The 72,089-nt window shown below is 37.8% G+C and overlaps 4 protein-coding genes across 4 annotated transcripts; 1 reads left to right on the top strand and 3 right to left on the bottom strand.

The window, feature by feature from the left end:
- The first annotated feature begins 14,648 nt into the window (after nucleotides 1-14,648).
- On the top strand, nucleotides 14,649-23,069 carry LOC104224996 (pre-mRNA splicing factor SR-like 1). Its single transcript, XM_009776740.2, has 5 exons — nucleotides 14,649-14,737; nucleotides 17,813-18,205; nucleotides 20,117-20,197; nucleotides 21,067-21,138; nucleotides 21,885-23,069. Exons 2-5 carry the CDS (start codon nucleotides 17,915-17,917, stop codon nucleotides 22,746-22,748), a joined length of 1,308 nt encoding a protein of 435 aa, XP_009775042.1. The 5' UTR covers nucleotides 14,649-14,737; nucleotides 17,813-17,914; the 3' UTR covers nucleotides 22,749-23,069.
- Nucleotides 23,070-25,162: 2,093 nt separating this feature from the next.
- LOC104224997 (transmembrane 9 superfamily member 3) lies at nucleotides 25,163-29,944 on the bottom strand. Its single transcript, XM_009776741.2, has 7 exons — nucleotides 29,636-29,944; nucleotides 28,638-28,678; nucleotides 27,968-28,553; nucleotides 27,720-27,857; nucleotides 27,346-27,502; nucleotides 25,924-26,408; nucleotides 25,163-25,719 (listed from the first exon to the last, which is right to left on the bottom strand). Exons 1-7 carry the CDS (start codon nucleotides 29,788-29,790, stop codon nucleotides 25,500-25,502), a joined length of 1,782 nt encoding a protein of 593 aa, XP_009775043.1. The 5' UTR covers nucleotides 29,791-29,944; the 3' UTR covers nucleotides 25,163-25,499.
- A 31,826-nt stretch (nucleotides 29,945-61,770) lies between these two features.
- On the bottom strand, nucleotides 61,771-62,934 carry LOC104243753 (uncharacterized). Its single transcript, XM_070172482.1, has one exon. It carries the CDS (start codon nucleotides 62,932-62,934, stop codon nucleotides 61,771-61,773), a length of 1,164 nt encoding a protein of 387 aa, XP_070028583.1.
- A 191-nt stretch (nucleotides 62,935-63,125) lies between these two features.
- LOC138889211 (uncharacterized) lies at nucleotides 63,126-64,658 on the bottom strand. The gene is made up of 2 exons (XM_070172481.1): nucleotides 63,757-64,658; nucleotides 63,126-63,621 (listed from the first exon to the last, which is right to left on the bottom strand). Exons 1-2 carry the CDS (start codon nucleotides 64,656-64,658, stop codon nucleotides 63,126-63,128), a joined length of 1,398 nt encoding a protein of 465 aa, XP_070028582.1.
- Nucleotides 64,659-72,089: the final 7,431 nt, after the last annotated feature.

Genomic DNA, 72,089 nt, shown 5'->3' with positions numbered 1-72,089 from the left:
AGTCAAGAACTCCCATGTCCAGCAAATGAAAGTAGCTGAAATAAGGATGTTGAGGTATATGTGTGGGCATACTAGGTTATGTAGAACTAGAAATGAAATTATTCGGGACAAGGTGAGAGTGGTTCGTGTAGAGGAAAATATGCGAGAGGCGAGGCTAAGATGGTTCGGGCATGTTAAAAGGAGAAGTACAGATGCCACATTCAGGAGATGTGAAAGGTTGGTCTTGGGGGGTAAGAGTAAGGGTAGAGGTGGGCCAAAGAACTCTTGGGGAGAGGTGATCAGGTGGGACATGGCGCAATTTGAGCTAACCGAGGACATGATCCTTGATAGAAGGTGTGAATGTTGAGAATTATGGTAGAAGGTTAGTAGATAATCTGAGTGTTTCCCTTTGTCTTCCTTAGTTCAATAGTATTAGTGTTAGTATGGTATCCCTTTTATCCTTAGTTTGTTATTACCACATATCTTGTATTGTTATTACTTGACATCAGTACTCCCTTAGTTTGCTATCGCTACATATCTTGCACCGTTATTACTTGCTATCAGTACTTCTTTCATATTCTCTTTATCTTGGATTTAGTTTTTTAAATATCTTCTATTGTTATTACTTGCTATCAGTGCTTCTTCCATCTTTTCTTTTGTTGAGGGTCTATTGGAAGGTGTAAGGCCGCATACATCTTATCCTCTCATGACCCCACTTGTAATATTACGCTGGATTGTTATTGTTGCTTTATGTGTAATTGTGTACTAGTTAATCCATGATTTTTCTTGACAAAATTATATCTCTGTTGCATAAAAAAGACATTAATATTCATTTATGTTGTCATTTTAAATAGTAATGTAGTTTTTTTTCCTACGTAAAAAGTAAATCTCCGCCTAAATAAATAAAAGATAGTTAATTAGTTCAATAGCAACAAAAGGGATTGGTTTAGAAGCTGCAAACCTGCGACTAGGGCTGTACATATGAAACCGACAAACCGCATCAACTCGCTAATTCGAGAAAAAAAATTTGATTATGATTTTGTTTGTTGTTGGAAGAAAAAATCCGACTATAATTAGTTTGGTTTAGTTTGGTTTTAACTAAAAAAGTCAAATCGAAACTAAATCAACCCGACATTATATATATAAAAGGTTTAAACATGTTTAATACATAAAAATATTTATTGTAGTGTACTTTATAAATATTTCTTAAACTTTTTCATAGTTTTATCTTTTAACGTATTATTTCAAGCTTGGACTTATAATTTTTGGATGCTCCAATAAGTTTTATAGTCCATAAATGGTAGTAAATTAAATAAATCCTAAACCAAGATCAAATCAATACTAATGCTAATAAAAGACATTCAATAGTACTATGAATGAAAATAGTATTGGATATCTATTTTTTAGTTTTCCCATGGTTTAGATAAAATGCATTACTTATTTTTCTTTTAGTGTTTAGTCATATAAATAATAGTACTTATTTAGTCGTACTTATTTAGCAACTTAGTAATTTTAAATTATGTTTGTTTTCATTATGGCTTATTAATAATATTTATTTTATGCGATTTTGTTATCTTTCTTGTTGAATATTTTAGTACAATGCCATGACTTCATTTCATATTAGATTATTTTATTGAAAAATACTTTATATAGTTTTGTCTTACTAGGATTAAAGATATATTTGGAGCACAAATTCTATGTTTTGTACTATGAAGACTCTACGGAAAAAATCCCGAAAAAATCTGAGATTTAAAAACCTGAATTTTATTGGTTTGGTTTGGTCGTTAGATTTAATAACCCAACACAATTAATTTAGTTTGGTAATTAAAAAATTTGAACCAACCCGACCTATGTACACCCCTGTCTACGACAAGGTGCACACTTGTTCAATTTTTTGTGTTGGCTTCAATCCTTTGTACAAGAAGGAGAACTTTTATTTTTTTGAAAATGTTTTAACTATAAAAAGATTGAATTGTATAATATCAGGCTGTGTATAGTTTGTGTGGCAGGCTGTGTATATTTTGTATGGCAGGAAAGGAATGCAAGACTATTTCAAGCCAAATCGAGGAACTGTGAGATACTTAGAAAACTAATTGTACAAGAAGTGCATTGTCGAAGCAACGGAAAAATAGAGAAAATACTAAGTAGATTGGACTACTATCCAAAGTAATAGTTAGAATAGTAGAAGGATAGCAGAAAGAGTGTATAGGGGAGGAAGGGAAGTATAATAAACTTTGTAAGGGTTCTGTCTTGATTGTAAATATTTTTCCCCGGTATATATAAAAGTTTAATTACCAAAAAAAAGAATTATATAATATCTTTGTGCTAATTTCAAAAAAAGTAGATTGATGACTGAGTTTACACAAAATATGAGATGCATAAATCCTCATTTTTCAAAGCACGATATTATTTTAGGAGAGAGTATTATTTTGGATGACTCAAGAGTTTCTAAGGAACCTAGAGACTCATTGTTGGCCTCATAAGTGTATGGGTCAAAATCCGATCATAAGATGACTGTTCTTAGGAGAAACGATAAGGGGTCGATCGAGCCGTAATCGTGCCCACGGGGCATGATAGTAAAGAGCACCTCGGCCATTGACGGGGTCAAACCGTCAGAAAGCTCACAACGCAGAATATGTGTAATATTTGGGCAAGTAATAAAGGGTACAATCATGAGAAAATACGCCGGTTAAAAACCATTGAAAAAAAGGGAAAGTTGTCAATATATATAGGTGGGGGGAAAGATCTCCAAAGGGGGAGGAGAGCCCGGATCTAGCTGCAAAATTTACAATCATCATCATGGAATCAACCAAGAGAGATCTCTAAATCATCAATAACTCTCTATCTTCTCCTTCTGTGCTCTTACGAGTATGGTGTATGTCTGCCATAGACGTAAGCTTACCATTTACATTTAATGTATGATAATCATCTTAAGAAATGCTACTTAAGCTTGTTCCTCTTCGAATTTTGTACTCAATATATTTGGATCTAGAGTTAATTATGTTTAGCTAAGATTTACCTTTTATCTCATTATTAATTGGTTTAACTAAAAGGTTCAACACTTTTTTGGTCAAACAATTTGGTGTCGTCTGTGGGGATTTCTTAGCCAAATTCTTTAGTTTCCTTTAAGATCTAGAACCGGCAAAGTATCACTCCCAGGCTGCTACAACCTCACCACCTTGGTGACAAAAATGGTAGAGAAGTTTTTGACACAACTTTGTCAATCTAGGTCAGATCCCTACACAAAATAAAAATTATGACCAATATCTATATGAGACCTTGCCCCACCCGTAACTGCAGGTTCGACAAGTCATACGCGCGGGTGAAATGGGACTACGGTCACTATTTGCTTGGCGCGACCGTGGTCTCATGCGATGTATTCACCTTGTGTACCAACCTATACCTTCGCCCCTTGGGAAGGGACGATAACCCACTACACGACCATTTGGAGATCAGGCATATCCCACATTATTTTCGTAACATGCACATTGGATAATTTATAAATAAAGCATGACATGTTCCCCTATTATTTACGCATATCGGACTGGGCCTCGGCCTCGGTGTCCCTACGGGTGAGGTAAGCCCAACTCACGAGAAGTCTGGACACGGCTGAACAGCGAAACGAAAGCGTGACTGCAAAATAAGAAACCACTGTTCGAGTGCCAGACGGAGCAAGTGACCCTACAATGCTGCTCCTCCTTTCACCAACTTGTTAGATTGAGGTAACAGACAATTTCATTTGGGTTTATCTTTACTCTTTTGATTGGTTCAAAATAGGAACGCAAACACTCGCATAAGTATGCGAGTGAGGGATCAACGCCACCAAAACACCCGGAAAGCGTATAGTATTCTCCAATGAAAACAAAATTAAGCAAACTGGGACTCGTCCAGGGAACGCCCAGTATCCTCCAGTAAAAATAAAGTCGAGCACATTTGGGCTCACCCTGACACATGCATAGACGGTGTGGCGACATGCAGTGCTCTTAAAAAAACATACATAATAATGATGATACAATGCGTTACTATTTCGATCTTGCTCGAAATAACACCCCTACGGCCAAAGTCCATCGCCAAAATAGAAGAGTTTGACTTCGCTCGAATTTCAACAGGTTACTATTTCGATCTTGCTCAAAATAACACCCCTACGGCCAAAGGCCATCGCCAAAAGGGAAGAACTCGGCTTCGCTCGAATTACAATGGCTTACTATTTCGATCTTGTTCGAAATAACACCCAACGGCCAAAGGCCATCGCCAAAATGGAAGAATTCGACTTCGCTCGAATTACAACGGGTTACTATTTTGATCTTTCTTGAAATAACACCCCTACGGCCAAAGGCCATCGCCAAAAGGGAAGAATTCGACTTCGCTCGAATTACAATGGGTTACTATTTCGATCTTGCTCGAAATAACACCACTACGACTAAAGGCCATCGCCAAAAGGGAAGAATTCGAGTTCGCTCGAATTACAACGGGTTACTATTTCGATCTTGCTCGAAATAACACCACTACAACTAAAGGCCATCGCCAAAAGGGAAGAATTCGGCTTCGCTCGAATTACAACGGGTTACTATTTCGATCTTGCTCGAAATAACACCTCTACGGCCAAAGCCCATTGCCAAAAGGGAAGAATCGACTTCGCTCGAATTACAACGGGTTACTATTTCGATCTTTCTTGAAATAACACCCCTACGGCCAAAGGCCATCGCCAAAAGGGAAGAATTTGACTTCGCTCGAATTACAACGGGTTACTATTTTGATCTTGCTCGAAATAACACCCCTGCGGTCAGAGGCCATCACCAAAAGGGAAGAATTCGACTTTTCTCAAATTACAACGGGTTACTATTTTGATCTTGCTCGAAATAACACCCATACGGCCAAAGGCCATCGCCAAAATGAAAGAATTCGACTTCGCTCGAATTACAATGGGCTACTATGTCGATCTTGCTCGAAATAACACTTACCGCCACTGGCCATTGTCAAAAATAGGTTACAATTCGACCTTGCTCGGAACACCTTTATGGCCGCCGGCCGCCGTCGAACAAAAGAAAAAGTTCGAACTCGTTCAAATAAGTCATAAATTGACTTCGCTCCAAATGGCGATTCCAAAGTTCGACCCGCTCGAATGCATATGAAAAAATTGACTTCGCCTAAATCGGCAAGTCTGAACTCAATCCCACTCGAATATTCAAATCAAAACTGACTCCGTCCCAAAATGACGAATCCGAATTCGACCCTGTTTGAATCAAGGATGATTTCACCTAAAGCGACAAATCAGAGTTAGACTCGCTCGGACGTGCAGATCCGAAGTGACTTCATTCGGAATTACGCGATGTAATCCTACTCGAACCAGGCAGGATCAGATTCTCGAATCTAGAAATCAGGGACTCGTCAAAAACAAAAAAAAAAATCTGAAGGTCTACGTCGAAACAAGATACGTAACAATCAAGGGGAAGAAAAAGAGAATCAAAAGATACACAAAGGCGAAGCAACTATTTTATTTATATATACGTGCGCAACAACCACACCTTACAAAAGGCCGAAATAGGCCCTAAAAAAAGAAAATGAACAAAAAAAAAAGACGAGAACGAACAACAAAAAAAAATATAAAAATTGCAGCAACTTTTCACTCGGTGTCATCACCGCCGTTCTCTCCATCATGGTCTTCGGGCAAACCATCCTCAACATCAGCATCCTCACCAGCCTCCGGCGTCGCAGAGTCATGGCCACAGTTAACACGAGCCTCGTGCGCCTTCGCCCAAGCTTCTTCAAAAGTAGCCTAAAAACACTACCCGTCTCCCATAAACTTTGTATATGTCCCGTTGGGCCTCGGTATGGACCCAAAACTCATGCAAATGACGAGGAATGGCGGCAGAGGCAGATTCAACTTGAGCCAACAACTGTGCCCTCTCAGCCTCGAGTGCCACAACCCGGTCCCCTAGGCTTGAAGCCTCCCTATCAATCTCGCCAATGCTCTCCTCGAGTTGCGCCTCCCTCAGCGTGGCCGTGGCCCTCTCAGATTCCTACTCAGATTGAAGGACGCATATAGTGTCCTCTAGCGCCGCTGCTCTTGCCAAAGCCGACGCCCGAGCGTTCTCGGTATTTTCTATCTCAGCCACTTTTCTCTCCAGCTTGGTCAACTTCCCCATCCATTATGCACTCAAAGCTTCGACTCTAGAGGAATTCTGCTCAAGTTCGACTTGCAACGACAACACCTTCGCTTGAAGATACTCACATTCCGCAGCGACCCCCTTCCCCAACTCAAGCTCTTCGTCTTTGGCACGGAGCAGTTTCTCGAGCTCACTGCATCGGCGGATGGATTGCATCAACTCCTGGCCTCTTTTCTCCAACTACTCACCGAGGGATTGGGTGCCAGTACCGCCAAGAGCCGCCCATGCATCTCACGGTACTTGTTGTGATACCACCGATAACTTTCAAGCATCTTCAGAAAAATCTTGGCCCGAGTCTCGGCCCTGCGATCACTCTCGATCTCCAGTATGTAAGACTAAAAACAAAGAGAAGAAAAGAGTCAATAAAGACCAAAGTCACAAAAAATGGGGGAGAAAAACAAACAGAGAAGAGGCACTTACCCTCAGGCCCATCGCAGCCACGCCACGTGATAATTCGGCGTCACTGACATCCTGAAGAGCTCCGCTTTCTGTGGCAGAACATAGAAGGTCAAACTGCGGCATGAAATCCACCGTGTCTTGCAGAAGGTTGAGGTCCGATGGAATTTTGAGTATTCGGGAAGGACCTCCCGCTCTTACCGCAGTCCGGGAAAAGCCCTTCTCAAACATCCTAACATCATTAGGATCCGCCCATCAAGCTCGCCAAGAGGCGACCCCAACGGACGGAGGGACTAACTGTATGTGTCAGAATCCGGCCATAAGATGGTTGTTCTTAGGAGGAACGATAAGGGGTCGACTGAGCCGTAGTCATGCCCACGGGGCGTGATCGCAAAGAGCACCTCAGCCATTGCTAGGATCAAACCGTCAAAAAGCTCACCTCGCATAATAGGTGTAATGTTTGGGCAAGTAATAAAGGGTACAGTCATGAGAAAGTACGCCGGTTAAAAACTATTGAATAAAGGGAAAGTTGTCAGTATATATAGGCGGGGGAAGATCTCCAAGGGGGGAGGAGAGCCCAGATCTAGCTACAACATTTACAATCATCATCATGGAATCAACCAGGAGATATCTCTGAATCATCAATAACTCTCTCTCTCTCTTCTCCTTCTGTGCTCTTACGAGTATGGTGTATGTCTGCCATAGACGTAAGCTTACCATTTACATTTAATGTATGATAATCATCTTAAGAAATGCTACTTAAGCTTGTTCCTCTTCGACTTTTGTACTCAATATATTTGGATCTAGAGTTAATTATGTTTGACTAAGATTTGACTTTTATCTCATTATTAATTGGTTTAACTAAAAGGTTCAACACTTTTTTGGTCAAACAATAAGGAAAAATAATGTTGCATAAAATTTAACATATATGTGCTACTCATGTAATCCTGCATAAATATTCATTGTTTAGGGTATGTTTGGTACAACGAAAAATATTTTTCGTGGAAAATATTTTCCAAGAAAATATTTTTTTAGAAAACAAGTAGTAATCTTATTCATTTTCCGGTGTTTGGTATGCAAATTAAGAAAAATAACTTCTCAAGAGTATTCATAAATAATTTAGATACAACAAACATGAAGCCATAAACTTTTGAACCAACAACCTTTCAAACCCACAAATTTTATAAACTTCTGAACCGCTAAACTTTCAAAACTGTGAACTTTGGAACCTTTAAACTTTATAATTTCTAAAGCCGTAAACTTCCAAACACATAAACCTCTGAACTCATAACTTTAGAACTTGTAAAATTTCGAACCTGTAAACCGAAAGATGAAAAAACTAAAATCGAAATATATAAAAAAAAATCGGGGAGGGAGCAGGCGAGGGCGGGGGCGAAAAAACAAAAAAAACAGAAATTTGAAATTACAAAAAAGTAAAAAAAAAATGTGTGGGGTAGGGGGAAGTAGGGGTGGGGGTGCAAAAAAACGGAAAAACAGAAATTTGAAAATTACAAAAAAAAGTAATTTTCTGTGCGGGGGGAGGGGTGGTGGTGGTTTGGCGATGGGTGGTGCAAAAATTGAAAAAACAGAAATTTAAAATTATAAAAAAAGTAAATTTTTTTTTGGGGGGGGGATAGCAGGGTGGATGGTGACGGAAAAAGCTGAAATTTGAAAAAAAAAATGCCTTTTTGGAGAGAGGGGTGGGGTGAGTTGCTGAGGGTGGAGAATGGGGTGAGGAAGGTTAAGAAGGAGTTTTGGAAAATGATTTTTCTTCTTTTGATAAGGAAAATGAGTTCATAAGGAAAATGTTTTCCAAAACATTTAAGTCAACCAAACATGGGAAAATTGGAAAATGTTTTCCTTCATACCAAACACACTCTTAATTTCAAATATAAAACTCTGTCTAATTAATGCAATATTTACGGTGTGTTTGGTAGAAGAAAATGTTTTCCAATTTTCTCATGTTTGGTTGGCTTAAATATTTTGGAAAACATTTTCCTTATTAACTCATTTTCCTCCAATTGGAGAAAAATATTTTTCTTATCAAGAGAAGGGAAAATATTTTCCAAAATTCCCTCTCAACCTTCCCACACTCCCACCTGTAAGCACGTGATTTTTGCCCTATATAAGAATTACTCCCAAAATTCCTAAAAAATAAAACAATAGTGTTGTGAGTTTTGTGTTATTTTTCTTGTATTGTTCGCATTTTTGTCTGCACATGTTTATTTTATAAATTAGTTAAAAATACAAAAATACATGTTGCATGCATCTAGGAATTAATGGTACATTTAGGAATTAATCAACCATAATTTGGTTAAAAGAAAATCACAAAAAACATGCATGTGTGTTTCTTGTCATTATGTGATTTTTATTTAATAGGTGCTAAATAATATGTGTAATTTTACTTTTTGATTTTTACAATTTATTTTAGAATTTTTGTTTAAATTAGAAATTAAAATAAGAAAAAAAAAGGTTGAAAAATAAAGGAAATTGGATTGGGCTGGAATTTTAAGACTAAAAAATCAAGCCCAATCCATTTTAATAACCCAGTACGGTCCCTTGATCTCCAGGACCTCCCTAAACGACGTCGTTCTAACCTATCAGATATGGACCGTTGATCAAACAGATCTAACGGTCCAGTTCACCTCCTGTCTAAATTGAAACGACGCCGTTTAGGTGCGTCTAATCAGAGCCGTTCATTTCATTTAATCCAACGGACTCAAACCACCTCCAGATGCCCGACCCATTTGGCCCCGGACCAGCCCGACCTCCTTTTAAGTGGAAACGGCACCGTTTTACGCTACCCAAGGGATCCTGGCCATTGATCACGTTCTATCCAACGGCCAGGATCAATTCTTCTGAGTCGTATATAAGCCTCATCCCTATACCCAGCCCCCCTATCCGAACCCCCCTTTCATCGTCTCTCTCAGAGACAAACCTAACATCCCTTTTCAAAACCCTAGCCGCCACCCTTCACCCTCGCCGTAAACCCGGCAACCACGATGCCGGTAACCATCAAAGTAACACCCCTGATGCACCCAACCACCCTGAACACGAATCCGTTAGCCCCTTGCCTCGAATCATTCCCCATTGTCTCGAATCTTCGTTTGAAGGTTCGAGCAAAACCCCGATCTACACCAACCCACCCCAGATTCACACCGGTCATTACCCTGGCCTCACTCGTGACCAAACCAAGTTTGGTTTGGTTCGAATCTAACCATAAACCATCGAATCCCAAAAACACCCGTATGAACCCTAGAAGTCCAAGAAGTTGGGGGTCTGTCCAAATAAATGGAGGGTTGGGGTCTAATAGACCTTAATTGGGGTGTTCTCGGTTGAGAACACTTCGATTGAAGTTCGTTCGACCTCAAATGGTCAAATCCAGTTCAGGCCTGGGTCGTTCGTTGTTAAGCTTCCACAGTGAGTTTTTCTTTTCCTTTCTATTTTTGTTTGAATGATGTTTGTGTTTGTTAACATGTTTAGTTAGTTTGTTGATTTTACTGATATTTTTCTTTTAATTTTTTCCATCTTCGTAAGACCTTTTTATTTGGTCGACTGTTCTTCTGTCCATTGTTAAATGCGTGTGGTAAGATACTTATTCGATTTGTTTAATATCATCGAATGGATAATTCATATAGATTCCCTGTTTTGTGCAAAGTTGCTGAAGTCAGTTGATACCCTGTTCGTGTTATTTGTTTATCGACTAATTGTTCTATGTTATAATTAGTATAGTCGATTAGATAAACGTCGTCGTTTAGTTTTACAAGGCTGAATGTTCAAATGTTCTGATTTGTATAGCTTCACATGATTGATCGAACCATTGTAGTTTAGGTGATTGTTTGAATTTGTCTGTGAATGGTTTGTAGCTGCAGTGCAATTAGGAAAATAGCTAGAACCCAGTCTGGGGCAGTGTTTGAGTCTGAACTTCCATAAGTTCAAATTTCAGTTTGCTGAAACTTAGGGTAAGACAGTAATACACAGGGGTTAAAGGGGCATACTGGGGAGCTTATAAGTCTGAAAATGGTTTTGACGAGTGACCTGACAGGGAGGGTACTTAGGAACCATTAGTTTATTATTTTATCTGTTAGTGTTGGTCTGGGAAACACAAGGGCATGGGATGTTAGTTAAATATTATAATAGGCCTATAATATTAGAGTAATAATGAAATGAATTGATTAGTATTAGTGGGGAACAAAACATAAAAAGCATGGGGGATTAGTTGGTTGTTGTCAGCTGCCCATACCATTTGGGCATAAAACACCTGATAATGGGAAATTAAGGGGTATGGGCAGAGTTAAGGTCTGAAGGGATCAAGGCAGCCTGGGGCTTGCCTACTTTGCCTATAAATAAGCTCATTTAGAACAAAGTAAGGGGTTGGACATCAGAAATTCAGAGAGATAGAGTGCTAAAGCTGAACTTCTACATTAAAGAGTTTCAGGCTGCTTTTCTTGAGTGATTGAAAAATCAGAAACTACTACTTTCTTGCACCCGTCTGTTTTGTTGGGATACCGCTGGGTTTCAGTTTAGTCTTTCCTGGGTTCTCTATTTGTTGAACACTGTTTCAGTTGAGTGTCTTGGTTTTCTGATTGGTTTGAAAGTTCACTGGTCCTTTGCTTGGTTTAAATCTGTCGCTGGTTTCTCCTACTGGTTATTCTTGGATTTTTTTGCTGGGTTTGCTGTTGGTTTTAAAAAATTTGACTGCTGGGTTGTGTCACTGCTGATTGTTGTTTTCCTGTTGTTGCGGTTTGCTGTGTATGCTACTGTTGCACTGATCATTCCTTTTCTTCTTTTGCTTTCCTATACCAGGTACACAACTGATACACTAGTTAATGTAGGCTGAAATTTGAAACATGAATACAAAAATGAAGAGCTGAAGTTGTTTTTTTTTTCAAATCTATTTCAGCCTGTATATTGAACATTAAGTTGTATATAATAGTTCATATCTTCTATTAGGATAATGAAGGTAGTCATCATGTATAACTAGACATCATGTATGGCAACTTAATATCACACTATGTATGTATGCCGGTAGATAAGAAAGAAGTGATAGTGTAGTGAGCAATATCCTGAATTTTAGTTGTGTTTGTGGTTAGCATATCTTCTAACGCATGTTAAGTGCTGAACTATCCATTGCTAGTTAATCTCACTTCATTTAGTAAGCTGCCTCGTTATAAATTGCAACAATACCGTTAGAATAAAATAACACCAGTTCCCATTTCAGCCTTATAAATGTTGGGCCCGAGTCGAATGAATTAACAGGCCCTTATCGGAAAAGGAATGGCCCAGGTCCAGTCCATACAGTGTGCGCTGGACCTGGGCCCATAATATCTAAACGACTGCCCATATACGCGTTCATGTTTCGGATTTTGCAAATCATATTCGGAACCCGACTATAACTAACTTGTAAGCATGTAAATAAAGTTGGACCGTTCTTCTTCTTTCATTATTAGAGACAAACTCAATAGAAAACATAACCACTATAGGACGACCTTTTAAATAAAAATGAGACGAGTCTCGCCAAATAAAACGCATAGATTGCGGGGCCCTCACAAAATGTATGTGTTGATTACTTAGAACTCGGGATAGGCCGTTTAGCGAACTCCACGGCTTTACCCAAAAATAATAATACGCTAATCGTTTTAGGCGCGCATTTTAATAAATCTTACCTTCTTAAACTCGGGTGCACATTTATGTGACCCAAATCCAAATCTCAACGGAGTCGAAATGTGTCTCTAATCACGGGTACATTGATTGTGACGTGGTCCGAGATGCATGTCCATGACGTTGCAAATTCCTTTTAAATAATAAGAATGAGATGAGCCTCGCCGAATAAAAATATAAAATTGCGGGGTCCTCGGTAAATATTTGCTTTGAAATTGCTTAGACTTCGGGATGGACCGTTTAGCAAATTTTCACGGCCCTACCCAAAGTACATGATACGCTAGTCGCTTTAGGCGCGCCTTTAATAACTTAATTTTCTTAAAACTCGGGTGCACATTTATGTGACCCAAATCCAAATCTCAACAGAGTCGAAATACGCCAACAACCACGGGTGCATTGATGTGACGTGGTTGGAGATGTATTTCCATGATGTTGCAATTCTTGATAAAAAAAATAAATATATATATATATATATATATATATATATATATATATATATATATATATAATAATGACAAAAGCGGTTAAAAGTTAAAACTTGCACATGAGCTCATAATTGTATAAAACCAGATAAACAAGCCGAATATGACAGTTGAGCGACCGTGCTAGAACCACGGAACTCGGGAATGCCTAATACCTTCTCCCGGGTTAACAAAATTCCTTATCCGGATTTCTGGTTCGCGGACTTTTAAACAGAGTCATTCTTTTCCTCGATTCGGGATTAAATTGGTGACTTGGGACACCCTAAATCTCCCAAGTGGCGACTCTGAAATAAACAAACAAATCCCGTTTCGATTATCCTTTAATTGGAAAAACTCCTTTACCCCTCGCGGGGGCGGCCAAAAGGAGGCGTGACACCACCCACCCCACCTCCTCTCTCCAAAAAGATTTTTTTTCGTCACCACCCACCCTGATATCCCCCCCCCCCCTTAAATTTTTTTTTTCGTTTTTCTGCACCCCCTCCCCTCCCCGGCCCCCCCCCCACACACAAAAAAAAGTTTTTTTTTTTTACTTTTTTTGTAATTTTTAAATTTCTGTTTTTTCATTTTTCTGCACCACCCCGCATAAAAAAGTGTTTTTTTTTGTAATTTCAAATTTTTGTTTTTTCGTTTTTCGTTTTTCATCTTTCTGTTTACATGTTCGAAATTTACAAGTTTCAAAGTTCCACCCCCCCCGAAAAAAATATTTTCTTATATATTTTCAGTTTTAATTTTTTCATCTTTCGGTTTACAGGTTCGAAATTTTACTTCCAAAGTTATGAGTTCGGAGGTCTATGTGTTTGAAAGTTTACGGGTTTAGAAATTATAAAATTTACGGGTTCGAAAGTTCGCGGTTTTGAAAATTTAGCGGTTCGGAAGTTTATAAAATTTGTGCATTTGGAAGGTTGTTGGTTCGAAAGTTTATGGTTTCATAGTTATTGTATCTAAATTATTTATGAATGCTCTTGAGAAGTTATTTTCCTTAACTTGCGTACCAAACACCGAAAAACGAATAAGATTGCTACTTATTTTCCAAGAAAATATTTTATTGGAAAACATTTTCCACGAAAAACATTTTTCTTTATACCAAACACACCCTTATATTCTATTGATTCTACATTACTTATTCCAGCATAACTTCTTGGCCTAGAAAATATAAATATAATCTCAACATAATATATCACATAAATAATCGGGAATCCTATCTCTTAATTCCTAAATGATTTTTTTCTACGAAAGGAATATGTAAAATTTTCTGATAGGTATTATATTTTTACCCGCTCTAAAAAATAATAATCGAGAAATTAAAAAATAGCCAGATTTACAACTGGTCGTTCAAAAATAGCTCAGTTTCAAAAGTAATCGAAATTTAGCCACTTTTCAAGTAAAGATAAATCTGAGCGAAAATACTATTCAAAACCCGAAAAATACGCGAGTATATTATACTGGAGTTCCAGCATAAGTATGCTTGAACTCAAGCATATTATACTAGAGTTTCAGGATAAGTATGCTAGAACTACAACATAATATGATGGAGTTCTAGCATAAGTACACTAGAACTCCAGCATAATATACTGGAGTTCCAGTAATAATATATTGGAGTTTGGAGCACCGGTGCTCCAGTATATTATACTGGAGTCAACAAAGTATACCGGTCCAGCATAATATGCTGGAGCATACACAGGTGCACCGAACTCCAGTATATTATGTTGGACCGGTCTCTGTTGCAGCAAAATAGTAGCTATTTTTTATTGACTTCGTAAACGTTGGCTATTTTTGAATGACCAGTCCGAAAACTGACTATACCGTGCTATTTTTACGATAAAACGTCGAACGGCCCAAATTCTTTCCAGGAGAACTGGGCTTTGTTGAATAAGGAGCCCATTAACTACAGTCCAAAACTCTGTCAATTGGACCTCTCAAAAGCCCATTTCGGAGTTTATCAATAGTTCGTATACCCCTCGACCCCCCGCTTCTTTTCTCCTCTTCTCTACACCTCGTCAATTTTCCATTATTGCTCTGCATCGATTTCTCTGCTCAACAACGAAAAAAAAGGTAAAGGTTATTCAATTTTCCAGTATGTTAATTGATTTTTTCAGCTTAAAAGCATTAAAATCTTCTCGATTTAACTTTCAATCGAAATCTAGGGTTTCTGAACATTCGTTGTAGAGTTAGGTCTATAATTTAGCTGCTTTCTAGTGTTTCTAACTTGTAAATTTAAGCTCTATTTGACAGTAGTAATTGTACAATTTTAAGTAAGGAAGAAATTTCTTTCCTTTCGTTTAATTTGCATAAAGTTATCATTTTCCCCCTTTTTAACTTATTTTTTGAATTTGAGTATTGTTTCGAATGCGTAATTTAAGCTTTATTGAAGGAATTTATGAGTTTAAGTTTTATGCACTCACGGTGTAATATTTACCCATGTTAAAAAGTAATTGCAGGTAATTTTGTTAATAAGTAGTGATTGATAAACTAAGCATAAACGGTAAGTAACTTGTTATGACATGTTAATTTATATTGATAGTGTGGAAATTTCTGTACATTGTTAGTGTATATAACATGAATCCCTTTTTGAGTTTAAGTTTTGTCCACTGACGTTAAAAAATATCTTCCCAATCATCTCAGTTAAAAGGTAATTGTAGGTAGTTCTATTAATAAGCATTGGTTGATACACTAGCATTAAAGGTAATTAACTTGTCATAACATATTAATTTAGACTGATGGTGCAATTTTTTTATGCACTGTTAGTGTATATAACTGAAATCCCCTTTTTATTTGTTTTTCTCGACCTAGTGGTGTTTTTGCTGGTAATTTCTTTTGTATAGTTTCTATGAGCTGGAGGGTGTATTTTGGTCTTGTGAATTAGGAGGAAGAAGTGGAGTTTCAAAGATTTTTTTTTTCAATGTGTGAAGTTTGCAGTAAAGAAGAAATCTATTTTTCTGTTTTACTTTGAATTCAAGTATATCATTTGAATCCTTAATTTGAGTCTTATTGACGGGGAAAACTACCTGAAAAATTTGGTGGTGGATTTGTTTGGTTCAGTTCAATGTTTTGATGCTTACTTTTTGTTTGGTTTTCTCGAGCTAGTTGTATTTTAGGTGGTGTTTTCATTTATATAGTTTCTATGAGATGGAGGGTGTATTTTGGTCCGATGAATTAGGAATAAGAGTGGAGTTAGATGTAAAGATAGGTTACTTTTTGACACTTGTCCCCCCCCCCCCCTTCCTGTTTTTACATCAGAAATGACAGAGAAATGATTTAATGAGGAATATGTGTTATCATCTGGTCTGTGATTTTCGTAGCCTTCTCTTGCCCCTCAATGGCATCAGAGATGGTTTGAAGAAGGGTCTTTTTGACGCTTACGAGAAGAAATGTTTTAATATAGAAACATTGAACTAGGAAGAACTGTTGACAACAGTAAAAAGTTGGGTGCTTAATTCCAATACAATAGGAGTCTACAAGTGCAAGTTAGTTGAATGTCGTATTTGAGTGGATGGGTGGATTAGGTGCAAATCTCACCCAATGGGAAGTTTTAAGGCTAGTTTCCCTCGGGACCTTATAAAAAAAAAAGGCTAGTCTCCTTCGGGATGAAGAAGTATTGGATCCCAAACAGCAATAAAGTAATAATTTTATCGATGTGGTGAGAAGCACTGGTATACTTGCATTAAGTCTGATGTTTGTCAAGAGTTTTTTTCTTTTACTTGTGTGTTGTATATTTGCAAGTGTCTGTTTTAGAGGCCTTTAGCTTTGAGAACTCACAATTTGCCTTGATAGATGATTTTTTTGTTATAAAGGAAACAAACTTATAAATATTTAGCACAAAGGCTGTGCTAGTAGCCGTATTTACAATTCAAAACACACACACACACACACAGAGAATTGTATCCTTGTTCTACTTACATGGACTCCATAATATCTATCAAAGAATCTGCATCATCTAAAAATTCTTCCTTACCCCAACAGTGAAACAGCAGTAAACAACTCATCTTAATCTTCTGAATAAGGCTGCTTGTTCCTTCAAAAAACCTCAAGTTTCTTTCCCTCCATGTAGTCCACCAAATGCAAGCTGGAATAATCTTCCACCACTTCTTCTGTCTACTCAATTCTTCAGAGAAACTCCAGCAAGTAAGCAGATTTGCAGTAGTCTTAGATATGGTCCATTTATCACCTTTCATGTTTTCGGAAAAGCTGCCAGAGTATTTACTATTGAGATGAAATGGACCTCAATAGAGCTGAATGAATAAAGAGGATTCATATGGTCACAATTAAGTTGGATCGACACTTACCCTCCATTTGGATCATTGTTCCCCATCGTTTTATAATGTATTGTATTGTACCGTATTGTTTTATGAATACAATGTTTGGATAGATTGTATTGTTTGTTATTGTTAAATAATATTTTGTTGTTTGGTTTAACTGTATCGTACTGTACGGTAACTGATAAATTTACTAAAATACCCTCAATGTTTAAAATATTAAATTTATCAATAATTATGCATAAAAATAATTTTGAAAAACAAAACAGAAGAAGGCAAAACACCTTAAGAAAGCAGAACAAAGGAGCGAGACAGGAGAAGGCAAAACAAAGGAGCACAACTAATTAGAATTGAGTTAAAAGCAAATTAGGAAGAAAAATAAAATAGAAGGCGGCAAAACACCTTTAACATTGGTCTGGAAAAAAAAAGAGTAGGTTATAAGTTGGAGATTTGGAGTTAAAATAGAAAAAAAGATAAAGGGTAAAATAGAATTGTGGAGTAATAAGTTAGGGCATAATTGGAAAGAAAAATAGGAAACAATCCCACCACACCAAATCGGTTGTTCAAAAGAGGGGACGTTTCATTGTTCCGGAACAATGGATTTAACAATACAATACAACCAATTTTAATGAAACAATCAAAACAAACATTATTTTGGGATAACAATACAATACGATACAATGAGGAACAACCATCCAAACAAGCTGTTAGTTGATTGATTGTGTGAATGTGCCAAGCAGTAATGATCATTTAGTTTTTTAAACATGGGATGGTTGTATTAGCTGAACCATCTGAAATGTGATTATATTAGTGTACATTTTTGCAATTTTTAGTTCACTATGTTATGTAACTTATTCACTATTTTCTGTGACAGGTAACCTGGTATCTGAACCTTAATCTTTCCAATATCATTTTTTATTGTTGGCCAAGCAAAGGGAGGAAAAGATAACACTTTGGTGCCTACATCACTAAGGGCATGGCTGAGATTAAGACTTCTGGGAGGCCGATCGACCAATTGCTGGAGAAGGTTCTGTGCATGAACATTCTCTCTTCGGATTATTTCAGAGACCTATTGCGCCTGAAAACTTATCACGAAGTGATTGATGAAATTTATAATCAAGTTGACCATGTGGAACCATGGATGACTGGCAACTGTCGTGGTCCTTCAACAGCCTTCTGCCTTCTCTACAAGTTCTTTACGATGAAACTTACTGTCAAGCAAATGCATGGCCTGTTAAAGCATCCAGATTCTCCTTACATTAGAGCTGTAAGTGGTGTTCTGTATCTTACACTTTATCTATTAGTTTTGTTGCTTTCTTAGCTGTGAACTGTTTCTTTTTCGCAATGTACTGTCTGTGATTCCCTAAAGATTTTTGTATAGATATCTAGGAGATGTTTGCTTTTGTTTTCAGCTGGTGATCGTGCCTGTTTACTACTAGTACATTAGTAGTGTGCATACTTTTTTCCCTTCAAAACCTTCTTTCCTTTTTAAGTTTTGATTGGAAAAGAATTTAGAACCATTAAAGGAAGTTGAGAGTTTTCGATGCTGTCGGTTGGCCTGGAAGTCGGTCCAATTCGCTCTGCTATTGTGTCAAAGGGAGGTTCCATAGTAGAGTCAAAAATGATGAATGAATTTGGATAAAATGAGAACCCTAATCCGCAGCTTTAACCGCCTCTAATTAGGGGTGTCAATGGTTGGGTTCGGCCGGTTATTTTATAAAATTTGTAACATACCAATTTTTCGGTTATTTTATTATGCATAACCAAAATTAGACTTTTCGAAACCGTCCCAATCATGTCGGTTTCTCTTCGGTATCAGTACGGTTCGGTTAATTTTTGGTATTTTTTTTAATATCATATAAAATTCACCCGTAGAAGTAGAATTCAATAACATACGTTCTTTCAGAGGACTTGACAAAACTCTCTAGACATTTTTACTGTTTAAAGGGTGATGAATTAAAAAAGAAAAAAAGAAAGATGGCTAGAGTATAGATCCATCAACTCTTCTACAACAACGTAAAAGAAATCAAATAAAGGCAAAGAAAATATAAATCACACAAGTTGAAAGATATACCAAGCTAGGACTCAAGAATAAAGTCTATAGAAATATTCAAAAAGATAAATCTAAATTATATGAAAGGAAACATATTCATTGTAGTTTGCTACTCATAATCGCTAGAATACTTTGTCTTGCTAATAAAGATACTTGAAATAACTTAGTTTAAGTAGAAGTAGCATAATAGGTTTTAGGAATTAGTATTTTGAGTTTAATTACTTGTTGGCTTGTAATAGTTTTCATAATTCCAATGCCCAAAGAAAATTTAATGCATTATTATTTTTAAACTTACTAAATAAATATATTTTCTACATGTAAAATTTATTCGGTACGGTTCGGTATTTTTTCGGTTTATTTTTATAAAATAAAAAACCTACCCTAATTATTGGTGCGGTTATAGTTTATATAAAAACCTATGGTTTCTTAAAAAGAAACCTAAACATCGGTTCGGTGCGGTACGGTTTGGTCGGTTTAGTCGGTTTTCGAATATTCATTGACACCGCTACCTCTAATAGTGTTTTCTATTAAAAGGTTTCTATTTGGAAGTGAAGGAGTGGAAGGCATCCGTGGAGTGTGTCATGTGTTTCCAAAAGCAGAAGGGAAAAGGAACATTATTTCTACTCTTCCAATAATTGTTAATAGACAATCGGTAGTTAGATTAAGTGTTATAAGAAAGTTTCTAGGCAGACTTGATCCACTTCATCCCTGAAGAGGCAGTCTTTAGTGACGAGTGAGGCGTACCGAGTTTTTTTTCTTTACCAGCCAGGTTATGTCATGCTTTTCCCTCTCTATATTTTTCTCTGCATAATGCTGCATAAAGCTAACAACATTACTTTTTGTAGTTGCTGATGCTTAAAAAATCCTCCACTTGCTTGCCATCACCGTCACTGCTTCACCAAGTAATGAATCAAAATTAGGCTTTCGGAATTCCATCTAATGCACAGTAGTTCCTTTCATTACCTATTGAAAGTAGCACATGTATGAATAGAGAATTCAGTTGCATCCCCAATTAAACCATGTCCCTGACTCTCCAAATTCATGTGCTTTTGTTTTCTGACATTGTTGTACTTACATTCTTGAGCCTCTTGCCAATTGATTTAATGCTTGTAATTTTTTTGGCAGGTTGGGTTCCTTTATCTGAGATATCTTGCTGATTTTAAGACATTATGGGCTTGGTATGAGCCTTATCTCAAAGATGATGAGGTAAAAATGAAGTGCTCTACCTGAAGTAGATTATTCTATTGTGTTATTTTGGATTGAAATGCTGCATTTGAGCATTCTATTAAGATTCTGACATTTTGCATACAAACAACAAGTCTATCAATCCTGATCATTTCCGTGTTATAGATTTGTCTGCAACTTTGACTATTTTCATCAATTTCATGGAATATAGTGTTTGAAGGAGAAATGCAATCATTTGTTACTGTTCTCTTGTTTCGTCAATCCGCTCAAAATATTGCCTCTATAGTTAATTTCCTGCCCCTCCTCTCTGCTTTCATTCATTTTAAACTAGCTGATCAATATGTTTTCAATCAGCATTTTTTTATCTGAATGGTCTCCTTCGAATCACCAGTTAACTATTTCTATTACAATAGCTCACTTTCCAATAGTTTTAGTGTAGAACTGTCTATCTTTCTCTCTCTTTTAGTATGCCTAAAACCATGTTGTTCTCAGCTCTGCTTCTGAGATATTGATCTTGATTGTGTGTCGTAAGTATTACATGATCTGTGCATACTTTATGCTATGATTCTCACTCCTTATGCCTTAGGATGCAAGGACCACTCTTGCTTGAAGGTGCGTGGACATGATTTTTTTTGCAGGTGAACTGATTTTAATATTTGTATGGTGGTACACTTCTGAGATTTTACCTACTTTTTTACATTCCATCTCCTGTTTCTTTTTTTTTTCCTTCTGCAAACGGGGGTTTTGAAGCAGTGAGATTCTTTTCAGTAGTTTTAGCAGCATGTCAGAAAACAGGCCCATTATGTCTTTAGTTTGTTCACCTATGATGTTTATCTTCATGATGGGAGTTTATTTTAGGGCTCATTCTGATTATTAACTATTTAATTCAGGAATTCTCTCCTGGATCCAGTGGCCGAATGACCACAATGGGCGTATATGTGCGTGACTTATTTCTCGGACAGGTAAGGTGCCACCTCTAAACCCAACCTTTCGTGGAGAATGTTTTAGCACAGTGGTGCAATAGATATATACTCGTGATGATTCAAATGGATGCTCTTCTCTTGCATTTCTATTTTGCTCTGATTTTGTTTGCTAAGTTTGCAAAGTAGAATATCATGGCCATTGCTTAGTCAGTAGTGAAGCAGTTGATATAAAGGATCTTGACACAGGATAATTCTTTGAACTCTGCTCCGGAATATGTGATCTTTTAACAGCTGAATGAAAAGACAATTCTGTGATAGTTTTGCCCTCAACTGTTTCCATGGCTGCAATTATGTGCTTAGACTTGATAAAAAGACATTTCTGTTAAAAAAACATCTGAGTCGTACTTTCATGTTATTGTTTTGGCCTTGGATTGCTGCAGTCTACATCTTCCAGTTTTGATGTTTATTGAATCTCAAGGGGTGTAACTCAGATGTTCGAACTGACCCTTCATCGGAAGATCTCTCATTTGTCACAGCATGTAGGCGCCTGTATGGGTGCTTCGCTAATGTTTAGATGAGTTCTGGAGCTTCACATTTATGCCATTCACTTATTAGGACATGACTTGCTAGTAAGTGAGCCTCAACTGGGAGGAGGCAAGAAGTATGCTTTGGTGGATCAGGGTTTTCAATTCCTATTCATGTGCAATTACCTGACACTTGGATAATGCTATTAGTGTATTTCAAACTGTTCCCATGATTCACTTGCACATTCTTTTTCATTGCAGTATTATTTTGACACACTATTACCCCGGATTCCTGTTCCTGTTATGCGGACAGCAGTTGCCAATCTCGAAAAAATGAATCTGCCGACCAAACCCTCTGGTTCGATCGGGGACTCTAGTCGTGGATCTGAGGAAACCTCCCGTCGGCCACCTTCTGTCAAAGCTTCCCTTTCAGTGTCTTTTGGTCAGCGTGCACCTCATCGTGCATCAACTAGAGATTCATCTCCCATCCGACGTACAATCGCACCACCACCCTATGATAAGGATGGTGCAGATGATTTAAGACGGTCCCCCAGCATCCGCCGGAGTCAAAGTCGTGATATATCTGACCGAGAGAATTCCGAAAGGGACAGGGGCCGAGACAGAGAGAGGGAGAAGGAAAGGCCTAGGGACAGAGACCGTGATAGGGATAGGGATCGATATAGGGACCGGGACCAGGAAAGAGAAAGGGAGAGGGGCAGGGATCGGGATAGAGATAAGAGGTATGATTATGAGAGAGATCGTGAAAGGGATAGAGACAGGAGGTATGATTATGACAGAGATCGGGGAAGGGATAGAGACAGGAGATATGATTATGATAGAAGTTCAAGAGAAAGAAGCAGAAGAGACTATGAAAGGAGCAGGAGCCGGAGTAGGAGTCGAAGCCACAGCCGAAGTTTGCATGATCAAGGGACCAGTCTTGATCAACAGCGAACTCCACCTAGAGATGAAAGCAAGGAAAAGAAGGCTGCATCTAGCAATCTTGCCAAGCTTAAAGATCTATATGGTGACTTAGGCAGTCAAAAGGAGAACGTAGGCGGCGAGAGGGCTCCAAACAGGGATACAAGTACTGAGGAGGTTATCAGACTTGGTGGTTCGTGGAGGTAGCTGGTCACATTTACGTAGACTCTTTTTCCCATTGTGAGAAGCGAGTAATCCCTCTCACTCTCGCACCTGCACAAAAGAGCACGTTGTCGGCTAGACTTTTGTCGAAGGGGAATATGCAACTGATATCTAAAGCGAGGACATGTTGTATCATGATTGTGCAGTTGAGCAGAGCTGTGTGTAAGCTGGATTTACTCTACTATTTTAAACGTATGTTACATTATTGGATGGATTCAGTTGTCCCTTTGTTGTTCAAACATTATTACTATGTTAGACAGATACAGCTAACTCAACTAATCAACACTATCGGAAAACTTATTCTGACTGGTGATCTCAGGATTTGCTCTGTTCTATACTTTGCTTATTACTCTTGCTGACTTGCTACTGATAGATTGATAGTCAAGTATTAAATGGATTTCCTTCATTTCTTTTATTTTTGTCCGTTCTGTTTCATTTTTCTTCCCTTTTTGGCAAATATGAACAGTTCACTTCCATTTGGGATTGATTTACTGAGTTTCCACTATTCATTAGCCCCTCTTCCCAAAACATCTTCTAAACACGCACACAAAAGGAAAAGGAGAAGAATTTGTACCCAACTCCTGTCGAGTACCTCATTTTCTATTTAACAGTACTCTTTGTCAACTCAATGACTGGGTATTTGGAAATCTAGATTCTTCATTTAATACTTTAAAGTGTTAAGAGTATAGAATTTTTGCGAAAACTCAACTCCACTATAGTCATTACGTGTTTTTTCTTTTTGATTTGTTATTCGGTTTTCGATACCTGTGTTGATAAATCTGGATTCATGTCATGTAAGACCATCAAAGGAGAAGATGTTTCTTACCAGAATTTCTCATTTGCAAGCTTGAACCAAAGACCTCTGTTATGAGATTATTGCATATTAATTATGTATTTCTTTAAAGTCAGAAACTTTTATTAGCTGTTTCCTTTTTTTTTGGTACACCACAGAGACCAGATTAACATACAAAATCAAATACATATATTAAAAGACCTTAAAGGAGCGAACGCGAGATTAGGTCAAGAACCTCATATGCTTGTATTTTGAAATAACGTCGATTTGGTGAAGGAAAGGGAGAGAGCTCACTACTAAGCCAAAGAAACAGAACTAATATTTAGTCCAAGCTTAAATTAAGTTTCAATATGTTTTGAAGATTATGGAATCATTATATTTTGTAAGCTTCATTATGGGTTCAAAACACAGACAAAGACACACACACACACATAGAGAGAGAGAGAGATGAAGTGTGTTCCATGATATGACCTCCGCACTTGTTAAATGGGTTTAAATTACTTACATCACATTGATTTATCACATGATTTCCATTAAGAAGTTTACCAAGTTAAATCTTGAATTTACTACCGTGTTGAACTTTGAATAAATCATGTATTACGTAAAAGCTTGTGCCTTTCCAATTGAAAGATATAGAATACCATGTGATAATTTGTGTTAGATATGCGCTCTTAAGTAATAAGAATCTTGTACATAAAGTTAAAAAAGAAAAGCTTTCAGATTAGTTGAGATGATTGAACAAATTTTGAGATATGCTCCTTGGCATAGTGCAGCCTTATCAGAGATCTTTAACTGACAGGGACGGTGTCAAAATGTGTCATTATGATAATGGTGATGGGCAATATCAGTTAGCCACAGATCTTCAGTTACAGGATCTAATCTTCAGTTAATGGTGTCAAAACGTCGTATATTTTGATCAATTCAAGGTGAAAAATGGGTGTGATCTCTAGCTGATAAGGGTGGTGTCAGACCGCTGGGACTCCACCCTTGTTAATATGAACCCAAGTTAACAGTGGTGGTGCTCGACTATTGTGATCGAACTAGTGACTCACAGTGTGGATCCATAGCCTAACTGGCAGGGATGGTACCAGACCGCTATGGCATACCCAGTTCTCACAATGCGAACACAAAAATAAAAATTGAAGTAAAAGAATAAGATATAAGTAAGATAATTAGCCATAGGATGAAAGGGGAGTCTTGACGTAACTAGTAAAGTTGTTGTCATGTGACTAGGAGGCCACAAGTTCGAGCCATAGAAACAACCTCTTGCAGAAATGCAGGATAAGACTGCATACAATAGACCCTTGTGGTCCGGCCCTTTTCCGGACCCCGCGCATAACGGGAGCTTAGTGCACCAGGCTGCTCCTTTAATAAGCCATAAGATAAGTGATAAAATTACAAGAAGGAAGAGATTTAAGTTCCAAAGATGCAAGAAGGGACCATAACCCTACTATAGTAGTAAGTTATTGTAATGCGATGAGTTCAGATAGCAATACATAATAAAATAAGGGAAAATGTTTGAGTAGTCTTTTCTTTTCCCATATATTGTTAACTCTTTAGCTAAATACTGAAGTTGGAATCAAGACTCAAACAAATTGGACAATGCTCAACGAGTGAATGGCTCATTTCATACATTCTTTTGAAATTTGGGACCAGTACAATTATAGCTCAAAGCTTGCCCAATGCAGTAAAAGGGATACTAGACAGACTAGGATAATGTGTTGGAAGGATTAGAATATGGAATGAGGAAACTCTAAATCTACTAATCGATATAAACTGTTGAGCTGTAAATGAAAAATGGCAAAAAGTTCTTAAAATTTCCGGCGTAAGATAATACATGCTTCATCTCAAGAGATCCTACCATCCTACATGGTCTTCTTGGATACCAGATACCAGATCTGTAAAGGATTCTGTAAGAGACAGAAGACCATCCCACCAGCTTCCTACTCGCACTTGATTGACCGGTATATGTGACGGACAAAAAATAGGGCTGCGCGGAAACCAACAGTCCCAAGCATGAGAAAGAAACCGTAGCAGATGCAAGCCATGTATCCAAAGAAGAATGAGGTTTGCATGAAGCCGGACATATCAGAACGGGCATAATAGTAATACAAGCAGTAGCCGTAGATGAAGAGTCCAGTTGATCCACCACAAAGGAAGGCCCTGTTTGGAGCAACATATACAAATTAGTTCTTCAAATGTTCATCTGAAATATCATGATGTTAAGCACATCAAAGTAACGTTTTGCAAAAGGATTCTCAACGCTCTTTCTTTGCTTGCATAGATGAAGAACAAAAATTGGTTGATGCATATATTATTGAAAAGAAAGATCACTGAATAGCAATAGCAGTAAATGAACACACATACCTCCACCACCATTCATGATCTTCAGCAGCGAGTTGAAAGTATGTCAATGCCACAGTTATAAAAGCAGTGACAATTATAAGAATAATGAAGACTATAAATAAGATGCTGTATATTGTGTAGATCCTGTGACCCCAAACACTTGCAAATATATAGTAAAGTTCGATATATATGGCGCTGAAAGGCAAAAATCCAGCCATTGCCATCTGAGGTAGTGTTCCGCGGTACCAAGGTAATGGTGGGATCTCTCTTGGGTATTTGGTGGTTCGACAAGGAGCTTGGAATTCAGCCTTGCTGTTCTTTCCAGCTATCCCTCCCAGTACAAGCAAAGGTGACGTTACAAGAGCCCATATTAGAAAGATGACCACAATAGTTCCAAAAGGCAGTGCAGCAGTGGCACTGTATGCAATTGCTACACTGTTAAGGAAACAGAACGTGAGAAACAGGGGTCCACAAAACAAGCCTCCAGTCAATAACAAATTCCTGACCTGCAGGATGAAAGGAAATCTAATGATCAAGTTTGCCGTATTCACTTCCATTTTCAGCTTTGTTTCATTAGCTAGGCAACTGACTAAAGAAACACAGAGCCACGGTTATTTGACGGCATACACAAACCCAAAAAAAGAATGAAGTAGAATTTTCCAGCCACATGATCCGGTATGAATACTTCTCTAATAACATGTAATATCTCTTGGACATGACAAGTGTAACTCTTCGCAAAAGATGAAGTGAAAAACAAACACCGAGACACTGTTATTTGATGGCATACACAAACCAAAAAAGAATGAAGTGAAACTTGCCAGCCACTGTCTCTGATATGAATACTTCACTAATAATATGTAGTAATATCTCTTGGACGTGACCAAGTGTAACCCATACAAGATGAAGTGAATTACATGACAGAATGAAGATAAACTGCTTCTCTAAATAACAACTCAGCTTCCTTAATGTTCTGTCCAGAAGGAATAAGTAACAAATCATCTATTGTACAAAACATCACATGCCTAAATCAAGGATGCAAAACTCTATGTTCAATTTGTTTTACCTGCTTGGACAAGATGCTTTATTAACGCAGTTCTGTTTCTTCCTTTGCTTAGAAAAAGAGCAATGTGATAACAGATGAATCCTCTAACCCTTAATATAGAGGGTCAAAGTTATGGCATTAGAGTAGGTGCTTTCAGCAAACAAATGACTTGACTTGCTATATACAAACCTTCAATTTTTCGTCCTTAAGAACAGGATAGAGAAAAATAATTCCATGGCAAGCAACAAAGTACGATTGAAAAAAGGTCAAAGCTTTTATCCTTGTTTTAGGATGATAATAAGCATATAGTTGGAATTAGGGACTAAAAGTTAGTGCACCAGATAAAATTCTCAAAATACATTCAAATGGAAAAGCAATATAATAGGGACATGAAAACAAACCCAGTTTGTCCCTTCTAGCTGGCAATAGAAAGAGGAAGCGGTATAGCCTGCAATTCCAGATGTGAGAGCATATATGACGACCAATGCTGTGAATAAAGCTCCGCGGTTGTATGGATAGAAAACACCAACAAGGGAGAGAAGGAAAATAAAGATGGTCCTAGGAATTGAAAGGGAAAAGTGTTAGAAAGGGCTGCTTCAGACAACAAATTACCTAATTGCCTAGTCGAAAGCTGCCAGATTGAGCTAGTTGACCAATAAAACAATTCATAAAACATTTTTTTATATAAGTAAAGATTAAATACACATCAAAAAGGCCTTTTAAATATCCTGTTTAGAACTTTATTTTTCAGAGTAAAAAACTCGAAAATACTTACAGTGTAAATAGCTGGGTACCACTACCAAGTGCTGCAGCCAACACGGATTTGTAATTCGGGTACCTAAAAACATCACCATGGATGTATTTCCACCCAGTTTCTTCTTGGTCATCAGCTGCCTCCTCATCATGTGCATACCTTTAAAAGTAAAGATGAATAATAATTGAGCCAAAGGCTAAGACAAACTTGTTCTTGAGAGACCAACAAAAGTACATAAACCAAAATAAATTAACAAAATGACTACATACTTGACAAAGTCATTCTTAAGAACCCGCATAAGAATTGTGGCAAGAAAACCAGTTAAGAGAAGAACTGTCACGCAGGAATTGATAATTGAGAACCAATGAATTTCCAGGTGATGTGGCAACGATGAAGACTGTGAGTACTTCTCCATCCTCTTATCAAAAGGTGTTTTTGTCTCTTTCCATTTTACAGAGTACATGAATTCAACATCAACCTCCTTATCCTCTGTGATATCTACAAGGGCATTAGGATCAGTTCGTGCATTGATCTCAATCACACGATCATTGTTGTAAAAGATCTCAAAATGGAGATGTTTAAACAGGTAATATTTGTACTCGCTGGGGTCAGATTTTCCTTCCTTATCAACTTTCCCTAAGAAACCCCAAATGGGCAAGTCATCATAATACATTTGGAAGTAGTAGTCTTTAGCAACAGCACTGCGGAATTGAGCAACTTCTTCCTTCGACAGCTTCTTCTTGCAAACTATTTCTGAGTCCTTGTCGTACATAAAGTCAAGCTTGTAAGGGGCACTGACCAATCGATCACCATTCAAGACCTCACCAAGAGCTTCCTTTTTCTCCTTCACATGGTCTGCAAGAACATTCCTCAGTAAATTGAAACTTAAACTCTGTGAGTAACTTAAGAAAGGAAACCCACATAACAATGATTACATACCCGGAGCACAAAAGGGAAGATCGAAGAACCGGTATGTTTCACTACAAAGAAATCCAAAACAGAACAAGCCATCAGCTATGAACCAGATAAAAGAAAACAGAATAGAGACGTTTCCATAAATGCAGTGCCTATAGATGAGTATGGCACTTATAAAAGCATAAGAGGGAGATTATAAAAATTTCCTAGGCCTTGTGTATAAATGCAATCAGCCTTGTCAGAGGTAGCAGGCCTCCAGAGGTGCAATCCAAGTTTCAGTTAAATAAATCAACCAACTAGACCTAAATCTCAAATTAGCTATGGCTGGCTATATGAATCCTCTATATCCATTTCGTTCTGTTCAGGTCCATTCCTTTCCAATACTAAATAAATTATTGTTCAAGGAAAATTACCTGTTCTAAAAGTAAAGGTTCTCCAAAATCTCACCCTTATTCCATTGTGAACATAAAATCTCTAATTAGAACAGAAAAGAACTGGTGAAAAAAACTTAATTTAAGTATATCTACACCATCTTAGTCCGGATACAAGAATGGAGTCTCAGCCAAAGGCGGATCTTCAGTATAACCTATGGGTTCGCGGAAACTAAGTAGCTTGTGACCATACCCTGTATATATGTATTAAGAAATCTACTAAATATCGATAAATATTTGATAGTGATTCTGTGAACCCAGTCACATTGTATACTGAATCCGAGATCCCAATATCACCAAATCGTAGCTCTTTCTACATTGTACGTAAATTAGTTAGCTCAACAGAAATCTCTATCAAACGAGGAACTCATAAAATCTGCACATCAAGACACTAAACAACACATCTTCCATTAAAAATCTTTCATTTTTATATCCACCGACACTTTTCCGAGCACAACAAAAACAACAGTACAAAATGCAACGAGACATCACATAACAACTAGCTCGATCACGCTAAATAGAACACAACGTAAATTCAGCTTTAAAAGGTAGATAGAGATCTAACGGCGATTAAATTAATTAATAAATTACCTTGGATTATGGAAAGGACCGACCTTGTTAGCATAAAGAGGAACCGGATCTCCGGCTTTGTACTTGTGATCTGAACCGTCTGATCTCACCGGCGATGCACAGCTGACAATCAGCAAAACGACGACGTACCACGCCATCGTCCTCTTCTTCTCCATTTCCTTAACGAACTTTATGGAGATCACAATGTGATTATATAATACAACTTTTTGTGTGTGTGTGTGTGTGTAAATTTGCTAGAAGGAGGTGGGGGGTGGGGGTGGGGGTGGGGGGGGGAGGGATAGATCTCGATCTCCCTGAGAGAAACGAAATGAGGAAGTAGATATGGAGAGGGATCTTTTTTGTACTAGTAGTATTTGGGGGGACAGGTTTCCGCCTCACGCGCTTCTATAGAGAGTGAAGCGCAAGCGCAAACAAACAACGTCGACTTGGGAACGGACGTTAGGAAGGAGAACGTGACTCCTCAACTTTAGTTTTCTATTTTATTTTGTTATTCTTATTTATTTATTTTTATTTAATCTCTGAGTTTTTCTTCACCAATTAACGTGGTGGAATGAATTTAAGAACGAAGAAATTTAAGCTTTTTTTTTTTTTTGGTTAGAAAGATAACATATATTATTAGAACTTATAAATCGCGTACAGAGGGTTGGGGCCTAACTGGCACCCTAACACAATTCATTGTCCTATTACAAAGCCTTAAATTACTACTAATATTTACAGTTGTCATGGTCATTCTATTAGAATTATCATCATGACAACTAATTACACACGAGTAGGGTTGATCCATATTGCCACTATGATTCTACCAAGCAGTGTCTTGGCCTGATTGAGTTCCTTACAAACTAGCCTTGTCCTTTGCAAAAATTGGTTCAACAAAAATAGGAACAACTTCAAAAACTGTTGGCAAATATTCATTTCCAGAATTGTGGCCTGCTTTTGCTAGTTGGTCTGCTACCATGTTTTGCTCTCTGTACGCGTGTTTGACTACAGGATTACCTAGCTGGCCCAGATAATACCTGCAATCAGCAATTATATTAGAGAATGCAATAGTTTCAGTATGTAGTAATAGGATAAGATCCTTTGCATCCACCTCCAGAGGTGTGATGTTATTTTCATAATTAAGCTAATTTCAGACCCTGTGTCAAGGCATAGAGATCCGCAAAGGTGGATGATTCATGTGGTGCAGAATCAGAAAAACCTAAAATCCATTCAGCTTTGAAGTTCCTAATTAATCCTCTTATTCCTGCTGTATTATCAGAAAAAGCTCCATCTATATTAAGCTTATAGAATTGAGCATTTGGAGTATTCCATTTAATATTCTTAGCTATTTTTATTTTACATAGTCTCACGTGTATAAGAAGCCAAATATGTATATTCAGCAGCTTGTTGAGTAATTATTTTAAGAAGAATATTATCCCTAGTCATATTAAAAAGGTTGTTGTTTCGTGTATTCCAAATATTCTATAAACTAATTGGTAAGTACATTTTAGGGTTAATGTTGAAAGGAGGGTTGAAGTTCTTATAAAAAATGAGCTGACGTACCCAAGTATGTGCACATGGAAGATTGGTAAGATGATTAATATAGTGCATGAAGCCTAAGTCTTGCCAATATTTCCTAGCATTTATACAATCAAGGAAGATGTGATTAAGTGATTCGTCCTCGCTTTGACAGAAAAAACAAGTTGCATCCTGAATAATATTTGTGTTTTTAAGTAAAGTCTCGTTGGTAATCTAGTATGACAAAGAAGCCAAATAAAGATTTATGCCAAACTTGACTTAGACACACAATCACCTACGACTCATTCTCATACTTTTTCATGGATTTGGAAGAAATTTAAGCTTTATCCGGCATAAATCCCAATTACTCGGGTTTATTTGTAAAATATAGATTATCTTCCTCTATTTTTTTTATCAGTAGAAAATTGGATTTTTTATGAGAAAAAATGATAATAGAATTCTCTATTTTTTCAAGTTATAACATTTGGGAAAAAAGAAAAAAAATTGGACTTCAATATTTAAGAAAAAAACTTTGCTGGAATTAATTTTCATAATTTAAAGAAGATTTTATCAAACATATATGTATTCAAAGTTCTTCCAAAAAACTTTCAACAAACAAAATCAACTGGGGACTCATTCTATGAATATACACACATTTATGAAACATACTCTGAATCTAAATTGTTAATGAACAATTTCAACTTGGGCTATATTCTTATAATTTGGTGGATATCTAATTAAGTTAGTAATTTAATAAATTTTACCTTAATTGGGGTTTCAAGTTCACTAAGCCAAATTTTCCTCATTAGGACAGACGTACACTTCCTTTCAATTTTAACATTATTTTTCGAGATTCACTCTCTCTATCTTTTGAATAAGTAAGACTCCACTACATTAATTAATTATTGTTAATCTATGAAAATGTACATGTATAAAAAAAAATTGTATATTAATTCGTTTATCCCTTTTACTTTAGGATTTGTCTTTTCTTTTAAAGTGATGATATGCTTGTAAGCTTCGATGTCTCAACATTAAGAAACCGCAAGTACAATAAATGGCAAAATACCTTATCACCCCCCTAAACTTGTTACGGATTATTAGTTACACCCTTAAACTATTCGTGGTCTTAATTACTCTCCTCAACTAGGCCTTTTGAGAGCCATTACCCCCCTGGACGCTGATGTTGCAAATTGTGTGGGTGCACTTGTCTGCCATGTGGATTTTTCTGTATATGTGGCATTTTTTGAAAAATAAAATATATTTTTACCTTTTTAAGTATGTTACTTTTTTATATAATTTTTTCGAATACAATTAATAATATTATTTGGATAGAACTACATTATTTAGGCTAAATTTTTTTATTTGGCTAAAAATAATAAAGTTTTAGTTAATCTTTTTTTTAAATTTGACCTGAAATTAAAGATTTAGACAATTGAAATAAATAGTCAAGACATCTAAACAGTTACAAAAATACATAGTTTGAAATTAATTATTTTGGCTATAATTTTTTATATTGCTCTAAATTATGGTGCTCTAAAAATATACTTTTTATATATTTTACCTGAAAAAGAAATATACTTTTGAAATTTATATATTTATAACTTTTTAGATGAATTGACTATTTATTTCAATTGTTTAAATCTTTATTTTCAGGACAAATTCAAAAAATATTAACAAAAACATTATTATTTTTAGCCAAATAAAAAGATTTAGCCTAAATGATGTAGCTCTATCCAAGTTTTATTATAAATTATATTCGAAAAAAATTATCTGAAAAATAACATACTTAAAAGGTAAAAATATATATTTTTTTCAAAAAAAATGCCACTTATACAAAAAATTCACGTGGCATGTGAGTGCACCCACACAATTTGCCACATCAGCATTCAGGGGGGTAATGACTCTCAAAAGACCTAGTTGAGGGGGGGTAATTAAGACCACGAATAGTTTAGGACTGTAACTAATAATTCGTGACAAGTTTAGGGGGGTGGTAAGGTATTTCACCTACAATAAATTTTCATCCTGTTTATATATTGTGACCTTAACTTGTGTTAGAATTGCTAATTAGACATATAAACCCCTTATATAGGTTTGATACACTTCACATAGTTTCAAATATATAATACGTATATTACTTACGAATTCGACTGAACTCAATAACTTTAATTCAAGCTCTATATTTGTATTATGCAATCTAATATATATATAAAATTAAATTTAGAATCCAATTACGAACACTTGCTATCTTATAAAATCATAACTAGTGACAGAATAGGGTAGATTTTTTTTAAAAAATGTATATGTTCAAAGGAGGACTTTAACCTTGAAATTGAGAAGATATACTCGAAATAACAAAGTGATTGAATACCTGAAATCGGCTTATTTAACCAGACGTGCCACCTATACATTCTCAAGTTTACTCCGTTTATTTATATTTTCTTCTCATTTCTGCATACGTGACATGTTACAAATTCATAGTGTATATTTAATAACAACAACAATAACAATATATCTAGTATAATTCCATATAGTAAAGTCTCGGGAGGTTAGTGTGTACGCAGACCTACCCCTACCTTATAGAGATAGAGAGTCTGTTTCCAATAAACTCTCGGTTCAATAGTGTATATTTAACAGTACTAGCTATTACTACTATTTTATACATTGCTGTAGATTTTTAATATTTCGTTTATATTGAAGTGTTTGATGTCCTTAGTTTTCAAACTTTTCGAAGATAGTTCAACATAGAACTAAAACAATCATCTATCTGAAATGGAAACTCAAAGTAAGAAAGCAAATTTTAGGTAAATTCTCGTACAAAGACAATAGACACTTGTAGAAATATAAGATAATACGGCATAAAATAGACAAAATAGACATATGTAGATTGGCCCTTTCTTGAACTTTATATATAACGGGAGCTTAGTACGATTGAGTTTTATACTTGTGCATAGACAAATTAAATGACTCTCTTGCATTTCGTACGAATATGACTGATTCAATAAAGAGCAAAGTTGGTTACTATCTATTATAAATATACAAATTTAACTAATTCAATAAAAATGCTAGCTGCTCGATCATTTATACTATATACTCAATTGGATCCATCAACAATGAAGGTGTCAATGAGTTATTATCTTAATTACTAGCACATGGGGTGATTTCTCTGGCACAATTCACATAAATGTGTGTTTTTGTTTGAAAAGACACCTCACTTTGGGAGAGAATGGAAGAAATTTATCCCATACTACGGTCACTTTTTTCCGAAGGGGAGCTTTGATGTAACGGGTAAAGTTGCTACTATATATGCAACCAGGAGGTTATGGGTCCAAGCCGTGAAAACAACAACCCCTTGCAGAAATACAAGTAAGGCTACGTACAATAAACCCTTATAGTCCGACCCTTCCCCAATCTCCGCGCGCAACGGGAACTTAGTGTACCATAGTGCCTTTTTTTTACTATCTCTTTTCTTAAGTGACATATAGGGGACAAATTCCCTTTGTATCAATGTAAAAGGGCAAAAAAATAAGCAAGAAGTTGCATAGGGGAGTATATATTAGCAATCATTCCAAAGGTTTCTAGATATATACTACTTCATCCTTTCACTTAGTTTGTCACTTCTAATAATTAATCCATTTAAAAAATAATAACATATTTTTATATTTTCTTAATAATAAATTTTTATAGCTACACAAACGTTGTAATATGCTTAAGATCACAAGTCTAACAGAGGTTAAATTGAAACAATATTTGAAAGCAGGGGGTAAATTTAATTCTTTTCTCTTTTCTTAATGAGAAGTTTTTATAAGTACACAAATATTATTACGTGTTTAAGATCACAAGTTTCAAAAGTCTTATAGCTACACAAACATTACGGCACGTTGAGAGTTACAATTGTAATTTTTTTTTTTTAAATTTCGTGCTGATTAAAATTAAGAAAATAAATTGAAATAGATGGAGTAATTAATTACTGACAGCTCTGTTGGTGGATATACGGACACAGTTAATTATTTGTTTCAAAAACAAGAGGGGTTGCTCTGATGGTAAGCAACCTCCGCTTCCAACCAAGAGGTTGTGAGTTCGAGTCTCCCCAAGAGCAAGGTGAGAAGTTCTTGGAGGGAAGGATGTCGGGGGTCTATTTGGAAATAGCCTCTCTACCCCAGGGTAGGGATAAGGTCTGCGTACACACTACCCTCCCCAGACCCCACTAAGTGGGATTATACTGGGTTGTTGTTATTGTTGTTGTTGTAAAATAAACCAGATAAGTTGAAGAATATGATGTTCCACATTACTTCTAAGTTACTTTTGTATCACATGCATAATGTCCTAGCTTACCCACTGATGGTTTAGTGAAAATTGAGCAAGGCCCAAATATGGGTTTTACGTGAATTAACAATCCTCTTAGCCATTTGAGTAGTTGAAATAATCAATAGAAGTTGAAATACTGGTATATTGAACCTCTCTTCTTTCTTTATACGGAAAAGAGCCAAATATATCCATGTACTATCAAAAAAGGTATAAATATATCACTCATTATACTTTGAGTCCATATATACCCCTGCCGTTATACTATTGGTTCAAATATACGCTTTTTCTATTAACTTTGTCAAAGTGAAAATCCAATCTTGCGTGACACTGACATTTGATGAGATGGAAGTCACAGGACTTGCCACCTCATTGCCCCTAACCCATTTTACCCCTCCCTTCTATTTTTTTTCACCACGAAAATTCTCTTCCCCTCCACCATTACCGCTAACATGAAAAATATTGTATTTCAAATTTTAGTCTTTTATATATGGACCAGGGGCGCTGAGGTAGCATGACATGTGACATCTACCTCAAATATCAGTGCCACGTAGGATTAGATGTCCACATTGGATAAATTTAATTAAAAAGGATATATTTGAACCAATAATATTACGGTAAAAATATATTTAGACCCAAAGTATCACAGATAATATATTTAAATATTTTCTCATAGTACAAGAATATATTTGACCATTTACCGTTCTTTATATATTAAGGGGGTTGAATCGGTCTAACAATGATAATGTCATTCTTGATTGACTAAAAAATGGAAGTGTAAGTTTTAATGAAATAAGAGTTTAAGAGCCCGCTTGGACATAAGAAATTTTCCTATTTTTTTCATTTTTTTTTTCAAAATCAGCGTTTGTTCATAAAATTTCTAATTTTCACTTGAAGATGTATTTTGGAAATTTTCAAAAATTTTAAAAACTCCAAAAAGTCATTTTTCAAAATTTTCACTCATAAAACTTCAAAAACAACCCAAAAATATATTCATGTCCAAACAAAACTCTAAATTTCAAATATCATCTTCACTTGAAAAAAAATTTCACCCTATTTTGAAATTTTACAATTCTTATGTTCAAACGCCCACTTAATATAGATAGTTCTGAAATGGGACCACCTTAATTTTTGGCTTAAATTAAAGACAAGAAAAATTAAGGAGGAAGAAGGATTACTAAAAGAATCCATATTGTTGGAATCAATACATCTAAGTTGTTAAAGCTAGGTCATGACTCAATAGTGAAGTTGTCTCCGTGTGACTTATAGGTTATGGATTCGAGTTGGGGAAGCAGTCACTAATGCTTGCATTAGGTTAGATTGTCTATATCATACCCCTTGAAGTACGTCCCTTCCTCAGACCTAGCGTGAATGTGAATACTTTATGCACCGGCTTATCCAAAAATTCAACAATGAGCCATGAGACACTAACACTCGATTAATATTGTGTACGTTTGTTCTTCTTTTTCCTTTATTCTTCTGTGTCGTGACTAATGAAATATTAAGTATATTCACCATGTTTAGGAGAAGTCTAATAAATCAAGCTCGATAGTGAACAATTGTGTGCAATTGCATACCAAAATAATGTCAAAGATCTTACCACTAAAGTTTAATGCACAGTGACACGAATGAGACTCTTCCACACAATAAGTCGCAGCAGAGACGAATTCAAGATTTAAACCTTATAACTTCAACTTTAAAAAAAAATTAATATTGAAATTATTGTATTTTTAACTAACGATTCATATCTAATATATATTATAATTTTAATGTATTTTTACATAAATTTGTGCTCCGCACTAAATCTATATAAATTTCTTTTTTAATTAAAAAAAGGAAAAAAGTAATATTTATCCTTTCTTAAATATGAAGAAAGGATCTTGGCACTAGTGCAACATCATTTTACATAAATTTATGCTCCGCACTAAAGTCTGGCCACCAACATCTTGGCCTAATAGTAAGTGTCACACCTCATTTTTGCGCGCATACCCCAATGGATAAATGTGCGAGGGAGTTTTTTCAATTTAAGTGACAATATTCGAAAATGGGATTATTTATTTATTTCAGAGTTGCCACTTGAGAAAGGTTTGGCTTTTGGTGTCCCAAGTCACCGGTTTATCTTGAATCCCAAATCGAGGAAATTTTCGACTTTCCAAATGAAGTCTGCGAACCAGAAATTCTAAGTAAGGAATTCTGTTGACCCGAGGGAAGGTGTTAGGCACCCTCGAATCCCGTGGTTCTAGCACGGTCGCTTAAATTGTTATAATGGCTAAATATCTGATTTAACTACATGTTGTGACTTACGTGCTTTTATTAAGTTTAAACCGCTTTTATTATTATCATTTATTTTTATGGAATTGCAACGTCGTGGAAATGCATCTCGAACCACGTCACAATCAATGCACCCGTGATCGTCGACACATTCGGACTTCGTTGAGATTCGGATTTGGGTCACATCAATGTGCACCCGAATTTAAGAATATGATTTAATTAAGCCGCGCCTTCAGAGTCTAACGCGTTATTATCTTTGCAGAAGGCCATGAAATTTATTAAATGGCGGACGAGGGAGGGGCTGTTTGGAGTGAGCAGCCATGGATGGGCTTGGAAGCTTGGAGAAGAATAGCGAAAGAGAGAGGGGGGCAGATGCATTTTTTAGGGTTTTTTCTTGTTTTGTTTTTGTGAAATGTAAGATAGGGAGATGGGGTGTTGGGTATTTGGGTTATGGGGCGGACCGGGTCGACCCGTGTTGAAATGGACCGGGTCATGGGGAAGGTTGGGTATTTTTTGGGCTTGTGGCTTGAATTTGAAGAAGAGCCCAATTCCGGTTTTCTTTATATTTTTGCTCTCTTTTCTTCTTTTATTTTTCTAAAACTAAATTCTAAAAATCCTCAAATTATTAATAAGTTATAAAAGCGCAAATTAACTCCCGATAACAATTAACGCACAATTAAGTAATAATTAAGCATAAAATTGTACATATGGACATTAAATGCTAAAAATGCAAAAGATGCCTATTTTTTGTAATTTTCAATTTTTGTAAAATAAACTTAATTACTAACAATTGTAGAATTAAATCCTACATGCAAAATGCTACATATTTTTGTATTTTTTATTAATTTAACAAATAAATATGCACAGACAAATACAAATAATTATCCAAAAATGTCACAAAAATTCTCAAAATTGCACAGCAAGGAAAATCGTTTTATTTTGAATTTTTGGGAGTAATTCTTTCATAGAGCAAAAATCACGTGCTTACAGCTGCCCCTCTTTGTTCGAAAAGATGCGAGGTTTTCATGCAAAGATAAAGTGAGCAGATATGAGCGATTTTTGCTCGTTGGACTACTCCGTGTGAAGCACATTTTGAAAGATTTGACCGAATCTTTGCTTCAAAGATTTCCTACATATCCTGGGCTAAACAGGAATCAGGTCAATGTAGTTCGGGAAACTTTGGTAGCTGGGACTACCATGGGATTGCAATGCTTTGTTGTTACTGTTGTTGTTGTTGCCGCTACTGCTTTATCGACCTCCTTATTACAATCAAAGGAAATTGAAACTGAACTAACTACTTATGCCTGTCAACCGCTAGTTACAAGATTCCTATCTATAATTCTTTTGCAACTTGATCTTGGGTCTTAGCTGATTCTGCTTGTAGACTTCGATCCGAATCTTGATGCTCGCAAGTTGTAGGCGCTTGTTTATTTTTGCAGTATTGAGTGAAACGGGATTGGCGGAGCTCGAGAATTTGATCAAATTTTGAGCGACCTGCCCTTTGTTTGTTCCAATATTTGGGAACATCTTCTTTTTGTTCTTTTCTTCTTTTCTTTATTCTGGATTGAGACTCATCCCGTAGGTCGTCTCGATCCATGCGCCTCGAGGTCAGACCTGCTGAAACAACAAAACACGAACGAACGAAATTTTCTGCCCCAGTTTTACTAGGAAAATTTCGTGAGTTAATTGCCATAAAAATTTACAGAATTGATGAGGGGATTGGAAAACTCTAGTCTACAAAGCGCAATTCAGGGATTGGAGCCCTAATGCTGGCTAAAAGGAAAAACGCTCAACTCAGGGATTGGAGCCCTAATGCTGACTAAAGAAAACTGCTCAACTCAGGGATTGGAGCTCTAATGTTGGCTAAAGGAAAAACGCTCAACTCAGGGATTGGAGCCCTAATGTTGGCTAAAGAAAAACGCTCAACTCAGGGATTGGAGCCCTAATGTCGGCTAAAGGAAAAACGCCCAACTCAGGGATTAGAGCCCTAATATTGGCTAAAGGAAAGTTGCTCAACTCAGGGATTGGAGCCCTAATGTCGGCTAAAAGAAAATATTGGGGATTCTAACTAACCCTCTTTTTTTTGAATTTTGTTCTTACTTCCCTTTTCGTTTTTTTTATTATTATTATTTTTCATTTTTTGTTTAGCAAAATGCATGAGAGAATTTGGGGAAACTTCCCTTTTGGGTTGATTCCTTATTGCAAAGTTGTTTCTTGCATTCACGCATTTCTTTTCCTTTTGGGCGGCACCTGCTTCTTGCACGGTTGCTTTGGATCGCACCTGTTTTAATTTTCCAAACAAAGAACAATTGTCAGTTTGAAAATGGTGGTTGGTTCGGTGGCCTTGATTGTTCCAATTGCTTGGTCCCGCCCTCATTCCTGTTGAGAAACTCTGCCATTGATTGGATTCACAGGCGAACCCCTTTTAAACCGATCAGACTCGCATTTCCGAATTTTGTGATGATTTGCCCGTGTAAGGCTTTGGTTCTTTCATCTCATTCTGCTTAGGGATTTTTACTGAGGCAGACTCGGTGGGGATTTTTAAAGGGGAGACTCTGTGGGGATTTGCCATTTTTTTTTTTACTTCGAAAGCAATCGACAACATGATCAGTCGGGATTGGACTGACGTACCACTGAAGCGGGGTATTTTACTTCCTACTAAACGGAGCTCTGTGAAACCGGTCCTGCCACCTATTCTTTCCAGCACATTTTGGAATTTAGGGTTAACACAAAAGGGGTAGGAAAGGTAAAACAAAGGGCGGAGAAAACAAATTTAAAAAGAGAAGTGTCCCTTTCGGGACAAGAAAGACTTATCTGAGGCAACATGCTGACTTTAAATTGAAATGACATGCTTTTTGGACTGGATGCCCGATCTTCGCGAACTTGCATTTCCTCATGAACCCAAATGGATTTATGTTCCCAAACCAGTGGAACCTTGCCAGAACTTTCTGAGGTGGAATCATCTTTTCGGCCGACAGCGCCCCTTACGGGTTTTCGCTAGTCGACCTCTCTCATTTCTCTCCTTACTGTCGCTTGATAGCACTCTTTGCGAGTTTTTACTAAACAAGCTCTATCATTTTCGATTTCTCTACTCCCGTCACCTCATAGTGCCCGAAGGTTTTCACCAACAAGACTCTCTCATTTTATTTCTCTCAATTTTAGAATGTATCGACTTCCCATCATGGTATTCTTGGTTCTCCCCACCTTTGGCAATTGATCCGAAGGACTTGTACTTGGTAAAAGAATTGTGGATGAAATTACAACTTCTGAACCATTTGGTGTGCCCCACTTTCAACTTCAGGGTAAATCGGATTTTATTTTTGGTGTGACTGAACCCCAGAGAGTGGCTGCCTACGTATCCTTTTGGAATCAAGTCAGACGTAGTTCAGACAAATCATTTGTGTGTTTTTTTTCCGGAGCATCAAGGATTTTTTGATCCTCAAACCTAACTGCAATGGCTAGTCGCGTGGGACTTAACCTTTCCAACTTTATTTTGCCTTTGTAGGCCTTTCTTTTCTGTCTTCTTTCTTCCAACTTCAATTTTAGAGCATTTGGGGGTACCTTGGTTTCTTCGACTTTGCTGAGGCGATTAGCCATGTGAAACTCAACCCTTTCAACTTCAATTGCCTTTATAGGCGCTTTAATTTGATTTTTCTCCTTCCACCAAGGGTCTGCGCTCAGCCCATTCCTATTTGCCCTAGTGATGGATGCACTGACTCATCATATTCAAGGGGAGGTGCCATGGTGCATGCTATTTGCTGATGACATTATTCTAATTGACCAGACAAGAGGTGGCGTCAACTAGAGGCTAAAGATTTGGAGACATGTTCTTGAGTCTAAAGGTTTCAAGTTGAGCAGGATGAAGACATAATACCTCGAGTGTAAATTTGGAGTTGAGCCGATAGAAGCGGGAGTTGAAGTGAGGCTTGACTCCCAAGTCATTCCCAAGAGAGGTAGTTTCAAGTACCTTGGATCGGTTATTCAGGGGATCGGGAAGATTGACGAGGATGTCACACACCGTATAGGGGTGGGGTGGATGAAGTGGAGGTTAGCGTCGGGAGTCTTGTGTGACAAGAAAGTGCCACCGTTACTAAAAGGTAAGTTTTATAGGGCAGTGGTTAGGCCTGCCATGTTATATGGAACTGAATGTTGGTCGGTAAAGAACTCACACATCCAGAAGATGAAAGTAGCAGAGATGAGGATGTTGAGGTGGATGTGCGGGCATACAAGGATGGATAAGATTAGGAATGAAGATATTCGAGAGAAGGTGGGTGTGGCCCCCATAGAGGACAAGATACGGAAAGTAAGACTCAGATGGTTCGGGCACATTCAGAGGAGGAGCACTGATGCACCGGTGAGGAGGTGTGAGCGACTGACTGTAGTGGGCACACGAAGAGGTAGAGGACGACCTAAGAGGTATTGGGGAGAGATGATCAGACAGGACATGGCGCGACTTAGGATTGCTGTGGACATGGCCCTTGACAGGGAATTATGGAGGTCGAGCATTAAGGTTGTAGGTTAGGGGAGAGTTGGGAATATTTCTACAGCACAATAGAGTGAGACTAGCCAGTTAGGAGTTAGACTAAGAATGTCATTGGTCGTCTATTGATGCAGGGCTTTACCTTCTAGTTTTACTATACCAGCCATCTATTTCGTATTTCGTATTTTGTATTTCATATCTCTTATATATTGCTATTATTTTATTATGCATTTTTATGGTACTAATATATCGGCTGCTGTTGCTTTTTTGAGCCGAGGGTCTTCTGGAAACAGCCTCTCTACCCTTCGGGGTAGGGGTAAGGTCTGCGTACATATTACCCTCCCAGACCCCACTTGTGGGATTATACTGGGTCGTTGTTGTTGTTGCAAAAGTTTTGATTCCTGAGCATCGGCCACCATGGCCAGTCGAGGTCGACTTTTGATGCACCTGCTGAGGCTGGGTGCCTTTTGCACATTAGAGTGTATCAAACGAAAGCCCTGTAAATAGTCTTGCCATCCTTTCTTTGTCTTGGTTTTGGAACATTGTTAGACCAAAAGGGATTCAAAGAGAAACAAATAATTGAATGGAGAATGAGTTTAAAACTAGAAGTGTCCCTTTCGGGGAAAGGATAAAAGGACTTATCTGGAGTACATGCGGACTGCAATGAACATGACATGCCTTTTGGACTGGATGCCTGATCTGTGTAAACCGTCCGACTCTCAAAAATTCATCACAACTTTGCCTTGAATACCGAGGAACCTTGTCAGGACTCTGTTGATGCCGATGGCTGTGAGGATCTTATTTTCGATCATGGGCGCCCTTTGTGGGTTTTCACGAGCTAGAATTTTTCATTTCATTTCTTACTATCTCCTTATAGTTCCCGTGTGGGTGTTCACTAACAAGACTTCTCATTTTGATTTTCTCTGCTTACCGTCGCCTTACGGTGCCCGTGTGGGTTTTCACCAATAAGACTCTCTCATTTTATTCTTCTCATTTTGTTGTATCAGATCCAAATAACTCCATCCTCCCATTTTGAACCAATTTTGCCGATTGATCAGAAGGACTTGAACAAGGTTTGGGGTGAAAAGAATTTGGATTGAACTACAACTTTGGAACCTTTTGGGCGGGATCATTGCCGAACCATTATAACTTCTGCCCCAGTTTCACTTTTGGGGGACTTCTTGGATTTTTGTTTTGGTTTTTTTTTGTTTTTCTGATTTGCTTTGTTTTTCACTTCCCTTCCCTTTTTTTCATTTTCATTGTCTTTTCTTTTTTGTATATATATTTTCTCATTTTTCCAATTCTTTTTTTTCTTTTTCATTTCAATTTCTTTTTTTTTTCATTTTATTTTCAATAATACTTTCAGGTTCCAAAGAGGGTAATCAAAGAAGAGTAACCAGCTCAAATGGGTTTGCAAAGGGTTGATAGTGTTTGGGTAGCGAGAATGAAAGCCTTCGTCATCTCAACCGGAAAAGATTTTATTATATAAAGTATCCAACATAGTACCTTTTGACTGCATTTGCATTGACAGTTATTTCAAGGACGTTTCCTTCGATGTGTCCCAAGTACAACGCACTCTTTTGGCAGTACTCTTGTTGTAATGTATGGACCTTTCCAATTTCGGGAACCAGTTTTCCTTCAGTTGTTCCAACTATTTGTCTTGTTTCCTTAAGCTATTATTCATTCCGACCCAATTCTTGATTCATTATTTCGGGGTCTGACAGAGTTTTAAGATCCGGGCATGAAGTCCGCAAGCATATCATATTATTGAAATCTGCATTTAACAGAACTAAAAGAGAATGAGAAAATTGACAAGATTTAAGAAAAGAGACATTCCGGGAAAATGAAATATCAATTTCAATTGATTTTTTTTAATTTTTGAAGATAGAAGGGTTTACATCGGAAAGTAAGACAATAAAGTAAAACATTTGGATCACACCCTGAGACAATCCAGATGCAGAAAGGATAGCAAGACTGGCTAGCGAGACTCCCGTCTGATGGGGAACTTTCAGGCTTGGCAATCGTTTTTTGGCTTTTCTTCTATCTCGGCAATGGCTGCAATAGCCTTCAGTGCCGGATCAAATTCCTCAGCTTCACAGATCATTCCGTCTATTGTCCCATTTGTGAGAGTAGGCAGGGAAATGTTCATCATATTAGGAACCTTTTCGTCCCGGAGAACGATTCTTTCAGCTTCAATCAAGTCTTCAACTGCCATTTGAGGGTCCAACGACCAACGGTCCTTTGTACCGTGTCCCACTGCTCCAGAGTGGTATTCACATCTAGTATCAGCTCGATGCGGGGAGGGGGGACTCGGTGTTTGGCCGATTTGGAGCCATTGGCTGCAGCAGACTTCGCCTGACTAGCTTTTGGAACAAGCCTAAGTATGATTCGCCAATAGGGGTGAACTGATTCCTTTTGAAAGACTCTCTTGGGTGAGGATTGTACTGAGGAACATTTGATTGGGGACTATATGGAGCTTGGTTAGGATGGACATTTCTGGGAGGTGGAGCTCAGTTTTGTGTATAATGTTGTGGCCGCGTGCAAGGCTGCATGTTCATCACCGCATACCAACAAAACCAATCACCTGAACAGAACCTGGCTAATTTACTCACACACACAACTTTGTTAGTTTGGAGGCATTTAACATATAGGAAATCGCACGTTGGGATGCAATGCACCTAAACAGCTAAACGCTTCTACCATGTGTTTGAACGGGTTGCATGTTTCATCCCGGCCTTAAACTAGCCCTCTTCACTATGTACCTCTTTTCTTTTATTCCTGCCTCTCTTTAACCACTCTTGATCTTGTTTTTGCCGCTCTTTTATTTTTGCACTCTTTTTTTTGTCACTCTTTTCCCTCCTTTTTTTCACTATTTTTTCTTTTCTCTTTTTCACTCAATTTTCTTTCTCCTTTTCTTTCAGTTTTTTTTCACTCAATTTATTTTATAGCTATGATCGAATCCGATGGAGATTGCCTACGTATCATGACCCCGCATGAATCAGATCTTGCGTAGTTCGGGACTAACAAGTGCAAAAATAAAGAAACAAGTGTTCATTTTGCATTGTGCTCATCCTGCACATTTATTAAGGTGATTTAAGCAAAAATGATTTGACTATATTTTAGAAAGAAAGATCCGATTTTCGAACACGACCTTTCAGCACTTCGGGGATGAAGATTTTAAGGCTGTGAGGGTCAACCGAAAAACTCTAAAAGATGATCGAAAGTGGCCGTTATGCAAAGTCAGCCTTCCGCCGTCCTTTTCGGGAACATTTGGCTGTTTTTGACAAAAACAGCATCACTTGATTTATTTATGACTCTTTTTCAGAATGGTGACCCGACATTGGGAATATGGCCTTGCAGAGCCTCGGGGACGAGGATCCTAAGGCCATTGGGCAATTTGGTCAGAATTTTAAAAATGACCAAAAATGGCTGTTTATGCAAAGTCAGCCTTCCGGCGTCCCTTTCGGGAACATTCGGCTATTCTTGACAAAACGGCATCACCTGACTCCTAAATTAAAATTCTGACATTTTGGCTATTTCTGAAAAAGGGGAGGTTGGACCCGATGAGGGTTGCCTACGTATCTCACACCTTGTGAGAATCAAACCGGCGTAGTTCAGGCGATCGTGAATAGAGTAAGTAAACTAACTCTTTTTTTTTTGGAATTTTTTTTTAAAAAAAATGCTTTAAAAGAAGAAAAGGATATATATTTTTTTGGGATTTTTGAATTTGACTCTATTTTTATTTTTGAAAGAAAGACTTCTAAAAATTCATTTTCTTTTGATTGGAACTTTGAGAATTTTAGAAGTAAAAAAAAAAAAAAAGTTTGTTTGAGTTTTCATTTCTTCTCTCTTTTTCTAAATAAGAAAGAATATATTTTCTTTGGATTTTGGCTGTCGCCTCTTAATTTTCGAAAGAGGCACTTTAAAGAAAATATTTTGGATTTTCGAGTTTTTTTTTTAAATTTTTTTTACAAAAGTACTTCTAAAGAAAAATGAAAATATTTTTGGACTTTAATTTTTAATTCTATGACATTTACGAAAGAAAGACTTTTAAAGAAGGAAAGTCTTTAAAAGAACGAATATATATATATATATATTGATTCTCTTTTTTCTGATTTTTTGGGAAAAATACTTCAAAATAAAGGAAACCCGTATTTTGGATTTTGATTTTTTTTAGATTTTATTATTATTATTTTTTCTTTTATTTCTTTTTCCGTATGAAATACTTCAGAAAGAAGGAAACTACCTTTTTTTTTGAGTTTTGAAAACTTTTTCTTTTTTTTGAATTTTCTAAGGAAAGATTTCTAAAGAAGGAACTAAAAAAAATATTTTTGGATTTTTTGAAAATTGGGGTCGGAACCGATGAGGTTTGCCTACGTATCTCACATCCGGTGAGAATCAAACCCGCGTAGTTCGGTCCGATCAGGCGTAGAGTAAATAAACTAACCCTTTTTTTTGAATAAAATACTTACAAGGAAAAGGAGAAAATATTTTTGGATTTCGATTTTTTTTATTTGTTTTTTTTATTATTATCTTTTGAAAAGAGACGATGACTAAAGAAACATTTTGTCTTTGAATTTTAACTTCTTTTCACTCTTTTTTTTTTGAAATTTCGAAAAATCTTCTAAGGAAGTATTTGGACTATTAGTCTAAATTTATGAAAGAGATACTATAAAAGAAAAAATATTTTTTTGAATTTTGAATTTTCCTTTTTTTTTAAATTTTTTTTTTAAACAAATACTTTTTTTTGGATTTTGAAAGTGATTAAAAAGGAATTTTTTTTGTATTATATATGTTTTTTTTAATAAATCAAACTAAAAGACAAATTTTGTTTTCATTTTTTTTAAAGAAAATTTCGGCGAGGTTTTGACACTACTTGGACATCGGTTTTATTTTTCTAAAAATAAGTAGTTATCTCCCTACACTGCTATTTTCTTTTTCTCTTTAAATTTTTTTCTCAATTTCAGAAATCGGTCAGCATGCAAATCTGAAACAAATAAATGCGCAAAACAAAGAGGATGCAACAGGATGGTCTTTTCATTTCGGGTTGCTTGTCCTAGACGGACCCAACCCCTGTGTTGAGTCCCCTATGTCAAATGCAACATGATGCAAATAAGCATTCCTACTAGGGATCCGACATGAGGTTTTGTTATACTAGGTTCATCCTGGGTATATGTTCTAGACTGTGTACCCGAGCGGACAACTCGAGTCGAGGAGGGGGCTACGTACCGGGGACCCGCGAGATCGTCTGGATTTGTAACTTGTCCGACCTCTTTCTTTTTTCAGGGTATGACACTAACAGAATAGGGAGTCTTGACCAGCAAGCTCCTCCCCGGAGGTAAGAAGAGAAGGGTTTCGACACAGTTTATATACAGTTCAGATAATATCAAAGCGGTAAAAGCAGCATTTAGCACATTAAGCTCAAACATGCAATAAAATTAGATAATAAATAAAACCAATTATAACAATTATTCTAAGCTCGAATTCTTGAACCCTGAACCAGAGATTCTGGGTTCGATCCCCAGCGGAGTCGCCAGAGCTGTCACACCTCCTTTTTGCCCGCCTACCCCAAAGGATAAATGTGCGAGGGAGTTTTTCCAATTTAAGTGACAATATTCGAAAATGGGATTATTTATCTATTTCAGAGTCGCCACTTGGGAAAGGTTTGGCTTTTGGTGTCCCAAGTCACCGGTTTATCTTGAATCCCAAATCGAGGAAATTTTCGACTTTCCAAATGAAGTTTGCGAACCAGAAATTCTAAGTAAGGAATTCCTGTTGACCCGAGGGAAGGTGTTAGGCACCCTCGAATCCCGTGGTTCTAGCACGGTCGCTTAAATTGTTATAAGGGCTAAATATCTGATTTAATACATGTTATAACTTATGTGCTTTTATTAAGTTTAAGCCGCTTTTATTATAATTATTTTTATAAAATTGCAACGTCGTGAAAACGTATCTCGAACCACGTCACAATCAATGCACCCGTGTTTGTTAATACATTCCGACTCCGTCGAGATTTGAATTTGGGTCACATAAATGCGCACCCGAATTTAAGAATGTAATTTAATTAAGTCGCGCCTAAAGGGTCTAACGCGTTATTATCTTTGGGGAAGGCAGTGACATTCACTAAACAGTCCATCCCAAATTCTAAGTATTTATTATGACCAATTATTGAGGGCCCCACAATTTGCATTTTTTATTTGGCGAGGCTCGTCTCATTATTTTTAAAAGGATAATCTTAGCATGACTACATTTTCTATTTTTCGTTTTTCTAAAATAAATGAAGATAAGGTCCTACTTTATTTACACACTTTCGAGTTACTATAGTTAAGTTTCAAAAGTGAGTTGCTTAAAGAGTTTACATGGCAACGCATAGAACATTCTACATACAGACAGTAAAAGAAAGAAAAGACTACATTAAATTACAACTTCAAATCTTTTACATTTTTTTCATTCATGCCTCGAGTGGCTTACAAGATGAACCAGTGTATCAGTTTGTGTACCTGGTATTTGGGAAAGCAAGGAAAGAAGATGAAGATCAGTAGAAACAGCAATAGTGTAAATACACAGCAACAACAACAACCCAACAGCAACAAATTCGAATCAGATTCAAGGCCCAGAAAACTTTGAGGAAAAACCGAACAACTCAATAGAACAAACCCAAAAGTTTGTAAGCAAACTAAACAACAACAGCCCCCGTGTGTATTAAACCCGAAACTAAACACGTTTCTCACTTTGTTTTTGTTTTCTCTTTTTAAACTCTCCAACACTCTCTTAGGATTTTCAGAATGTCTTCTTCTCTCCAAAAATAATCCCATCTAATGTTGAAGTCCTTTTTTTTCGTTGCCCTTTCAGTCTTAGTCCCCTTAAAATGTGTCAAATGACTCTATTTATAACAAGACTCTTGCCTTGAATCTCCAACCCTAAATATTCCCCCAATTGCATGTTTTGTCCCCACTACTTAATGTTTTCTTTATTTTAAACCCTTGTCCCCCATGCTTAGCATAAATAATTACATTATTCCCAACCCACTACATTATGTCTTGTCCTCCACTATATTAAACAATTTTATCAACCCCAACCCATTACATCTTGTCCCCCCATGCTTAACATAAATAATTACATTATTCCCACCCCACCACATTATGTCTTGTCCCCCATTATATTAAATAATTATATCAACCCCATCCCATTACATCTTGTCCCCATGCTTAACTTAAATAATTGTTCAAATGTTCAATTCCAAAAATACCCCTCCGACCTTACTGCAATTACCATTTTACCCCTGAACGTACTGAAATTTACCGAACTACCCCCATCAGCTATAACCAAATCACCTAATCAATCTCAACTAAAATACAACAAATATGACCAATTTCTAAACAAATTCAACAACAAATCTCATGAACACAGATTGAATCATACAGCTTCAAATTAATGGGAATAAGTTAACCATATTGGGAACCAATCCTGGTTAACTTAGACCAAAAATGAATGAGCAAAGAGACAACAATATCAACAACAAAATACATGATTCAAACTAAATCAACAAGTCAAAAACCAAAACATAAACTCACATTAAATCACTGGATTAAAAACGAACTTCAAACAAAGAATGAACATGAATTAAATCTATTTTAAACAACAAACATGACGGATTCAAATGATTTAACCAACATTAACAATTTCTGAAAAAATACATAACAACACATGAAACAAACTGAAGAAATAATTAATTAAATTTCAATTTAAATCTAACGATATTAAACTAACATGAACAAACCGAAAAAATTAACAAAACGATGAACACGAACAAAACAAAAATCAAATATTTACTGATTTTAAATTCGAGAATATCAAAAATAAAATACGGACAAAAATGAAACTCAAACCCACTGACCGGATCGAAACGACGAAGAACTTGAACGAAAACAAACTATCTGGAAACGATTATCGTACCAAAATAGCTCGATGCCGAAGACGACCATGAATGGACGACCAAAGAAGCTGGTCGTTTGGTATCTTTCGAAAACGAGGCAGTGGCAGCCCGTCAAAGAAGATGGACGAAGCAGAAGGCTGCAGAACCCCGGACAACAAAGGTTGTTGCTGCCGCGTCGCCTGGAGGTCGACTGGGTAGTTATGGAGATGAAGGAGCAGCTAGGAAATGCCTGGTATGGCGCTTCTACTACTGGACCTGGGGACTCGATGAGGCAGGTTGTTTCGAGACAAAAACGAAGGTCGCCGGATTTAATGGGGGGGGGGGTTGCCGGACTGGTTCACGTGAGGTGAAGCAGAAGCAGTCGAGACAGTTGGAGGTAGCAACAAAGAGCTGGGATGGTTGTTGGCGGAGCTGCTAGTCGTGTGTAGGGAGGAGATGAAGCAGCGGACGTCCATGGCTGGAGCTCGGAGATGGTAGTGGTGAGCAGAGGCAACCATGGGAGCTCGAGCTCGAGCTTGACGGAGACGAAGAAGATGAAGGCAGAAGCAGCTAGGTCTGTTTGGATGTAGCAGAAGTAACAAAATGCAACAGCCATGGGAGCTTGACGAGCTCGTCAATGGCGGATGTTGTTCGTCGATGAAGACGAAGCTTGGGGCAGCAGCTGGTCGAAGAAGAAGATGCACAGTAATGGGGGTCGTTTGCTCTTTAATGGCGGACGAGGGAGGGGCTGTTTGGAGTGAGTTTGAGGGTGAGCAGCCATGGATGGGCTTGGAAGCTTGGAGAAGAAGAGGGAAAGAGAGAGGGGGGCGGATGAGTTTTTAGGGTTTTTTCTTGTTTTGTTTTTGTGAAATGTAAGATAGGGAGATGGGGTGTTGGGTATTTGGGTTATGGGGCGGACCGGGTCGACCCGTGTTGAAATGGACCGGGTCATGGGGAAGGTTGGGTATTTTTTGGGCTTGTGGCTTGAATTTGAAGAAGAGCCCAATTCCGGTTTTCTTTATATTTTTGCTCTCTTTTCTTCTTTTATTTTTCTAAAACTAAATTCTAAAAATCCTCAAATTATTAATAAGTTATAAAAGCGCAAATTAACTCCCGATAACAATTAACGCACAATTAAGTAATAATTAAGCATAAAATTGTACATATGGACATTAAATGCTAAAAATGCAAAAGATGCCTATTTTTTGTAATTTTCAATTTTTGTAAAATAAACTTAATTACTAACAATTGTAGAATTAAATCCTACATGCAAAATGCGACATATTTTTGTATTTTTATTAATTTAACAAATAAATATGCACAGACAAATACAAATAATTATCCAAAAATGTCACAAAAATTCTCAAAATTGTACAGCAAGGAAAATCGTTTTATTTTGAATTTTTGGGAGTAATTCTTTCATAGAGCAAAAATCACGTGCTTACAGTAAGGATCAGGTAGCTCCTTCGCATGATGCTCGAGTTTTCAAATCTCATAGTTCTCCTTTCATTCTTTAACATCTATATATGATTGCCCTTTTAGCTATGTTATTTCAGGAGGTTGATTCAGGTTTTGAATTTATTAGATTCGGGATGCCACTAAACTCACTGATCATTTGAATTACTGGTTCGGAATATAGTATTTGTACATATTTAGTATATTTTTAGCAGTTACGCAAAGCTATTGGGTTAATTCGGTTAAACTCGTAGGTCACAATTTACATCCGCCCCTGGAGTTTCAATAGTCCAAAAATGATGTTGCACTCGTGCCAAGATCCTCCAAAAATGAATAATATTTTTGAGCTACATCTATCTCAATGAATTTTTAGCTTTTATTCATATTACTCAACCATGTTTAGGTGATTAATGTCTGTATTTGTATTTTGCTTTTATTGCAAATATCCCCTATTCTCTACTTACAATTATTAACATAAGTCACATATCAAAAAATGATCTAACTCAGTAGTTTCAATGGCGCATTGTTCTTTTTTTCTTTCTTCTAGCAGAAACGTTCCATAATTTTAAGACAGAACGATACTAGTCACTAAAAATAAAAGAAGACAAACGAGAACACATCATAGGAGGCAATGTATATGCCAAATGTCATTGAACGGGCAATCATTATACTATTACTGCAAGTCGCTACTTATACGATAAAGAATTTCGCTATCTTAGGATAGTTAAAGTTACTCCGTCGTCTGCCCGAGTTTCTATTTTTAAGAAATTTAATATGCTAAAGTACCTAATTATTAGCTTTAATGTTTGAGAGGACTTTAGGGCCATATTGCATGATCTAAAGCTTATAACACTTCTCCTTCCGTACTGACATCCCAAGAAGGTACAATCTGCCTATTGGATTTGGCACCATTTCTCAGCAATTTTTCATGTTGTTGGACTCATCGAGATGCCCTTATAGAGATATGTAACTCTTTTTTTTATAGTTGTACAGAACGGATAATTATACTTTTAGATGAACTCTTCAACTTGATTTGTTATGTTCAATTGAGTCACCTCAATCAATTCGGATGTGTAACAAAAGTTCATTATTTGGCCATGGGATCATCACACTTGGATCTGACATTCGACTGTGCCGACTGTATTTATTTAGATTGATTGCGCATTTAGGTTGTCGCATTTATGAGCATTTGATTGATTCCAACATATTAGCTACTATCATTCATCTTGCTTACTTCCTTTACCACTCGATCTAGATTTTATTATTCTTAACTGAGATTCACCCTTCTTCTAATCATAAGATTGGTTTAATCAAAAGGTTTAACATCTTTTTGATCAAACAATCTTGACCAACCAACAGCCTCTACAATAAGGCGAAGTATCACGATCAGGAGGTAATTGGAAAAGATAAACGGTGTTTTCGATGAGATAAAAGTCGGGGAACGTATTCGGGTGATGGAAATCGAGTGGAAGGGGTAATTGAAGAGATAAATCAGGAGAGTTGCTTTTGAAAGGAGGAATTGAGGAACACCATGTTTTGCAGACTGCACGAAAGTGAAGGACGTCGAAAGGGTTGTCGACAAGGCATTTTATGATCCTCCCGACTAGTTCGTCGGGAAGATCGGACCAAGAGATCACTGTTTCACTGCCCATACTCCTAGCTAGGTTACATGAAACCCTAGAGCTAGCCGAAGCATATAGGTGTAGAAGGCGATATTATTTTAAAGTAGATTTATTTATATTGAAAACTTAATAACCAATATTACGATTTAAAAAAAAATATATGTTATGGCACTTTTGTGAATCTATCTATCTATCTATTCTATACATCATACACTATATTAGATAAAATTGTCATTTACTTATTTTTCCTAATTTTTAGGACTTTGAAATATTCTAAAATTTTAATAATTAAGTGTTCCTTATTTAAACTATGTAAAAAGTTTTAAAATTTAGAATTTCAAAATCAAATAAGATTTACCAACTTGACTACCTAATTGTTTGGACTTTGAAAACCAAATACTATTTGACTTTCTATTTAATTGTTTACATTATTTTTTTTTTGTTTCAAGAATATTATTTTGTTGTGTCCAAACGACTCATTAATGCATTTGTCTACATTTATGGCTTATCTATTCTCATCTTAGTTATGTATACGAATTTATTTTTAATTTTAGTTGTCTAATACTACTAATTTTATTTATTTTAAATTTAGTCTTGTATGCTATTACTTTTAATTCAATCAATTACGATACAGACCCAATAAATCATGCAAAAATGGATAAGAATATTTTTGAGTAAGTTTATAAGCTGGATAAACTAATTTGACTCAATATTTATCTAATTAGTAAATATAATAAGTACAATATTAGTGCCACCTTACACATATATAAGATAAGAAATTTATTTTAATAAAAGTTGCATATATTATTTGTCTCACTGATAGGAAAACAATTGATTGTTCTATGTAATATGTCACACGTAAGACGAAGTACTTTAGAAATACATCATATGTAGATTAAAATAAGATCAAGATATCATTTATAAGAGCGATTAGTGTTTGCCGAGTTGGGATGCATAATCTGATTACTAAGGCATGATCAAAATAAGGATACAAGATTTAGCACTCTCACAAATTAAGTAAAAAATGGATATTGAAACTTGAAATAAAAATAATTTTTTGGAAGTTGAAGTTGTATTTGGACATATATTTTTTTTTGAATAAAAAAAAATTTTGAGTGAAGAAATTGTTTTACCCAAAAATTATCCTAAACCAATTTTTAGAAACGTGAATTTTTTTAAAATATTTTTTTTTCAAAAACTAATCATATTCCATGAAGAAACAATGTTTTTAAATTTTTTCTGAAAAAGCCAAAATCTATAACTAAACGGGAGCTTAGATTTTTTCTAGTATGTGTCCACGTTTAAATCCAACTAGTCTTAAGGTACACGTTTTGCGTGTGATCGGAATGTGTTTTGGAGGTCCGGAGTGAATTTAGGCTTGAATTGGCGAAGTTGGAATTTTGGCGTTTTCCGGTTGATGGGTGAGATTTTGATATAGGGATCAGAATGGAATTCCGGGAGTTGCAGTAGGTCCGTCATATCATTTGGGACGTGTGTGCAAAATTTCAGGTCATTTGGACGAGGTTTGGTAGACTTTTTGATCGAAAGCGGAATTTGGAAGTATTTGGAATCTTAGGCTTGAATTCGATGTGATTTTGGTGTTTTGATGTTGTTTTGAGCATTCCGAAGATTGGAGCAAATTTGAATAAAGTTATGGGATATGTTGGCATGTTTGGTTGAGGTCCCGAGGGCCTCGGGATGGATTCAGATAGTTGACGGGGAGTTTGGAGGAGCTGCAGAATTTTCTGCTTCTAATATTTCTGCACCTGCAGATTGGGGACCGCAGGTGCGATGCCACAGATGCGTAGAAAGGACTGTATATGCGGTCAAGGACGCGAAGGGCAGGAGCCGCAGATGCGGCGAGCTGAGCGCACCTGCAATGGCGCAGGTGCGAGTATTTGACCGCAGATGCAGTTTATGCGGATAAGTGATTTCCGCAGGTGCGACTCTCTGGACCACATGTGCGGTCTCGCAGGTGCGAGTTTGAGGCTGCATGTGCGGAATCCCTGGCCAGAAGCTATATAAGCTTGCCTTCACGAATTTCAGCCATGTTCCACCATTTTCAAGTCGAATTGGGAGCTTTTGGGGAGATTTTAAAGAGGGATTCAAGGGGTAACATTTGGAGGTAAGATTTTTGAACCTAATAATCGATCCTATGGCATTATTTTACTGATTTGGCTTGAAATTAATGGAAATTAAGGGTTAAAAATTGGGGATTAGGGCTTGGTATTGGAGACCTTGACTTGAGGGTTTGAGGGGCCATTTGTGGTCGGATTTTGGTACTTTTGATATGGATGAACTCGTGGAGTGATAAGGATTCCGTTTATGTAAATTTTATCGGATTCTCAGGCGTGGGCCCGGGGGTCGGGTTTTAGTTAATTTCGGGATTGGTGTTGTAATTTGATTATTTTCGAGTGATTTTTGTTCCCTTAGTATATTTTAATGGTTATGTACTGATTTTGGTTAGATTTGGAGCATCCGTAGGCCGATTCGAGAGACAAAGACATTGCAGGCTAGAGTTTGGACCGGATTGAGGTGAGTAATGATTGTAAATGCTGTCCTGAGGGTATGAAACCCTGGACTTCACATTGTTGTGCTATTATGAGGTGACGCGCACGCTAGATGACGAGCGTGGGGTCGTGCACCATTAGGGATTGTGACCTAGTCCGTCCCGTATGACTGTTTTACCGCGTATTTGATTGAAAACGGTTTGCTATCATCATGTTTTGGGCTGAATGCCATAATTGGGTCTCGTGCCAACTATTTTGGATCCCTTAGGGGATTTTTATTGCTATTCCTCACCGTTTTGACTTTATACTTGTACTCAGTCATGCTATATTCTACTGTTTTCATAACTCAGCCATGTTTTACTTTGTTTTGACATCTTAAATGATATTTTGAGCTGAGCATCATATTTTACTGTGCCCAAGTGGCTTTTACAGATTTCTGACTTAGTAAGGCCGAAGGCCTGTGTTGTGAGGTTCTTATGGGATCGGGCTGCGCGCCACGACGGTATTGAGTTGATTCATGATTATTAGGCCGAGGGCCTGAGTTGTACGCCACAAGGTGGCTTGATATGAGACCGAGAGCCTATTTGATTATGCCACGAGATGGCTTGATATTGCGCTTGGGCTATTAGGGGCCCCTCCCAGAGTCTGTACACCGCCAGTGAGCGCGAGTACCCAGTGTGATATGTGATATAGCCCGATGAGCTGATGTTGTTCCATGTTATTGCCCAAGGGGCTGATACGAGTGATTATGAGATAGCCCGAGGGGCTGATTATGTTGGTAATTTACCCGAGGGGTTGGTTTTATGTGTTTATATTTTCTCACCACTTTTCATTCACTCGTTTAACTGTTAAAAGATGTTTTAAAGAAGCTTAAACTGAACTAAGGTGTTTTTACAAGTTTTCACTGTTTTATTGCATTGTATTGGTTTTACACTGCCTTTTTATAGTATTTCGCTGTGTTTTACGTGTTTTCTTATCGCTCAGCTGCTTTTACTTTTATTACTCACTGAGTTGGAGTATTCACATTACTCCATGCACCCTGTGTGCAGATTCAGGAGCCTCGGGTCCCGCTAGCGAGTGCTGATTGCTTCCAGCAGGCGGTTCAGAGTTCACTAGGTAGATGCTCCGCGTTCACAGCCCAGTGCTTCTCCCTTTTATCTTACTTTCCTCGTACTAGTTCTGTAATAGACTGTGTAGTCCATTTTCATATTCTTGTCGGATATTTAGATGCTCATGACTGGTGAAACCCCGATGTCGGGCTGTGTATATTTTCCGCAGTTGTTCTATTTCACTCTATTTTGGGAATTTATCAATTATTAATGACTTAATTATGAACTATTATAATTGTTAATTGGATTGGAGTTTGTGTCGGCTGGTGTGAGTACATGATTTTTGCCCTATGTGAATTACTCCCACAAATTCAAAACAAAATAATTTTTTCATCATTTGCAATTTTGTGGATTTTTGTGGCATTTTCTGTCAATTGTTTGCATTTGTTTGTGCATTTTTACTTTAATTAACTAATAAAAAATATAAAAATATGTTGCATTTGCATTTAGGATTTAACTTTGTGTTTTTGAATTAAGTAGTAAATTAGTTATTTTATAAGAATTGGAAAAAATCACAAAAAATGGTACTTTTGCACTTTTAATTTTAATCTTTGAATTTTGGTAGTTTTCGTTTAATTTGGTTTTAATTAGAGTTAATTAATTTAATGTGTTAGGATTAATTTGATTTTTTTTTATTTTTAATCCGCTAGGCAAACGCCTAAGGCTAGTTTTATTTATAACCATATAAAATACGAAATACAATGTCACGATATCCTACGAACTGAAAGAGAGAAAAAAAGTTTGAACTTAACAAGTATCCTATTATCAAAATTGAGTGTTGCACTCAACATTAACGTCACATTAAGGCTATTAAACTTTGTAATACAATTCTGCATCCACGAACGTGCATGTGAAAGGCACAATGCCACGTTCCTTCTTTAAAGCATGATGTACTTTGTTTCCATATCGATTTCCCTCCATTCTCCATAGTAGACTCACTTGCTCTCCTCGAGGTACCTTTATTAACTAGTCTTGGCGTGCAAATCCATTTGCAACTGTCGTTCCTCCATCACGTTTCAGCTGCTATCAGCTGTTCCTCCATGCTGGTTGCAGCATTGCACTTAATTTATTGCACGCCATCTACTCGTAGCCTACATCACCTTGCTGCACGACACGCTGAGTAGTCAATACAGGTTCGAAGTACGTGAGCTACACCTAGTGCCTTTTCCATGTGATCCCTTTGCTCAACATCATGTGTTGTCTATCATGCCTTCCATATTAAACCATGTGTGCACATTAAAATATTATTATAAATCAGAAAAAGCCTTAAAGCATGGTTCCATTTGCGTGCTCATTGTTCCCAAGCAATTCCAGTTGCTGTGTACACAATCAACACACTATTTGATTATTGTGCATGGCATCTGGATTTTTGTTTTCCCCTTGTTGCGTTGATCTTGCTTCATCGATTGGAGCTTTGTGGAAGCACGTGAGCTCCAGCTCCAGCAACAAAATGAGTTTTCTGCCATGCCTTCCACCTTAAACCTTGTGTGCACATAAAGATTATTTAATCCTAAAGTGTATTGAAGCATGCGTTAATAACACATTGGCCTTTGTTGCTTGCTTTTCTCGAAAAACATATTTGCTGCACATGTTAGTTGTGTTTCCAATGCCATTTGCTTCTTGTTGTGCTCGAAATGAGGAGTAACCAATTTAATATTCCCAGATTCTGTTTGTAACTGAATCATGCGTGTGATATTAAACACTTTTGCACCATGCTGGTTGTATATCCAATGAACTAAAAGCACGCTTTCACCCCATGCTGGTTGGGTTGCCATGCCATTAGTCTTTTTTGTTGTGCTCGATTATTGATGTTTTTTGTTTTTTTGCATCAGTTATGTCGAAAGTTGCAGCATGGAGTGGCATAAGCATTGTAGTGGAACCTGCATTAGATAAAAGAAAGTTAGAAATACTAACCATTATATCCTCCTCCCTTAGGATTTGAATATATTGGTCGATTAAGTTATGCCTCCTGCTCTTCCTTTTCTCTTTGCTTCCTAACTCCTGTTCACCTTCACCCTTAGATTTGGACATTGCAGCTTATCTTCATTAACCAACCTCCTTCCCTGTGCATCTAGATGCCAGAATTGTTGGCATTCTATTTCTCCATTATCTAAAGCATAATTAGCCAAGTGATCTGCCAGCTTGTTGCCCTCCCTATGAATATGAGTAACTGTGTAATTTCCCCCATTCATTAGTTGCATCATTTCCTATACCTGCTCAGATATGATCCATGGTGGTTTCCAGATCCCATCCATTATCTTTTTTAATAACATTGAGTCAGTTTGAAGCCATACATGAGAGTATTGTTGAAATCTGCAGAACCTTAGTGCTTCTACCATGGCCTTCGCTTCAGCTACTGTGTTTGTTGTCTCCTCAATCTCTTTCCCTACTGACTTGACTATATCACCATTTTCATTTCTTATACAAAAACCTATTGAGCTCCTGCATGAATTTCCCCTCGATGCACCATCCGTATTAACTTTTAGCCATCCTGCACTTGGAAATTCCCACATGACTTTTGTAACCTTAAGTTTAGGAGTGAAATTTCCCATCACTTCTAATAGATCTTGCCATTTGTGAGGTACCCTGTCCATCCCCGGCTTTCTCACTTTCACCAGTGCCTGGAGATTTGATGAAATTTGATAAATCACCCTGCTAGTTGTCACCGCCTCCCCATACTTCATACTATTTCTTCTTTTCCAAAGTTCCCAGACTACGCATGAGGGGAGTGCTTGCATTACTGGTTTTAACCTTAAGCACAAATTTGCAGTCCAACATTTTGTGATTGATTGGTGCAATGTAAGTCCCTCCACATCTATTCCTGCCCTCGATAGAAAATACTTCCAAGTTGTCTTTGCTGTTTCTGATCTAAAAAACAAATGTTGAAGAGATTCTTCGTCAGGCTGTACACAACACCAACATTTTGACGGCATGCAGTAACCTACCCTTTTCAAGAAATCATCTAAAGGTAGCTTTGCTTTCCACATTTTCCACATGAAAAATGCTATTTTAAAAGGCAATCCCTTTACCCAAATCTTTCTATAAGCTATTTTTGGTTCGTCTCTTCTTCTCGTATACTCCCATGCTAACTTAACACTGAAATATCCTCTTGTTTCCAACATCCAAAAGGGCCTGTCAAGAACCTGCATGGTTGAAGGTGGTTTGATTTTCTCCAGAATGTGTACTGCTAAGTCTTCAGGAAGTATTTGAAATAGCTTGTCTACATCCCACTCACCATCTAAGGTAACATCATGTACATTATGTATATTTTCATCAATGCCAAAGTCCTGAGGAACTAAAAGATATAGTGCCCCAAGACCTATCCAGTTTTCATACCAGAATAGTGAGAATCCCATTTTTGTTTGCCAAAGGATTTGATGTTCAACCAGATCTCTTCATTCCAACATTTTTTTCCAGATGTGAGACCCCCTTTTCCACGGAACAATTACAGAGTTTAATTTTTTACAGTATTTTTGACATACAAAAGAGCTCCATAGGCTTGGTTTTGTTCTGAAATTCCACCACAACTTGCTGAATAATGCCTTTGCTACATCATGCAGTGACCTGAAACCTATTCCTCCTTCCTCAACTGGCATGCATAAAGTATTCCATGAAGCCCAATGCCTACTAGTTCCTCCTACAGTGCTGCTCCAGAAAAACTGAGTAAACAATTAGTGCAACCTATTTATCACATACTTTGGAGGGTTTACAACTGATAGTAGATGTATAGGCATGCTTTGCAATACATGGGATATGAGAACTGCCCTGCCCCTACTGATAATAACTTGCCCTGCCATGATTGTAGTTTGTCCATTACCTTTGTAATTAGGGGCTGATAGAATTTCAGCTTTCTCCTTGCATAAAATATCGGGCAACCTAGATATATGATAGGGAAATCATTCCTATGAATGCCTGTGATCCTTTCCACCTTGCTAACCACTTCCATGTCTGTTAAATGATGCAGGTACACAACTGATTTGGTCTTGTTAACAAACTGCCCAGATGCATCTTCATATGCCTTCAGCACTTGCATAATCAGATCAGAGATGTTTCATCTGAGGATGAGAAAATAATCATGTCATCTGCATACGCTAAATGATTGATCTTTGGATTCCACTTTGGCATCCCAAATCCACAAAAATACAAGTTAGTATGTAGTGCATTGAGACCCCTAGATAATGCTTCTGTTGCCAATATAAACAAAGTTGGAGATACAGGATCACCTTGCTTTATTCCCCTTGAGGACTTAAAGAAACCATGAGCTTGACCATTGATTAGAATAGAATACCAATTGTTTGAAACTAATCCAAAGACAATCCCTATAAACCTTTCTGTAAATTCCATCTTTCTTAGAACCTTGGTTAGGAATAGCCAAGATACTCTATCATAAGCTTTGGTCATATCTAGCTTCAGGATGACATTAGGTCCAGCCTTAGTTCTAAGCCTAATGTCAGTCACTATCTCCTGAGTTAGAAGGATGTTTTCTACTATATTCCTTCCCTTAACAAAACCCGCCTCTCCCTCCGATATCAGACTTGGGAGAAATTTCACTAGCCTTTCATGTACCACCCTTGATATAACCTTATTTGAAAAATTACTGAGGCTTATTGGTCTTAAATCAGGAAAGGTGGTAACTTCTTTTTTCTTTGGTAGAAGAACTAGGTTTGTGTGTGTTACACATTTGGGTAGCTCATGACCATTGAAAAAAGCCCTGACCATGTCGTACAGGTCATCCCCTATTAAGTCCCAACAAGAATGATAAAATTTTCCTGTCATACCATCTGGCCCCCCAGCACTATCCCCATTAAGTCCAAATACTGCCACTTTAACTTCCTCTTTTGTTGGTTTCTTAATCAATTCTGCATTCTGCTCAGTGTTAATCATATTAGGAACATGCTTTACGATATCAAATGATGAAGGAGTAGATGCTTCTATGAACTGTTCCTCGTAGAATTTGATAGCTTCTTCTGCAATTTCTTATTCTTCTTCAATCCAGGTTCCTCCATTGTTTTGAATTCTTTTAAGCTGAAGTCTCTTCCTCCTACCTCTCACTTGTGCGTGGAAGACCTTTGTGTTCCTATCCCCTTCCTTGAACCAAGTCATGCCTGCCTTTTGTTGCCAATATTTCTCCTCTAGTGCAAGACATTTAATCAATTTCGCCTGAACCTTTTGTAGTCTTTCTCTGTTCATCCCTGTAGGATTTGCTTCAAATTCTGCTTCATGAACCATCACTACCTCCTCCATACTTGCTATCTTTTGGAAAATATCTCCAAATGTAGCCTTACTCCACAATGAAAGGGCTTTCTTTAATTTTTTTAACTTGTGATTAAAAAGAATATAAGGATTTGCATTGAAATCAGCAGACCAATTCTCATTCACCACATCTTTAAAAGTCGCATGTTCCACCCAAAAATTCAAGAACTTGAAAGGTTTTTTTACAGGTGGAGTCTCAATATCACACTTCAGATATATTGGACTATGATCAGAACCAGTCTTTAACAAATGCTGCACCTCTATTCCTAGAAATGTTTGCTGAAACTCAACATTGGCCAAACATCTATCTAGTCTTTTGAATATACAGTCTTCCTCTGCTCTCCCATTCCACCATGTAAATATGCTACCTTTAAATCCAAGGTCAAAGAGATTGCAAGTGTTGATGCAGTGTCGAAAATCATTAATTTCATTCAATGACACAGGTAAGCCACCAAACTTCTCTTCTTCGTCCCATATTATATTGAAATCACCTCCTGCAAGCCATGGTGCTTCCATATCCCTTGCCATTGCATATAATGAATCCCATAATTCTATCTTCTCAATTGCATCACATTTTGCGTATATCAATGTTAGGACAAACTCCACATGCGATTCAGTATGAAACAATCTTAGTGTTAATTGTTGCACCATATTGTACATAACAGTTACCTCAAATACCTCATCTATAAAAGCCCAGATCTTGTTGGAAACATTTGAAATTGCCTGTGCAATTCCTATCTTGTTTCTGTACCTTTCCAGTTTTTTTGCTTGTTGCTTTGGCTCCATTAATCCTACAAAATCATAGTGATTTTGCCTATGCATTTTTGTCAACCTTTCAAAGGCCTGCTGTGTGTTGACTGACCTTTTATTCCAAATGAAAGCATTCATCACTGATTGCTGGATTTAGTTAGCGTTCTCCTTGTGTGCACCCCAGTTTTTGGTGCTGCAAAATTATCCTTTTGTTGCTTTTTCTTTCCTTTTGCTGCTGATTTTGCCTTTTCCACTTACATAGGTGATAAGTCACCTTTCCTTGCAGCATTCATAAGGTGTTGGGTAGTTGATTCTTAATCCATATCGTATCATGATTTACCAGGTTCTTCTCCTTCTTCATTGTCTTCCTTCCCTCCTGATGTAGCTCCAAATGCATTCTTTTTAGGGACCAAGGCTTTCTCTTCTCCTCTTTTTAACAGCTGCAACTGGTTTTTCTCCAATGTAACAGTAATATTTACTATTTCTATTTTTTGTTTTGGTTGTTTCCCCTTCTCTGTTGTGTTGTGTCCTTGTGGGTCTTCTTGTGATTTCTGAACTTGATCATCTTCTGTTCCTCCAGGATCATTTACCTCTGGGCCTCTTCCTTCATAGTTACTAATTTCTGTGACTTCTGCTGTCTGAAAATTATTGATGTGCTCAACATTTTCTGATCCTTCATTTATTAAATTATTACCAGTTGTATTGTTGTCATTGGCATGGATCTCTCCATTTACACTTTGCTCATCTTCTTCTTTGTCATTCTCATTTGGTTCCTCATCCGCTTGTGCTCCTAGTGGCACTTCGTTCTCCTCTGAATCATATTCCCTTTGTGCCTCTCATAGCCTGCCTCCACATTCTTGCACTCTTTCTTTAAATGTAGACGATTTTGACCCTTCTGCTTGAGAATTTGGATTTTTATTAAGTATCTTGTTCACTAATGTATCTTGTGATGGGATTTACTTGCATGGTTTATTGATCTTCACTATTCCTTCTCCTGTTTTATCCTTGAAGCTTCTTTCTACCCATTGTGCGATATCATTTTTTGCTTTTGATGCCTCCTTTCCATTGACTAGACCATTAGTCGAACTAATCCCCGATGAGTTTAGATGAAAAGCTTGTGCTGCTGAATTTAACTTTCCCTCATTATTGACCATATTTTTTGGTTTTTGCTTTGTAGATGCTTGGTTATTAAGTGCTGAACTGTTTGTTGCTACATTAGCTGCCATCATTGCCAATTGATTAACAAGTTCTTCCTCTTCATCCATCCCTTGTAATATTGCAAACTTGTTAGCTACTTGAACATGATCATTATCTTCATTGTCTACTGCCACCAAATCCTTACCACTGTTGCTATATGCTTTTACTTGTCTCTCTACAGTGCTTGTACCCTCCTTGTTGTTATTGTTTTCAAACTGCTTAGCTGGTGCCATCTCCATTCCATTATTAGTGAGACTAGTATTTTGATTTACTACATTTCTAACTTTGTTGTCTTTCACTTCCTTCCATTGCTCTTTTGCTGTAACATTCACATTACCCACAACTTTTCCACTAGATAACATCATTATAGGCTGTGAGTTCCCTATGTCCTGTTTCTTAGCCGTATCTGCTTGCTTATCATTATCCTTCTCCACATATAGTTCAGGGTGTATCCTCCAGCATTCAAATTGATCATGCCCTTGAAGTTTACAATGTCTACAATATTTAGGCAGCATGTCATATTGAATTCTCACCCATTCAGTTCTTGTTGTTCCTTTAGCTTTGTTGACTATGTCCATCCTCACCTTTTTAGGCAAATCTGCAAGTAGATCAACTAGTACTTTCACCCTAGCACAACTAGGTCTAGTTTTATTAATTGTTTCCATGTCTAGATGCATAGGTTTACCTACTGCTGAAGCTATAGAAAATAGACATTCCTTTACAAAAAGGTTGGCAGTAGACCTGGGAATGAAATCCAATCCATTGTCTTGGGTGTTTCTTCATCCGCTCTAAACTTTGAGTCATAAATCAACGACCTAAGTTGATATTGATAGCCATCCCATCCTTTATGTAATGAGTTTTTGATGAGAAATGAAGATAGTCCTGCCTTAATGTCATTCTAATTAAAATATGTCTATCCCTTAGAAAACCAATGTTACATTCACCTTTAATTCCGCATTGAATTGGTATTAGCTTACGCAGTTGTTGAAATTCTGGGCTTCCATAAGAACATTTACCAACTATTGCATATTGTAATCCTTCGATGATATCCATCCTTTCTACTTCTACTTCTGTGAACTGAATAACATGTTCTCCATTCAATATTGTAGGTGGACGAATAGGAATTGGCTCAACTTCCTGTTGCTCCTGCATTGCAGCATTTAAAGTGCAAGGTTTCAGAAATTTGGAGTAGTCCATCGGCTGTTTGTTGTTATTTGTGTTCCCTGATGTTTGTGCAAAGTATGGAGGAGGTTGTTTAGGTAGCGCAACCTCCAAATGTGGCTGGCCACCTGCCTGTGTATCCATTATAGTTGTAATTCTTTAGCACTTTACTTACATGACACAAGTGCAACAGTTTTGCAAGAAAACGATGCTACTGTAATTCTAACTATCTTCACTTTACTTACTGCGTATGGCCGTGAATCCAATTTCACAGTCCGAAATGAAGCGTAGAAATCAAACCAATCTTAGAAGAGAAGAGAACACTTTCACGTTATCAAAACAAGCTATTGTGCTCAACAATATCGCTGGAAATTGAATGAAGAACACTGTCTGCTACAGTATCTCATGAAAATAAAATTAAGATCTACAAAAATTGACTATAGATCTGAAGTTGAAACCAAATGGGTATTATTCGTAAGGAAATTATGTATCTTTTGACACCAAATTTGGTTAGTTCCACCAACGGATTCCGGAGTTATGACCTGAAAATAATGATGAAATTACTATTCCTTCTCTTCCTAGAGAGAAGGCAGAGAGCTAGACAGATGCTTTCCTGTGAGTTTTACAGGATTAATTTGATTCAGGAATTAGTTTAGGTCTTATTTTAGTTTTAATTTAAAAAAAAGGAAATCAAAAAGTGTTTGCAAATAAAAAGGAAATTTCAAGAGAAGATGAAAAAGTAGAATTTTTGGACCAAAATTAATGCATTTTGTTCCCAGCCGAATTGTTAACACCCCAAGATCCGTTCAGGCAACCCGATCCAGTTCAGCCATAACCCAGTTCGTCTCACACCCAGCCAAACGACCCCGTTTCGATAGGCATGAATCCCAGCCGTTGATCTCCTTTAGATCCAACGGTTAGGAATTGTGGGTCTTGAAGGTATATAAGTGTCCGAACGGACCCCTCCCCCTCAGACCCCCATCTCATGGTCTATCTCAGACTCCCTCCTCTCGGAGACCTAAACCCTAGCACGACCCTCATATCCTCTCCGCCATCTCTGCCGGCGGCGGGCCCCAAACCACCTCAAACTAACACCCTAGAACCCCCTCACTCCCCTCTTTCCAAATCCACACTCCATTACCCTCGAATCTGCCCTTAACCCCTCGAATCATAGATCCAAATTCAAGCCTTAAAAGTTCAAAACCAGTTGCGATCGAATCTGGTGGCATGCATCGACCCAGGAGTGCTTTTCTCATGTTTGGGAGGTTGACTCACTACAAAGCTGATGCTAGTCATTCTTTATTGATAGAGAAAAGTGACTGGTATCAGTTTCGTATGAGTCAAGATATCGAGTGTCATTTCGAGATTAGCCGATAAGTTCCATTTCAGTTTTGGGTCTGTTTCTGGTTTCATTTTCACTTATTGCCCCTCTTCTTTCTTTTCTTTTTCCTTATTTAAAATTTAACCAAATGTTTGGACAAGTTTGAGATTTGTCAGTTTGGTTTTCGCTGGTTTTCCTTTTATTCTTTTTGTTTCCAAGTCCGTTCTTCGGTCCTGCTTGATTTGTTTGGTTTCTTTTGATTAAATGGCATGGTTATTGTTCCAATTTGTGACCTAGTCAATTTAATTAGAGCTATTCTGATAACTTGGTTAATTTCTTGCTCATTTGTGTAATCAATTGATTGGTATGGCTTAATTCTCGAAATTTTTCAAGTATTTGCCCTTTGTTAGTTGTCTGATTTGATTCAATCTATTTGTGTTTGGGCTTTGAAGACATTACAGATCTCACCCCAGTGGGGGTTTGATTTGGGTCATTGGGTCAGAATTAAGCCCACTTTTGGTTTCATTATCGGGTCAACTTGACCCATTGGGTTTCAGGGGTAATAACAGGGTTTTAAAGGGGTAGTCTAAGTAACTAGCATAGGGAATCTGGGTATAACAACCTTAGGAAGCTTCCTAGAAGGGGGGTTTGGGACTATTCTGAAATGCTAAAATTTACATTAGGGGCACCTAGGCTAAAATGAAAATTTCAGAAGGTGCAAAGTGCAAACCTGATTTTCTTTAGGCTGCCCTAGTAGCTTGCTTATAAAGGTACCTTAACTTGACATTCAAGTCAGTTTTTGGAGAGGAAAAATACTGAAAATACTAAAAAAATTGAGACGACTGAGCTTCTTTGGAAGCTCTGAGTTCTTGTCACGACCCAATCCCCGAACCCGGTCGTGATGGCGCCTCTCATGAAGACAAGGCCAGCCAGACCAAAACGGAATACTTTTTTTAAACAGTTAATCATCATAAACAGTAATAACATATAATATAACACTCATAAATTGCGGAAATTTAACGTTGACAACAATAGGAACCATCCCGACACAGCCCAAACTGGGGTGTCACAAGTCATGAGCAACTAAGAAGTCCGAACACAAGTCTAATGAACACAAAATCCGATACAATAGTTTAGAAAAGAAAAAAACATGGAAATGATAGGATAAGGGAGGCACGGGGCTGCGAACGCCAACAACTACCTCGTAGTCTCCAAATCACTGCCTGGACTAGGAAAAATCAACACTCAGGAGCGGACTCTGCGATGCCTGAATCTGCACACATGGTGCAGGGAGTAATGTGAGTACTCCAACTCAGTGAGTAACAATTATAAATAATGGTTGAAAGTATGAAAACACGTAAAGACACAAAACAATTCCATATTAAGCAGTAAAATCACTTAAAGCAGTAAATCAGTGAAGAATCAAATGATATTCCTTTTTAAAACAAGTAAAACAGGTAATTTAACAAGTAAATAACAAGTAGAAATCTGCCATCGGGCACAGTATCAATCGCTCAGCATACTATCAGCCTCTCAGGCTCACTCTCGGAATAGTATCAGCCCCTCCGGCTACCTCACAATCACTCATATCAGCCCCTCGGGCATAGCATCAATCACTCAGAACAATGGGTACCCGCGCTCACTGTGGGTGTGCAGACTCCGGAGGGGCCCCTTACGGCCCAAGCGCTATATCAAGCCCCCTCGTGGCATCATCACTCGACATTCGGCCTCACATCACAATACACAGTATATGAACCCGAAGTTGATGGCAAAACCAACACTGGAGCTGTGGTCAAGACTGTCTTGAGCTTCTAAAAGCTCTTCTCACACTCGTCCGACCATACAAATGGAGCACCCTTCTGAGTCAACTTGGTCAAGGGCGATGCAATGGATGAAAATCCCTGAACAAACCGGTGATAATAGCCCGCCAACCCAAGAAAGCTACAAATCTCTGTGGCTGAGGACGGTCTAGGCCAACTCAGAACAACCTCTATCTTCTTTGGGTCAACCTGAATACCCTCGCTGGACACCACGTGTCCCAAGAAAGCCACTGTACTGAGCCAAAACTCACACTTGGAGAACTTTGCATAAAGCTTCTCCTCCCTCAATCTATGCAACACAACTCTCAAATGCTCCGCGTGCTCCTCTTGACTACGTGAGTACACTAGGATATCATCAATGAATACTATCACGAATGAATCAAAATAAGGCCGGAACACACTGTTCATCAAATGCATGAATGCTGCTGGGGCATTGGTTAGCCCGAAAGACATAACAAGAAACTCATAATGACCATATCTAGTCCTAAAAGCAGTCTGAAGAATATCTAAATCCCTAATCTTTAACTGGTGATAACCCGAACGGAGATCAATTTTGGAGAATACCCTCGCTCCCTGAAGCTGATCAAATAAATCATCAATGCGAGGCAAAGGATACTTGTTCTTAATTGTTACTTTGTTTAATTGCCTATAATCAATGCACATTCTCATCGTGCCATCCTTCTTCTTCACAAATAAAATCGGTGCACCCCAAGGGGACATACTAGGCCGAATGAACCCCTTATCTAGGAGTTCCTAAAGTTGTTCTTTCAATTCTTTCAACTCTACTGGTGCCATACAATATGGTGGAATAGAAGTGGGCTGAGTGCCCGGCACCAGGTCAATACCAAAATTAATGTCCCTGTCCGGTGGCATGCCCGACAGGTATGCAGGAAACACATCGTGAAAATCCCTCACAACTGGGACATAATTGATACTAGGAGTCTAAGCTCCAACATCCCTTACAAATGCTAGATATGAAAGGCAACCTTTCCCAACCATATGCTGGGCCTTCAAAAAAGAGATCACTCTACTAGGGATATAATCAGTCATACCACGCCACTTGATCCGCGGTACACTTGGCATAGCCAAAGTGACTGTCTTAGCATGACAGTCTAGAATAGCACGACATGGAGATAGCCAATCCATGCCCAAAATGACATCAAAATCCACCATGCTCAATAGCAATAGATCCACTCAGGTCTCCAGACCCCCAATAGTCACTACACATGACCGGTACACACGGTCTACAACAACAGTATCGCCCACTAGGGTAGATACATGAACATGTAAAGTAAGAAACTCATGGGGCGTACCCAAATAACGAGCAAAATATGATGACACATAAGAAAAGGTAGAACCAGGATCAAATAATACAAAGGCATCTCTATGGCAGACTGAAACAATACCTGTAATGACAGCATCCGAAGCAATAGCATCTGGCCTGCCAGGAAGTGCATAGAAACGGGCATGACCGCCCCCTGATCGACCTCCCCCTATGGGGCAACCCCTAGCCGCATGACCTCCACCCCTAGCTGGTTGGGCGGGTAGTGAAGTAACTGGAGCAGAAGTCGAGGGCTGACCCCTCTGCTGGGACGAACTAGCAACACGACGAGGACATTGCCTCAACACATGCCCAAACTCTCCACACTCAAAACAACTCCCAGGTGCTGGAGAAGGGGACTGAAGGGAACCCCTCGCACCGGAGTGACCAAATGATGCACTAGGCATAGAAGAACCTTGAGCCGATGGGGCACAAGATAAACTCTAGGCAGGAAGGGCACTAAGTGATGACTAGCCCCGCTGAGATCCATGATAACCATGACCCAAAGATTCCCTACGATACTCTGGGCGGGGTGACTGAGCATGACTAAAAGAACGGCCTCTACCATGCTGAAACTGGCCCCTCGAAGAAGCACCACTATAACTGCCAGATCCTCGAGGCTTCTTGGCCTCCCTCTGCTCTCGATCCTGACGACGAACCGTCTCAATCTTACAAGCGATATCGACCACCTTCTCAAACGTAGCACCCAACACCCTCTCTCGGGTCATAGGAATACGGAGGTGATAGTTAAGGCCATCAACAAATCTCCTGATCCTCTCACGATCTATCGGAACCATCCAAATGGCATGACGAGCCAACTCAGAAAACCTCGACTCATACTGTGACACAGTCATATCCCCCTACCGCAACCACTCAAACTGTCTACGCAGCTCCTCTCTGTGGGACTGCGGCACATACTTCTCCAAGAAGAGATTGGTGAACTGCTGCCAAGTAAGGGGCGCTGCATCAACCGGCCTACGCCTCTCATACGCCTTCCACCATGTGAAGGCAGCCCTAGTAAACTGAAAGGTGGTAAATGCCTCACCACTAGTCTCAAGAATTCCTGCTGTACGGGGCATCCACTGACACTTATCTAGAAATCCCTGGGCATCCTCGCCCTCGGCACCACTGAATGACGGAAGCTGGAGTCTACCAAACCTCTCAAGACGACGCTGCTCATCATCCGACATAATTGGCACAACAAAATCTTGAGCTGGTGCAACCAGCTGAGCTGGAGGTGCCTCTGGTGTCTGTAGTCCCTGCACTACCTGCTCAGGTGTGTGAGCAGCGGGGGTCTGATTGCCTCCCCCGACCTGTGAAGTAGCTGCCGCTGTAGTGGCTGAAACTGCCTGAGCCAGGCCAGTGCAAACTGATAAGATCTGTGCCAAGGCCTCCTAAAGACCCGAAACCACAATAGGCACAGCTGGTGCCTGAACTGGTGCTGCTGGAGCATCAATAGCTGGAGCTTGATACGGAGCCGGGGTAGCTGGTGGGTCAACAGTTGCTGCCCTCGCTGCTCTACCTCTGCCACATCTACGACCGCGTCCATGGCCTATGGTGGCCTCAATGGGTGGCACTGGTGGTCGTCCACCTCGTCCGGTAGCGCGAGTCCTCGCCATCTGCAAGAGAATCGAATAACAAAAGTTTAGCATTCAGATCAACAAGTTCACACGATAGGAGTTTCAAGAATATGAAGTTTTTTCCTAAAGGTTCTGCAGCCTCTCGAGGATAAATACATACGTCTCTGTACCGATCCGCGAGATTCTACTAAACCTGCTCATGACTCGTGAGACCTATGTCTCAATACTAAAAAAATTGAGACGGCTGAGCTTCTTTGGAAGCTCTGAGTTCTTGTCATGACTCAATCCCCGAACCCGGTCCTGATGGCGCCTCTCGTGAAGACAAGGCCAGCCATATCAAAATGGAATACCTCTTTTAAATAGTTAATCATCATAAACAGTAATAACATATAATATAACACTCATAAATTGCGGAAATTTAACGTTGACAACAACAGGAACCATCCCAACACAGCCTAAACCGGGGTGTCACAAGTCATGAGCAACTAAGAAGTCTGGATACAAGTCTACTGAACACAAAATCCGATACAATAGTTCAGAAAAGAAAAGAAAAACATGGAAATGATAGGATAAGGGAGGCACGGGGCTGCGAACGCCAACAACTACCTCGTAGTCTCCAAATCACTGCTTGGACTGGGAGAAATCAGCACTCAAGAGCGGACTCTGCGATGCCTGAATCTGCACACATGGCGTAGGGAGTAATGTGAGTACTCTGACTCAGTGAGTAACAATTATAAATAATGGCTGAAAGTATGAAAACACGTAAAGACACAAAGCAATTCCATATTAAGCAGTAAAATTACTTAAATCAGTAAATCAGTGAAGAATCAAATGATATTCCTTTTTAAAACAAGTAAAACAGGTAATTTAACAGGTAAATAACAAGTAGAAAT

Source organism: Nicotiana sylvestris, chromosome 4 (assembly GCF_000393655.2).
Source record: "Nicotiana sylvestris chromosome 4, ASM39365v2, whole genome shotgun sequence".
In the NCBI taxonomy this organism is placed as follows: Eukaryota; Viridiplantae; Streptophyta; class Magnoliopsida; order Solanales; family Solanaceae; genus Nicotiana; species Nicotiana sylvestris.
The sequence above is the reverse complement of the archived record's forward strand: the minus strand, read 5'-3'. Positions and strand labels throughout refer to the sequence as shown.

Coding starts and splice junctions, on each gene's coding strand:
- LOC104224996 (XM_009776740.2), top strand. CDS start 17,915: ATGGCTGAGATTAAGACTTCTGGGAGGCCGATCGACCAATTGCTGGAG. Junction 20,198..21,066: donor CTTATCTCAAAGATGATGAG/GTAAAAATGAAG, acceptor TATTTAATTCAG/GAATTCTCTCCTGGATCCAG. Junction 21,139..21,884: donor GTGACTTATTTCTCGGACAG/GTAAGGTGCCAC, acceptor TTTTCATTGCAG/TATTATTTTGACACACTATT.
- LOC104224997 (XM_009776741.2), bottom strand. CDS start 29,790: ATGGAGAAGAAGAGGACGATGGCGTGGTACGTCGTCGTTTTGCTGATT. Junction 27,858..27,967: donor CTTAAGAATGACTTTGTCAA/GTATGTAGTCAT, acceptor TTACTTTTAAAG/GTATGCACATGATGAGGAGG. Junction 25,720..25,923: donor GATCATGAATGGTGGTGGAG/GTATGTGTGTTC, acceptor TGCTCCAAACAG/GGCCTTCCTTTGTGGTGGAT.
- LOC104243753 (XM_070172482.1), bottom strand. CDS start 62,934: ATGAATGCTTTCATTTGGAATAAAAGGTCAGTCAACACACAGCAGGCC.
- LOC138889211 (XM_070172481.1), bottom strand. CDS start 64,658: ATGGAAACAATTAATAAAACTAGACCTAGTTGTGCTAGGGTGAAAGTA. Junction 63,622..63,756: donor AAGATCAATAAACCATGCAA/GTAAATCCCATC, acceptor AGAGGCACAAAG/GGAATATGATTCAGAGGAGA.